Source organism: Corvus cornix, chromosome 9, assembly GCF_000738735.6.
Source record: "Corvus cornix cornix isolate S_Up_H32 chromosome 9, ASM73873v5, whole genome shotgun sequence".
Classification (NCBI taxonomy): domain Eukaryota; kingdom Metazoa; phylum Chordata; class Aves; order Passeriformes; family Corvidae; genus Corvus; species Corvus cornix.
Window position 1 is genome coordinate 24,100,354 of NC_046339.1, and position 71,149 is coordinate 24,171,502.

Sequence of the window (71,149 nt, forward strand, 5' to 3'; positions counted from 1 at the left end):
GAGACTCAACATCTTAGAAGCTTCGTAGTTAGGGATCAGTGTGCCCCAGACCCCAAGGTCCTCTCCAGAACACATTCTGTAAACCAAGATAGAACCATCCAGGGGAAGGTTCCTTGGGGGAGGGGGGGGCTCACTTGAGCCTGTCATTGGGGAATCTTTGATAGATGTGCTAATTAGTAACACCTATAATATTATACCCGATCTTTTGGGGGTGTATTGGGGTGTGCATTGAGGTGCATTCGATCTGGACGTGTGCACCTAAGGATCCTTAAAATAAATACCAAGGTAAAATCCCTTTTTCCCTTCTAACCATGTTGGACTCTCAATTTTAAGACCAGGAAGAGGCATCAAAAGCAGCATCACTGCAGCCCTGCAGCCCAAGGATGCCAGAGCCAAGGTGTGTGGGAAAGACAGCTGATTTAATTGGAAAAAAACCGTGACAAGTTTGAGGTTTGGGTCTGAGACAGAGCAGGAAAGCCAAGGGAAATATAAATCAAAAATCTCCAGTATTGCTCAGGAGGCAGCTGACCAGCCTTTCAGGGGAAGAGAAGGCGAAGCACGAGCAGATGTTCTCTGCTGACAAACCAGCCCTGCCTGTCCTGCAGCAGCCCACACGGAAATCCATATAGAAAATCATTAAACAATTACAACCTCCATCGAAAGGAGATCAGCCTTTGAAGACATTTCCCCAGAAACCTCCGTTCGCAGTTTTCAAATAACCCCCTGCCTCATCAGAATAATTGCCAGGAGTGAATGCTTTGGAGCTCAGCGAACACTCAGCACAGGGAAAGCAAAGGAAAAAGAGCCAAGGCAACCCCACAGGTTCTGCTCTGTGCAAAGCCACAGCCCTCAGACCAAGCACCCCATGGAGATGTCACCAACATCAACCCTTGCCAGCCCCAGGGGCCCCCAGGGAAATGGGCTGTTCCCAGCAGAGAAAGGGCTTTTTACAACAAATAATCCCTCCGTGCCAGCTCAGCGCTTTGCCAGAGGAAAGGATTCACCTGAAAAAACGCCCAGCCAAAAAAAGGAAGTTCTAATACAGTGGCTGGTTTAACACACAATATTATCGCTCCCCACAGACTGAGGCTTCTCTTATTTTGAAGGTGCTTAAGCACCTGACTTCAGTTAGGCCTAAATACTGCTCAAAAATCTGGCCTTTCATGCAGAACAAAGATAATCTTCGAAGACACTCAACCGGCTTTGCTAAATCAAGCTCCCCATTATTTTATTCAGCACAAAAGGAGTTCCCAGGGATCGCCTTTCTACCAGAACTTGTTAACAATTTATAACTATCACCTTAATCATTAAAAACAAACAATGGGAAAGAAAAAGAAATCATTAAATTAATCCCTGACGGGGGAATCCCAGAAGAGAAAATGAATTCTTTTTCAAGACTGCCAGAATTAGGGGCCAGATCATGTGAAAACCCGGGGAGTAAATGTGGGAGCAGCGTCTGAGCTGCTGAGGGTGGCAGGGGGGGCTGCATTGCTCCAGAGCTCTTTGCTGTCTTTCCCTACGGAATTGGCCACCGTGGCGTGATCCAGCAAGGTGATGGTCAAGGCAGGATGAGCCTTTTCAGCCCTCAGACTGATTTCTGGCAGAGCACAGGCTGGGTAGCTCAGCTCAGCAAGGAGAGCCAGGCCCTGCAGGAGCATCCTGAGGACCTGGAGCACAGCCTGGCACCCTTGCGCTGCTGGGGACAGCACATCCCTACTGCCTTGGGAGCTCTGCCTGCGCTGCCTCAATTAAAATCAGCATCTCTCCCACCCCTCCGTGTCCCTGACAGCCCAGGGGCTCCTGGGCCCAGCCCGAACCCATAAATCACGGCAGGAAGGCCTGGAGCAAACATGAGGAGCTTTTATTAGCCCAGCTGATAGAGACAGAAACAAGGACACATCTCAGAGCAGACGCTGCTCTGGTCTCACGAGAACCCAAGCCCACACATTTGTCAGGTCTGGGGTAGATTTTTGGAAGCACTTTTTTTGCCCACCATTTGGGCTAAAATAAAGGCATTACCTACCCTGCAAAAGCCATAGCTCACCATACTGACACCCCCCCCAAATGCCCGTGTTAAATGCAGAATAAAAAGCGTGGGGGCAGCAGGGGGAAGGATCTTTCAAGGGGAAGGCAGTGGAAGGCCTGGCCAGAAGATCCCGACCTCAATCCCAGCCCAAGGGAATGCCAACACTCCCTTCATGCCCAGCCTGTTGTTGAGTGATTGGAGGTGATAATGGGAAGGGAGGCAGAAAACACCCGTGTGATATGTGCATCCATTGCACACTGCTGGATTTGGGGAAGGGATGAATGGAGGCAGAAAACACCCGTGTGATAGCTGCATCCATTGCACACTGCTGGATTTAGGGAGTGGGTGAATGGAGGCAGAAAACACCCATGTGATAGCTGCATCCATTGCACACTGCTCGATTTAGGTCCACTTTGGTGAGGCTTGGAAAATTCAGGAATTTTTCTCCACTTCCATCCTTCTCAACTGAGCATCGTGCTCGTGGCTGAGCGGGCTGGTCCCAACAGAGGGCACTGACACACTGACCACAGCCCGACCTTCCTCGCGCGTCCTGCAGCACCGGTGACCTCCTCGCCATCGAGTTCTCCATCGAAGTCCTGGCAGGGGCTGCCACAGCCCCACCCACCCCAAATCAATGGGGCGGCACCTCTGTGGGGCCAGGACGGAAAGAGAACATCCCAGGGCTGTGCAAAGCCACTTCCTCACCGGCAGTGGTGAGAAGCGATGGTGGAAAGAGCTGGGAGGGGTTGGGAAACGGGGGCCGTCACTTTTTCAGGCTGTTAACTGTAATTAGCCTGGTTTCTGCGATGTAATTATCCCGCAATCTCAAAGCAAACACCCTGGAGGAAATTGCACAGTTAAAGACAGCACGGCATTAAAAATAAATTATGAGAGTCCTGCTCGATATTCCTGTGGATCTGTCAGCGTTTTCCCTCAAAAAGGCCCGGCTTGGGGGAGCTGGAATCACCCAGCTGTGACTCTCGCTGCCAAACTGTCTGCCGAGACAGAGGACACGTCAGAATTCCAAACATCCCCCCTTGCCAGCTTGGGAGACGTTTGTCACAGCCCAATTACAGCATGGCTGCACTTCGGGGGAGGGGAGGCTGTTTTGTTTGGGGTTTTTTCCCAGAGGAATTAAATTCTGCCGGCTATTTAATAGAGCGCACGAACAAAGCGTGTGAGGTGTTTGGAAACAAGTCAGCTCCTACAGGATCACAATATTCCTGCCTCTAGCAGAGTGAGCCTCCTCTGCCCTGCCCTTTTTGTTGCTGCCTGAGTGGTTCCCGTAACGAGGACTGTGCTTTATCCCAAATTTCTGTCCCAGGGGGTGGAGGAAGCCAGGCGGTTCAAGAGTTGGAGGCTTGTGGCTCATCCTTTGGTTGGCTCCCACATGCAGAGCTTTGCTCAGTCCCCAGCTCCATGGGGGAAAGGAAGGGAGGAAGGGAGGGAGGGAGGAAGGAAGGCAGGAAGGATGGATTGGGAAGCAGGTCCAAGCTCCTCACACAGCTCTGTAGAATGTGATGAGGCCACCAGAAAAGATGCAAAGCTTTCTGTGGGCTTGTTTGGAATTTTGGAGTGTCTTTTCCCTCTCCTCCTCTAAGACAGCACCAGCCCGGCCTCAGCCCATACACTTAAAGCCACCAGAAGACTTCCCAATGTCATCCCAAAGTCCTTCCCTCATGGCACTCCTCTCCCACGGCAAGTCCCTTCACGTGAAAGAAGGTGTCCCTGAGGGAGGATGTGCTGCTGTGTCACATCCCAGGAAGGAAGCATTAAAGCAGTACCTCAACGACTTTAAAAGTTGTAGGAGACAGTCAAACACCTCCTGAACATCTGCAGAGAGCTGGGATGTGGCCCCATCTCAAAACCTTCACGTTCATCATCAAGCACTACTTTGTTCTTTCAGCCATAGCTGAGGGATCCCAGGAACGTTCTGAGCCCCTGGGAAGACACTTTCTCTACAAGAGGTGACCCAGAAAAGACCAGCACTGTGCCTCTCATCAGGAAAACAGCTCCCTTCAGGAGTCCTGCAAATGGGCTTCTCCAGAGCAGCCCCTTGCCCCGTGCTGTGGGTTATCAGTGGGTGCTCCTGGAGGACACACCCAACCTCCAGCAGCACCAAGCCCCACTTAGGTAAACCCCTAATACTGCTTAAAGGATGAATCAATGCCGGTGACTCTGCTCTCCACAGATCCAGTCACTCACAGGATGCAAAGAACACGTCTGGAGAGCCCATTAAAAGCCACTCGGCTGGAAAATAGTTTCTGGCCTAATTCTAGCACTGGGGTCTTGGTCGGGGGGAGGAATCTGACAGCGAGAGCGTGTCTGCAGGGAGGACGAGGCAGAGCTGTTAACTACTTCACCAATCTAATGGATAGCACTCTCCAACAGTAATTAATAATTAATATTCGTAGCCTGCTTAAATCTGTTGACTCTGTAAACCACAGCCTCTCACTTAAAGGCTTCTCATCATGCTGAGACAAACTGGAGAACAACCCCCATGGAGAGACCCAGCATAAAAAAGAGCTGCAGCAACTCCCAGCTACCCAGGCCCAGTTTTAATCCCTCTCCTTGTCCCATCTTTGTCTTGTTGAATTCAGCATCGTTCCTTAACAGTGTCTCTGTCCTGGGTGGACACGGGATGCTGAAGTCACCGAGTCCAGCCTCTTTCAGAGGATCTGCTCAGGTTTTCCTGGGCCATGGGCCCTGTCTTGCCTACCAGGGAACATTCAGCACAGCAGTGCAGGGTCTCCAAATCCAGACAAAAATCCCCAGTGGTCTTGTCTCCTTTTGAGCACTTGGGGTTGATTTGAAGGGAAATAAATTGAATTAATATCCTCAACTTGAGTCTGGTTTGCCCTTGATGGCAACTGGTGAGTGATCTCTCCCTGTCCTTATCTCAACCCACAAGCCTTTCATTGTATTTTCTCTCAATGCCCAGTCAAGGAGGGCAGTGATAGAGTGGCTTGGGAGCTGCCTGTTGTCCAGCCAAGGTCACCCCACCCCAGTCCAAGATAAATCTGATAATCTATAGAAGGATTTATTGAATTCAGGAGTCGGACTCCTTGCACCAAAGATCAATTTGAGCTTTCTGGAGGCTGAAATGCATCACCAACAGCACTGCAGTTCGCTGCCTTCACTCCAGCCAATCCTCCTGCCTATGGATCCGCAGCAGATATTACTCACAGCTTCCCTCTTTTCCCCACCTCCCATCATTGTCACCACCCTAACAAGAGTTTCAGCCACCAGGAGATCACTGCTGTCCCAGCCCTGTGGCCCTGGTGTCTGTGGCGTTGGGTTGTGGCAGTTAATGGCACCCAGAGAGCCGAAATCCAGCTGGGAGGTGTCAGAATGCACGTTGGGTCTCACACCAGGGAAGGCGGGACAGGGCAGGACAGGTTTGCTGGATGCCAACCACGGCTCCCGAGAACAACATCACAAACCTGAAGCACTCAAAGGGCTGGAGCAAGAATTTGTGGATCTGGCCTGTGGGATCACCCAAACCAACCTAATCGCGTCTGTAGCATCAGCTCCAGGGACAATGTGACTTCCACTGAAATCACCGTTTCTTTTGACTTTGCTCATAATTGAAAGAGAACCCTTAATAATTTTAAATCTCACGTTTTGGGGCAATTGGATATACACAGATGACTTTTTTGTAGCTGATTTGGGTCATTCACTCTGTGTGTCCATTACTACTCCTGCTGTATTCCAAGTTTGGGAGAACATGAGAAATTCCTTTTTCCTGATAAAGAACGTTATTCCATCATCTGCATTACAATTTGTCTTTTATCCTAGCTATGATTCAATCTGATAATAAACTTCTAAGACTCAGGCAAATAGTTTCACTCACCAAGTCCACATTTGATACCTTATTTCCCATGGAAACTTGAAATTCTGTTCAGTTCCTTTAATCAGTATTCAACAAATACAATCCTATTGAAATTTGTTTTTCTTTCCAAAGGGTAATGGAAAAAGGCCTCCTCGCTAGCATTCAGATGTGAGCACACCTAAAAATACCTAATATCAGGAAACAATTATACTTCTTCACTTGAATTAATAATTTGCATTTAGAAAGGAGGAAAATATGCCCATAAATAATTTTTCCCCAGCTTCCTATAAAAAACAAGGACAACCAATGTGAATCTGTAGTTAAAAAGTACTGAGAACGTGGTTGTCCTGCAAGGATGTAAATTGGTTTTAAACACTGAGAAGCCAGACCTTGGGAAAATGGGACAGTTTTTGCACTGTGGTGCAAAACCCCAATATTTTGGGGAAAAAAGCCCAAACAAACCTTGTTTCTGGTTTGTGTATATCCTTTTATATTCCAAGCCAATAAGTCCTTTCCCCTGGAGTTCTTGTTTCCCCAAGGTTTCCAAAAGCAGAAGGAAAATACAGAAACACTTTTCTCTTATTTCCCTTTTCCTAAAAAGAGAAAAACAATCATTTGGGTTTGAATGAAACCTATTACTCAGCTTAAATAAAATTCTTCATTTGGTCTCCGAGTCTATCAAGAGTTTGGTGAGATTTCCAGAAAAATGGATGTGGGATTTGAAATACGAAGTTCAGCATTTTCCTTAGGAAAGCTGAACAGAGGGCATTGAAGTAAAGCAGGGTTTGGGGGGGAGTACAATCTCCCTCCCACATCCCATCCCTGAAAAGAGGGAAATCTGAATGAATTTCCAAAGGTTTCAGGGCTGCCAAGTGTTGCAAGGGAAGCCACATTAAAAATGTTCTTATGGAAAAACATCACCTACCCATCTGTCTTTTGTTTATTAAGGGAGACCTGGTGGATCCACAATTTCTGCTGGGGCTTCCAGCTGCTGCTGAGGTGGGACCAACCTGCAGGGAATGGGAGAGACACGGTGGATCCAGAATTTCTGTCACCTGGTTCCCACCAGGGCTGCTCATCTCTGGACTCCCAGCAGCTGAGGGCTGCCAGCTGAATTCCAGCCTTTCCTCTTTGTCCACAGATCCCCATCATCCGAGCAAAAGCACCTCTTCAGGTCCCAGCCAGACGGGTTGAAGGGAGAGGTCTCAGACTGTGCTGTCAGGAACAGAGCTAACACACCCCAAACATGTGGGGAAATGGCGTTTTTCCTCTAATTTCTGTTGATATTCTATGAGCAGCATCCCTGAGCACAGCACTCTGATCCTGACACTCACCAGCATCCCTCCAATCAATTCTCCCTGTTATCGTCGTTCCCCCTCCTGCCCCTCAGGTTCAACCCTAACATCCCAAGAATATCTGCCTTAGGAAAGATGGAGTGTGGGAGGTTGGAGAGCATGAAAGCAGCCCCAGCAGCTCCAGACATTCCACTCATGACTGGAGTAACCATGGCATTCGTGTTGGGAACTGTGGAGGTGACATGACAAACACCACTCACAGTTATTGTAGAGTGTGCAGAAGGCAACTTGGAATAACAAATGTTTTGAATGCAGAGCGAGAACAGAAGAGCCCCATGGTAGCTGGATCTCTCCTCCTGTGGTGTTGCAGGGCCCTCCTGGGATGTTGGAGTGCCTGGAGCAACATCTCAGGTGGTGATGATCAAGTTGAACCACCCTGGGTCCTCTGCTTGCAAGGATCCTGCAGGAATTCTGGCCAAAACAAAACAACACAGGCCAAGCCAGGCTCCTGAGGAGGGAAGGAAGAAGTTCATGCTCATGGAATCATTAAGGCTGGAAAAGACCCCCAGGATCACCAATGTTCCTCCACAGGAAGGACAACCCCAGAACTCGGGCACTCCAAGGGTTGTGTTGGGAGTTGTCTTGGTTTGAAAGGCAGGTGTCTGCCAAGGAAGGCAGGAGTCTCCCTTGAAATGAAAAAGAAAATGCAACCCCCTTCCCTCTGAATTATTATAATTTCAAAATTGAGGGGCTTTCAGGCAAAGGTGTGAGGAACAGGAATAATAGTTCTTTACTATTATATATCTATATGTGTATAACAAGGCAAACAAACACCAGTTCAAAGTGACAGAGTCAGGATACAACCTGACACCCTGTTAGTCAGGGTGGTGGTAGCAGTCCAATAAGATGGTGGCTGCAGTCCTCCTGAAGTGGTGGATGTGGTTCTGTTGAAGCAGTGATCCTGTAGAAAGGGTCTGCTCTTCCTCAGAAGATCCAGTGGTGGCTATGTAGCTCCTGTGCTCTGGGAATCCAGTGGAAAGGGGATTTGTGGTGTTGGGAATCTCAGATTATATCCAGGATGGGATGCTTGGTTCCTCCCTCTGGGTGGAGCATCTCACAGTGGGGTAATGAGTCATGAGGCCAAGTGTTGATTAGGCTCATTAACAGAAGATAGTCCGGAGGGAGTTATCTCTGAGTCAGGCAGCAGGACAATGATGGGCCATTAACAGAAAAATAGTCTGGGGGGAGGAGGCAAGGAAACACTGCCCCACCTGATCTCAACAGCTCCTGAGGATGGTAATAGAACACACTGCAACCCAGGACAGGAGTGCTCTTCCCTCCACCCTGTGCAGGTGCCATCCCACTATCCCAGCAGGATGCACGTTCTCTGCCTGGCCACGTGTGCAGCTCCCACATTGCACAGGCCTGCGAGTGGACAGGGACAGCTTGTGGTGCTGGGATGAGGCTGGATCCCCACGCACACAGGGAACACCTTCACTCTTCCACACATCAGCATCCGAGGGGCAATGTGAGGCACGGGCAGCAGCAGCACATGGGAGGCCAGGAAAGACATCAAAGGGAGTAGGAGGAGGGGTCCAGAGGGTGAGCAAAGGGGAAGAGGAAAGCCAAGGAAAAGAAGAGGGTGCCTGGGAGACTCTCAATTGAAAGGCGAAGGCTCCCTGCCAAAGCAAACAGTTGGACATGGAGGGCTCTCCATGGCTCGGGTTCACTTGGACCATCTGGCATTTATTGAAATTGCCTCCCTTTGTGTTTGCTCCGATGAAGTGGGTTTGTATTCCTGCTTTCTCTCCCTCCTTTCTCCTCTCCCAGGCCAACACGTAGCTTCCGTCCCGCCTTTCATCTCACACATCCTCACAATGGCTGTTGAACAAAGAAGCCCGCTGCAGGGAATGAATCCCAGGAGGAACCAGGGATGGGGAGCAAACGCCTGCACATGGACGGCCCCGTGCATGGCCCTGCTACCCCTTGTCTTACACACTTCCACCGCTTCCCTTGGCCCTCAGTCTGGGAAGGCAACAGACTGAGAGGAAAGATGGAAAGAGAAATCGGAGCAGAAGTTAAGCGGGAGAACAGAAAAGCAGGGAGAAAAAAATCCTTCCAAAAGGTGCAATTGCAAAGTGATGACAGGCTGGTGGAAGGGAATTAGCAGAGAGGAGGGCTCTGTTCACCTCCTCCCCTCCCTGCTCTGCTGTGTGATCAGAAAGAAGCCAAAAGAGCCGTCTTGTTGGGAACTTTGGCATCCGCCGCTCTCCCGCAACGAGGGCGAGAGACTGAAATAATCAACATTTTCTGCAGCACGGAGATGCAAACACTCAAATTCACATCTCAACTGACAGTTTCAGTCAAAATACATCCCCCTGACGCTCCTCAGTTAGAAAAGATTCACAGACTCGTTTCGCGGCAGAGCCTGCAGTCCCAGGCCACATTACACAGCCACACTGCCAGAGTCTGGATTTCCTGTAAGTCAGCAAGAAGCCTCTGAGGCTCGGGATGTGCTTCCAAGGCTATTGCATGGAGCAGCCTTTCCAGTGGTTTTTCAGGAAGCCTGTCCCAGTGGAAAAGGGGAAAAAAACCCACAGAACACAAGCATGAGGGCGGGGAGAGGTTTCAGCCTCTGGATGCTCCAGAGCCAGGACATCATTCTGCACAAGACCCCATCCAGCCAATTGCCACCCCTGTCGCTCCCTGCTCCGCTGCCATGGCCCCGCTGGGGGGTCCATGTGGACTCCAAGGACTGCAGGAAGGAGCTCGGTGGCTCTGCTGGCACAAATTAGCAGAGCTGAAACTTTAGATCAGTGACAGAGCCTCTTCCTCCTGGGAGCAGTAAATTGTGATGCCGGTCCCTAAAGACTCTCCTTGCCATTAAGTGATTAATGAATTCATTAACACCTCTAGGAACACGGGAAATACGACACGGACAGCCTGCCTAGGCTTTGCGAAGTATTTTTCCTAAGGAACAGCAGAGAAGAGTGGCTAATTAAGCTATATGGCCCATGGCAGCACTACTGCGTTTATCCAGAGGGGATGAGCAGAGGGATGAGATTCTGTCTCCTGCTCCTGACCAGCTTTTATTTGACCCATAACGAGATGCTAAAATCAAGGGTTTATTGCTATTATAAACCTTTCATTTGAAGGGGGAAGGGAAAAGGCTTTTTACTGTAATGGCTTTAATGACTTTCCCAGCGTTCCCAGTCCAGAGGTGGAAATGGTCCCAGGGTAACTGGAGGTAAGGAGAGGGGAAGGAATTGCACAATGGCCTCTTCAAATCCTACAGAGAGACTTAATTCTTGCCCTAAAGCCACGGTCACATGCTCCAGCCCATTCCCCTGACAGTTTTATTTACCAACTGTAACATAACCACCAGACCAAACACTCGGGATGAAGTGTGAGCCGGGCTCGGGCTGTGACACCTGCACTAAATCAGGGCCCAGGATCGCCTCCCGCCGTCCCTCAGCAGGACACTCCTGCTGCTCCCACGGCTCCAGCCAGGCTGCTGACGGGAGCCAATCCATCCCCACAGCAGGAGTGACAATGCCGCTGCCCCACATGTGCTTTGGATCCGTGTCCCAGCTCTGGCTTCCCGTGGAGCCTGGCTGAAGCCTTCCATCGGAGCCCCAGGGGCAGCCAGGCAGAGTTAGCTCAGGAAGGGATGGCCACGTTCCCTCCTTTGAAGGGATAAATAGCTGCTACTTGCAGCTCATTTCCCTTCCTTCATCCTGGGCTTCTTTGTCCCTGTGTCCCATATTTCACAGAATCCCAGAACGGTTTGGGCTGGGAGGGACCTTAAAGCTCACCCAGTGCCACCCCCTGCCACAGGTAGGGACACCTTCCACTATCCCAGGGGGCTCCAAGCCCCGTCCAACCTGGCCTGGGACAATTCCAGAGCTGCAGGGGCAGCCACAGCTTCCCTGGGCATTTGCTGTACTGTTGCAGACAAGGTTGGGTTCCTCTCTGCAGTCACCAATGACTGCAGGAATTCTTTCCATAACCCAAGTGGGACAACTTTCCTTCAGCCCTGAACGGCACAGAGAGTTGAGACTGGCTTGTGCCTTTCCCAGTTCCTTGGGAACACGAGCTTGGGCTTCTTCACTTCTGGAACAAGCTGAGGAAGATCCACAGCAATCCAAGAGGACAAGAGATGCTCTCTGCAAAGCACCTTTACCGCTTGAAGGCAGTGGAGGTGGCAGGGAGCCACCAGGATTTCCTGCAGTTGTGGGGGCTTCAGGAAATTTGAAAACTGAGGAGAATCAGGCTGGAAAGACAACTCCATTTTAAAGACAGTAAATTGGGGAGAGCTCAGAGAAAGCCCCATGGAAGATGAAAGGGCAGCAGGTATTGATTTACGCAGGAAGATCAAAAGAGCTATATTTGTATGTAGTAGTTTAGCTAAGTGATGACTAAGTGTTTAACGGGAAGGGTCTAAAGGACACGGACCCAGAAAGGGCCTGTGCAGGGACGGAGCTGAACAGGAGCAGTAGGTTGGGAGAAAAGGATGGGGAAAGAGGCAGATCCCAGCTGCCTGCAAATGTTTTCTGGCAGGAGGATGTGAGCAGCCTGCCGCCACCCAGCCCCAAGACACACATGGCAAACCAGCATCCCAAAGCTTTCCAACCCCATCCCGCACTGCTTCCCAAAGCTTTCCAACCCCATCCCGCACTTCTTCCCAAAGCTTTCCAACCCCATCCCGCACTGCATCCCAAAGCTTTCCAACCCCATCCCGCACTGCTTCCCAAAGCTTTCCAACCCCATCCTGCACTGCATCCCAAAGCTTTCCAACGCTATCCCGCACTGCTTCCCAAAGCTTTCCAACCCCATCCTGCATAGCATCCCAAAGCTTTCCAACCCCATCCTGCACTTTGCTCACTGCAGCTCCACCTCCAATCAGCTCATGCCAGGCCGCAGCATCCAGGAGCACAGGGAAGGTCCTCAAGGGACCTTCACTGGGTGCCCTCACAGCCCACAGTGGGTGACACCAAAGTGACTGAAACTCAGAGTGCTGGGAGCCCTGTGATTGCCCTAACTCACACAGTACCCCAGAACAGAAACAACCCCACATCTCAAATCCACTTCTGAGGGCCCTGCTGTCCTGCTCCATCCACTCCAAGGCCTGAGAACTCATCCCCAGCCTTTGAATTTACTTAAATGTGACTGGAGCTATGGCTTCTTTCCTGGAAGCAGTGTTTGAGAAGATTAACCTGAGTATGGCACAGGAGCTAATCCTTCTGCAGGCTCTGATTGCAGGGGATCTGCTCCATTCTGCCCCCTCACACTGCTCCACCCCTGCTGGGTTACTCAGGATTTACAGGCAGAGGGATGGGACCACAGGCAGAGCAGCAAAAAGCTCTTCTGTTCCTTGAGCTGAGTCAGGCCCAGGTGGGAAAAAGCCAGTTAAAGTGACAGTAATGAGTGACTTACCTCAGCCTCCCTCAGCAGGCCCAGCTTGGCCATCTCTTCCTTGTGCTTCCAAGAGCAGAGCCAGGAGCATTTCAGAGGCTGACACTTTGGAAATCCTCCACAGAGAAGCATCCTGAGTGCACAGGACAGGCAAGAAACACACAGTAACCATCCTGGGTTGTGCAGGGCTGCACAGGGGAGAGGATCTGGGGGCCACGAGCTTCATTAAACAGCTGAATTTTTAAGTTACCTCATGGTCTGGAATCTGCTTGCTCTGCTAAAGCTGAGCTGCCCACCTGAGCAATGCCAATCCAGCCCTCTAGAGAAGAGATGGAGAAGGGAACGGGGAAGACAAGCAGGACAGAGAGAATCTGATAAGAGAGCTGATTGAATCACTCTGTCATTACCTGGGACACTCTGAAAACTTTATGGCCTCTCTTCACAGCCTGAAAATACCCACTAAAAAGCTTTTGCTCCAGGATCTGCAGAGGCATCCCGGCAGTTTAGATCAATTCCAGTGCTCTGCTCTCTGTCCACATCATTGAGCGTTTTATCCACCATTTGCTGCAGTGATTCCCTTTGCTGGGAATGTTTATAGACAGCAGAAAGGGAGGTCACGAGTAAGCAACAGTGAGAACAGGGCAGGTCACGGTGTGGGTTAAACGAGCCCATGTACAAGGGGCAGGATGCATGGCCCCTTATAGAGCCACTAAATACATTTTTCTCACCTTTTCCTATCAAGTGTCAACAAGATCTACCCCAGTCAAGGGCCCCTTGATCCATGTGGCCGAGCAGGGATTCGGGAGGATAAACATCCACACGTGGTTGGACAGGGTGACAACACACGGGCTGTTTGCTCAGCCAGGCACGGGCACTTGACCACAAGCTGCTCACCCCCTCTTCACTGCTGAGGTACATCACTGTGGAAAAATGTAGTCTGATGCAAGGCAGTGCAAGATAACACCTCTGGGAATCAGGAATGCAAATGACAGCGACTTCCAATGTGAGAGATTACCTCAGAAGGCACCGATCGCAGCAGGACTAAAGATGCTGTCCCTGGAGTAAGTGAACATTCATCTGAGCAGGGACAGGAATCAGGCTTTCACTGGACATTTGCATTTTCTTCTTCTCTTACCCTCCATTTTCCCCTGTTTCACCCACATTTGCATGACTTTATATGAAAAAAACCAACCCCCTCCAGCATTTTAGAGGCTGTGAGGGCCCTCGTGCAGAGCATGGCAGTTCTGGGTTTTTAGAGCTTTTCCAGGAGATGTGGGGTGTCCACACAGGGAGGGGAGGCCTTGTAGAGCATTTAAAAGGATTTCATACACACAGCTGAGAGCTGGAAAAATTCTGAACTCAGCTCAGCTTCCTCCGTTTGCCAAAGAGTTGCTTAAAAAATCCCAAGATGTCGAGGCATCAACAAGGAAATATCCTGGCTTGCAGGGGACTTCCCAGGATTTTGACACCAACATGATGAGATTCAATACCTGGAAGCTCAGGTCAGATAAATCCCAAAATATAGTGCAATTCCCCAGCAGGGAGGGACACTGGACACTGGAGGACCTCACGAGGGTGTGGATCCTCCTCCTCAGACACTGCTGCAGTAGATAACTCCTTTACAGCCAGGCTTTAATCCAGCTCCTGGGAGAGGGGCAGAGGGAGCAGGGCTGGATGGCTCAGGGCATCCCTCCGTGCCCCTGCTCTCTTCCTTGTCCCCTCAGCCATGACAAGAACAGGAAATTCTGAGTAATCTGCTGCTCAGCCTTGCACTCCTCATGAAGCTACAGTCCAATCTCACTCCCCAAGACCTCAGGAAGGAATTCGTTGATTTATTTTCCTCCCCCAGGCTCATTTGGCCTGGCAGATGTTGCTTGCTTGTTCTTCATGTTATCTCCTCACCTTCCTCTGAATGGTCAGAGATGGGCTTGGCTGGAGCCAGCACAGCCAGGGTTTGTGGGCGTGCCAGGAGTGGGGGTCACCTGGTTCTGTGCCCTTTGGGATCAGTTGGTGCCACCTCAGCCAGTCACAGAGTTTCTGTGGCATTTAGTGACCATGGTGGGTACCACATGCAGAGTTCATAACCTGCACAGCATGTCCTTTAGTCTGCCAAGTGATCCCACTCCTCAGAACCTTCCAGGCCTGCCCAAATAAACATATGTAAGAGTTGAAATTCAATCTCTCCCCTGCCCTGTCCCCTGGAAAACTCTTTGATGACTAAGCCCATTAGGGGAGGAGCAAATCTCCTGGAAATGTCACAGCTGATCTCTGCTGACCTTATCAAAGTGCAGGATCAATATGCTGACCTGTTCAGAGCAGGAAACCTTAAGCAAAAGCCAAAGAGAAGCAATTAAAGCAGAATTTCAAGAATGGGAGTTGGTGGGGGGGATGGAAATACCCCCTATTCTGGCTCTGGAGAGTGAAAAACAAATGAGCCAAAAGGAACCGTGATGCTGAGAATTATCATCTACATAATTAGTATTTGATAAAGCAGGAAATAAAACATAACATCCATTCATCATACTGACAGCTGCAGGACCACGGCGCCAGGCTCTCGGGAGATGGGGGCTGTGGCTTCAGCAGTGCAGGTACCAATCCTCACCTCCAGCTCAGGGAGTCCAACGTGCCCTGGGGCATGCCAGGGACTGGCTTGGAAGGTGCCAGGCGTGACCCTGTGCTCTGGGCTGCCTGGATTTGAAGGGTGGAGAACCATCAGTGTTGGTGACAGCTACGGAGCTTCCAGCGAATCTGGGGCCTCAGGCACACAGGGACCTTCAGGCAGCCTGGGAAGACACACTGACTTTCCTGACACCTGGAACTCGACCTCCACCCCTCATGGCTGCAGCAGACCCTGCCCTGGCTTTGAACTGGGCAAACTATCACCATTTTGAACAGCTCATCCCACCCTGGAAGGTGGCAAAGCCATTTCAAACAGCCTGGGGCCAGCCTGCCTTGCAGGACAAGTATGGACAGGGGCAAGGAACGGGCCTGGGTACCCAAAAAGATGCAGCCAAAGGATTTCTGGTCCAACACAACCCATCTCAGCTCCTACAGACCATAAAGCAGCACCTCCCCTCTGTGGGTCCTCTGATTTTCCATAAGATGCGAGAGTATTTTCAGATAAACTCGTTATTAACCTTCCCACAGTGAAGAGGCTCCAGAGTGCAAAGAGGAGCTGTGGTTCCCACAGAGGACAATTTAAAGGAGCAGGTGACACTGTAGAAAGAACACTAAACAAAATCAAAGAGAGGGAGATTAAAAGGTAAATCACTTGTAGGACATCTAGAGCAGCTCACTCTACAGGGCTTTGCCCAAAGGAGAGATATTTTCCTTTCTCTTTATAGCAATTTTTAAGATTTACCTTTCCTCACAAGGGTGAACGTGAGGCATTTAAAGGCAGCTTGGGGACAAAACAGGCAGAAGCCAACTTTGCTGACACAAAGAGCCAAGTGGCAGCACCACACACCCCTCCTGCTGTACCGAGCTCCCGACTGCCCACTCGGGGCAGATCCCCATCCACCTGCTGAGGCAGAGCATCTCACTGGGAAAACACTAAAAAATTCCCTTGAGTACTGCCAGTGCCCCAATTCCCACGTGAATCATCTCAGGCTGCTGAGAGGAGCGGGAAGAGCTCTGGTCCCAGCCCTTCCTCCTTCCCTCCCTTTTCATTTGCCATCCCCTCTAATCTCATCAGCTTCTTTTGCCGGCTGGTTCTTCATCATCTCACCTCATTAACCTGCAACGAGGCAGGATCTCAGCTCTCCAGCTGACCATCTTTTCCCAGCACAGACAGAGCCCTGTGTACAACGTCTCCCTCCGGGAGGGGTTTCAAAACAGAGCAATCAAAGCAAGTCTCTGCTGTCCCGGGGAATTCTCTGTGCGCTGGGAGCCTCATCAAACCAGGGGAAAGAAAGCAACAGCAAAATTTAACAGTGCCATCCCTAGCAGCCACAGATGGCTGCAGTTCCTAAATAAGCATTACATTAGTGTGAAGGAGAGGGGGGAAAAAATTAAAGGAAGAAAGGAAAATATAACAGCTGTATCTTAAGCCTGGAGGCTGATGCTAAATCTACGTTTGTAGATGCTTTCAGCACTGGCAATAAAAGTCAAGTTGCTTCCCCGTTAAAGGGGCACTGCTGAGTGTTTTATGCAGCATCCTCGACCTGCTGATCATTTGGTAGGAACATCCTCCAGCTGTCCAGTAGGACGGGGACCTGGGAAAACAGGAGGAGAGGTGTCCACAGAGGAAAGAAATGGGGGAAAGCATTAATATTTAATGGAGTGTTTTACACGGCTTTGAATGGAGTGTTCTGCTAAAAAAAACACCAACAAAAACCAAACAAATACAAAAATCAATAGTGCACAATGGCTTTCAGTGCACTGACAGAAACATCATTCGACCTCTCGTCACTGCTGTCACGCTAAAACCACAGCTCCAACAATTTCCCCAGCCTGGAATTCTGCTGGGTGGGCAAAACAGAGGAATAAGAAATGGGGGCCTTGACTTGAAATCTTGACCCCTCCAAAGCAGAGGAAATCTCACTCTGGAAGCAGGAGCTCAGGTGGGGCTCATGGAATGAATCAGAGAATCACAGAATGAATCAGAGAATCATGGAATGGTTTGTGTGGGAAGGGACCTTCAAGCTCATCCAGTCCCACCCCCTGCCATGGGCAGGGACACCTTCCACTGGCTTCCAGGGTGCTCCAAGCCCTGTCTAACGTGGCCTTGGACACTGCCAGGGATCCAGGGGCAGCCACAGCTTCTCTGGGCACCCTGTGCCAGGGCCTCCCCACCCTCACAGGGAAGGATTCCTTCTGTATATCTAAGATAAATTTCCCCTCTTCCAGTTTGAAGCCATTCCCTGTGTCCTGTCCCTCCATCCCTTGTCCCCAGTCCCTCTCCAGCTCTCCTGGAGCCCCTTTAGGCACTGGAAGGGGCTCTGAGGTCTCCCTGGAGCCTTCTCTTCTCCTGGTGAACACTCCCAGCTCTCCCAGCCTGGCTCCAGAGCAGAGGGGCTACAGCCCCTGGAGCATCTCTGTGACCTTCTCAGGACTCACTCCAGCAGCTCCAGGTCCTTCTGATGCTTTGGCTTCCAGGGCTGGGGCAGCTCTGCAGGTGGGGTCTCACCTGAGTGGGGCAGAGGGGCAGAATCCCAACCCCTTTCCTGCTGCCCACGCTGGGGCTCAGCCCAGGGCTCGGGAGGTTCTGGGTCCCAGTGAGCACAGTGGGGTCACGCTGAGCTCCTCATCCCCCACCCCCACACGTCCTTCTGCTCAGGGCTCTTCAGGGAAATCTCTGCTCCCAGTTGAGGGGATGCTGGAGATTTTTCCCCATGATCTGGGAAGGAAGCCATGGGTTTGCTGCCAGCAAAGAGCACAGCTGACACAAATTTTGGAGGAGCAGTACACAGTGACATGACTGGGCCTCCAGCACTGTGCAAGAGCAGCACCATGGTCCTGAGTCACCTTCACACTCATGACTGTGCCCAACCCGCAGCCAGCTCAGCCCAGCACTGAGAGGAGCGTTCTCCTGAGGCAGAATCCCTCTGTGGAGGGGTAGGAGTGCCGAGGATCAGCTGTGGGAGCAGCCCAGGCAGCTGCCAGAGATGCACCGTCATAGACAGGGACACCCCAACGCACTCCCGATCCCAATCTCCCAGCTCTCTGACACACACGTGTGCATGCCATCAGGGATGAGGTCCTTGCAATCTCACACATCCCTTCTCCTCTCCTTTGCTTCTCAGAGGTTTCGTTTCTCTCACGTTCCCATCAGTCTGTGACAAAATGCAAAATTACCCCCACCGTGTCCGAGCTGTGGAACCTTCTGCCTCCTCCTGACCTGTTCAGCGTTTTCACCACATCCATTTATTTTTATTACATTTCATCAGAACAGTGATGTCCTCTAAGCTGCTTGGGTTCTTCAGCAACCCATGGCTACTCCCTCCCTCACACACATTGCAGATTCTTCCTGTTTTGCTGTCATGTTCCCTCTCCATCCCTGAATTAGCTACGCCAATTAATTACCAGCCCCTGGGACTGCCCTTAGAGCACAGGCCCTGAGGCTGAGGAGCGAAAGGGATGTTATTACACAAGTGAGCAAGGTTTGGCTGCTCTTACCTGAGCTCCCTCGGGATGTTCCATCAGAATGTTGATTTCCTGCAAAAGGAACAACTCACCTGGGCACGTCAATGCCAACACGTTCTTGTTTCTAAACAAAAAATTACCCGAGTGTTTTGACAACATCAAAACATCATGTTTCATTATTTTGAGGGCATGAAATACTTTGATATTAATTCTAAAACATCTTTTCACTTAGAAGTTTCTCTTATAAGCCAACTGCTTTAAATGCCAAAATCAACTCAAAATGTGTAAACAATTTTTAATGGTTTCACAGGGACATCTCAGGACAAAGAATATGTTTAAATTAAACTCCATAATTTTTCCCTGTAATGGGAAATGCAGTTCTTGCTCACATCTAGACAGCAGCACAACATCTTGGTGGACTCTGATGTAACTGGAAGAGCCCACCCAGTAGAGATGGGTAGTGGGGCTAACAAGGAATGCTGGAGGGCATGGAAAAATCCAGGCTGAGCCAGGAGAGGAAAGAGGCAGAAGGATGAGCTGGGAACAACGCTGCAGGCCAGGGAAACGTGAATTTGTGATGCCAGGTGAGGTATTTGCCCCTGGGCCAGCTTTCAGGGAGTTTGTGATGGGAATGGAGAAGCTGCCAAAGGAGGACATTTCAGAGCACTCATTTCAAGGACAATCCACAGAATCCTTTCAAATCCTATCAATTAGTGAAAAACCCACCCTGGAATTTCCTTCCCTCTGAAGCAGACTCCCTGCTGTGCCAGTGCAGAGCTGCATCCTGGCGGCATCAAGAAGAGCTCTGGAAGCATCATCTCCATCATTCCGAGCTGCTCCGAGCCCAGATCACCAGAGAAAGCAGATCAGTGCTGGGTGTCTGGCTGGGAGAAAAGCTGGAGCCATGCTCTGAAGCACATTAATTGCTTATTAATTACCCCATTCATCACAGTGACACCCTTGTCTGCATTCCCAGTGGCACCCTTGCCGTTGGCTGGGACTGTCACACTGCTCTGGGTAAGCTGAGGAACTTCTGCTGCCTCACCTCAGACCCTCCTGCATCCCAAAGGGTGGAAAATAAACCCAAAACCCCCACGCCTTCACGAGAATCCCAATGACAACATGGCAGGTTGGAAACTTGTCCCTCAGTGGGAAATGCAGAAGAGAGAGGACTTCCAGGACGAGGATGCTCCCAAGCCATCCAAGTTTGGGATTCATGGTGCAATTTGAAAAGTGTCATCTTACGGAGCCCATCCAGGGCTTTGCTGCAGCTTCCCACAGGCAACTGCAAGTTCCCATTAAATCACAGAGAGCTGTAAACCAATCACCAGGGAAAATTTCTGTTCCATCACCGGTGCTTTTTCTTTATTTCATTATTTATAGCACTCTCTGATTTCCAGCAACTTTTTTATTATAAAAAAAAAATTATTTTCTTTGTCTGAAAATTGGTATAAAAAGAAATCCATCTCTCAGCCATCATTTCTCTTAATGATGTTTACATCAGCAGATGGGGGGGAAAAATCACTTTTTAAACAGAATTTATTACCCGCTGACCCAAAGCTTTCCCATACATCACTGTGCTTTCACAAAGTTAGTTTCCACAGCAACGTGATGTAACTCTCCAGTGTGTCTGGGAGCTGCTGACGTTAACTCTTCCATTCCTATCCATATTTCTTTGTGATGGGATACCTTGGCCACATGGACACCTCAAATCTGGATCACAGAGTCAGACTCCTGAGTTGGAAGGGACCCACAAGCGTTATCCAGCCCTCAGCTCCTGGCCCTGCACAGATACCCCAACAATCCCATCCTGTCCCTGAGAGCGTTGTCCAAATGCTCCTGGAGCCTGGCTCAGGAAGAACTCTGGCTCTGGGAAAGCTCAGGCTCAGGAGTGCTCTGCAGATAGGGACATCTTTAAGCTGTCTCATTTAATGAGGCATCAAAGTAACAGCTTCAAGCAAGAGGGAAAGGCTGCGGGCGTCCTGGGGAAAGGCACCAGCTGGGCAGGGGTGGCACAGAAGGAAGGAGATGGGTGTCTGGAGACGCTCACCACAAAGTCATGGAAAGGCTTGGGTTGGAAAGGTCCTTAAAGATCATCCAATTCCCAAAGGCAGGAACACCTGCCACCAGACCAGGTTGCTCCAAGCTGGCCTTTTCACCAGAAAGCAAGTTTATCACCAGGCACAGCAGGAACGCCTAAACCCTGTGAGAGATCTTCCTCCAGGCCCATCTTCTCCAGCACCAAGGCCGGATGCTGAGAGAATCTGGGAACAAAATATAATACAGGGTTCTTCAGAAAAAGGCTTGGTGAAGGTGGACAAACAGACACTTAAGCCTTCAAAACAGTGGTGAATTCCTCTGGGGTGAGCACCTTGTGCTGTGGTTCATCTCCTCGCTGAAACTTGGGGTAGGAGCGCCCAGAGAGCGGGCCTTTCCTGCCTCTGAGGGACCACACGTGCATGAACCGCTCCAGAGCGCTCTCCAGCAGCAGAATGAGTGCAGAGCAAGCAGCACCAGCATCCCGAGGAGGGGAAGGGCTCAGCACAGCACCAGGAAACTCCCCAAGGATCTGGCCCCAGGCCTTGGCCCCACAGCTGCAGCCCAGAGTCAGGCCCCGGGTGGATTTAGCATCGAATCTGGCCTCTCAGCAATCAAGGTTCAGCTCCAATAGAGACAGTTGCACCTATCACTGCATTTATTGATTGCCGGGATGTTGATAAACAATTGATTTTTTTCTGCAAATGCCACCTGGAAGGAGTTTTATGCCTCTCTCTGCCGGGAGCGAGCGATAGCAGGAGCCTAACAAACACAGAACACAAACTATCTCCTGCTGGGGCAGATAATTCCTGCTGGCAAACAGCTGAGTAATAGCTGGAAGCTGCTTCTACTGGGATTTGGGAGTCTACCATGGTGGGAGATGGGAAAGGCATTTACTCAGTGCTTTGGCTCGGATATCAGAGTGTCACACTGGCACCTTATCGAAGGAATCCAACATCTCCAGCCCCATGGCTTGAGCCAGTTACACAGCAATAAGTGATCCACCTGAGGAGAGATGGCAATCGGCTCTCAGCACAGGCCTGCCGGAGCTCAGAGGCCAAAGAGAAAAAGGCTGTGGGACCGTGGGAGGTGTGTGACAACCCCCAGAGACAAGTTGTGCCGAGGGGAAAGCAGCCCCACGTGAGCCTTGTCAGGAGAATGTCACACGGAGAGCTCCGGAGTCAAAAAACAACCAGGCATTTCAAGGGGACAAGAGAAATCCAAGTTCCGTGGGTCTGTGGCTCCCTGAGGGTTGGGGCCATATAGCAGATTAGAAACCAGAAATCTGGGAGCAAAATGTTATCCAGGAATTGGGGTCCTTCAGGAAAAGAGGAGCATGTAATGAACTTCCCCCGAACTTGGGAAAACTTTAAGTGGCATTCACAAGAGACAGCAAAGCAAAAGGGCACGCTGGAAACCAGGCCCTGGCAGCTCTGATCTCCCCAGACAGCCTTGGATGCTGCAGAGTTCTGCTGTGAGAGTCCTCCATGGAATTCCAAGTGTACTGTGGATCTGGACTTCTCTCTGGACATCAGCCCTGTGTGTGCTGCACAAAGACCACTGACATAGCACTGCCAGGGTCTACAGAGGCAGAACTCCCTCCCAAACCTCCTTCTGCTCTCCCTTCAGCACTTCTAAAAAGCCACACAATGGCCAGAAAACATCTCCAACATGCACAGTATGGAAGGTGCTTCAAAATCTGTTCTCCACAGCCTGGAAGGATGCAGGGAATCCCTGTGCTAAACCACTTCTCACCTTTCCCAAAGCACAGAGCTTCCCAAACCCCACAGCTTCCTCAGTAGCACCAGAAAAAAAGGGCAGTCCTTGTCCTCGTCTGCCTGACTAAAAGGATTTGTGGAATTTAAAGGTGTTTTCTGAAATGAGTCTCCACCCATAACTGCACTTTGGCTGGTGTGTCAGCTGTGTGCTCACCCCCACAATAATTCATCAGCAAACACCAACAGCTTTGGGAAAGCTGACTCAGGAGACTGAGACCTTATTTAGCCAAAAACACTTGCTCTGATTGATTTTTTTCCTGAAAACAATTTAAGCTTCCTTTTCTGCATTCTGTGTGGCAGCTCTCACACAAGTTCAAGTCTCCAGCAAAGCCGCTCTGTGATAAGAGGCATCAGTTCTGCCAAAAATGATCCGAGCCCCATTTGCAGTGATATGAGCATACATTGATGGGGTTGCCATCATTATCAGAGATGAGACACAGGATTAGGATCATTATCAAATCAGCCTACCCGTGCCATTTCCTCCACTTACCTTACAATCCTCAAGTCTACCAGAGGAGGTTGACCTTTATATCAAAAAATGTCGAGCAGCCTATTTATTGGAAAGCTCCAAATTAGATGACCAAGAAGGAGAAAGCTTTTCCAGCAGCGGCTCCCACCCCCATCAGCAGGATCGGGGAGCTCCAAAGTGCCAGGAACTGGCGGTAGGCTCGTCGGGATAGTCTGTTTGATTGAAGGAGATGTGCTGATCGATCAGGCAGCCACCCAGGGTGTTGTCCAATTCCTGCCCAGGACTGGGAGCTCCATCCATCCATCCATCCATCCACCCACCCATCCATCCACCCATCCCTCCATCCACCCATCCATCCACCCACCCATCCATCCATCCATCCATCCCTCCATCCATCCATCCATCCATCCATCCATCCACCCATCCATCCACCCATCCATCCCTCCCTCCATCCACCACCGGAGCTGGCTGTGCCAGGAGGGAGCGGTGCATGCAGCGGGGCTTTAAAATCCCGGCCTTTCCAACAACCCTGGCTCATGGAATGAGGGGAGCTTGGGATTGAGCTGGCAATGGGAAGCCTCAGCAGCACCACACCCTGTGGAGGACCGGGGCACGGGGCTGGGAAATGGGCCACAGTCCTTGGAAATGGGCCACAGTCCTTCTCCTGCTCAGGGATCTTGTGAGAGGAATTGCAATGGCTGCAGGACTCCAGAGCGGGATGCGGATGTGTGTCCCACATCAAGGACAATCCTTTCCCAAAGCTTCCCATACCCATTGTGTGGGTCAGGCTAAAGCTCAGCTCCAGGTCCAGCAGTAATGTGAGACAGTGCAAATGGCTCTGTTGGAAAGAGAAAACCAGGATACACAACCCGTGGCCGTGACTGGAGCTCTGGTGGGTGAGCAGTAGGAACAGCCCCACACACACTTCCAAGGCTTTGGGATGACAGCACCCAGCCACCACAGCATCTGGGCAGGATTTCCCCGTGATCACCTGTCCATCCTCAGACTCAACATCCCATTTCCAGCGATCCTGAGGTCTCACACCTTACCCACACTGTTGCAGAGCTGGGGCCACTCAAGACCTTGCCACCCACACTCTGCATCCTCCCGGGCTGCTCCTGCTCCTTCCCAGCCTTTCCACCCAGTATTTCTGCTGGAGGGATCAGCCATTGAACTCAGCCCCAAAGTCCCCCTGGAGTCCAGAGGAACATAAACCAAACCCAGCTGCTCTCTGCTGTCACAGCCTAAGTGCATTAATGTCTTTTTATCTCCGTGGGGGCACTGTGGCCGCCCCCTGTTTCCATGCGATTGGTGTTAATAAAATCTCTCTCTGCCGAAGTGACGAGGGAAGGATCCACTTCACTTGGCAGTTTTTATCTGCATTGAAATTGGAGTGCAAGCCTTGTGTTCCATAAACCCCTCCGTTGATAGCTCTCATCTGCGACCCTCCTCCGAGACGGGCTGATTATTCCTGAAGAAAACGTCTCTATAAGGCAGCCCTCAGCTCTGGCTTGCTATCAGCAAGTCAGCTCTGAAACACTTCTTTCAGCCAGCCTGGGTAATTTTCACTGCAAAATTAAAAGGAAAAATTGTCCAGAGACAAAGCATTACACAGAGCACATGGGAAATAAGATCTGGAATAGATCTGGAGTCGTGGCCAAAAAGCGGTTAGTTTGGATTGAGGAGGGAGCCCTTGGAGCTGTGAGGCAGCAGCTGAAGGGAGACCTGAGCAAATTAAAGCAGCTGTTACAGCCTCCTTTCCTCCTCAGCACACGTGGACGAGGGAGGACAGGAGCTCTGAGCTGTAGCTGAGCCCAGGTGTCCAAGCTCTGTGGGAAGAAGAAATTCTAAGGAAATAGGTGGGAAAGAAGAGGAGAACCAGCTGAGCAAAGAGCACACCTGAGTGGAAAGCCAGCAAGGCTTTGTGCCTGCCTCCAGCAGTGGGAGGTGGGAGGAACAACTCCGGGCTTAAAGGTCCTGAGGTGTGCAGAAAGCTGACAGCGTGGAAGGCAGGAACAGCGATGCTGAGGAGAGCCGGGTAGGAGCATCCGCTCAGGATGCCGTGGAGATCGGGCTGCATCCCCTGCCACCCCAACAGATCAAACACGTGTGTGTGTGTCTGTTGGGGTGCTGGGGGTATTGCTGTACCCCATGTGCCACCTTCGTTAAGCCTGGATGGCGAAGCAAAGCCCTTAAGCCACTTGGAAGCTGACCTGCATGTATTTCACCAGAGCCTTGAGGGTCTAAAGACCAAGGAAAGACACACTCCCATGGGCTTCTCCCATCTCCCCAACATCTGCCTTTTCCTACCTACAGAAGAGCTTCACCCTGCTCAGATTTTTCTCCGTGCTCTTGAAGTCCCAGATTCATCTGGTGCGTCTTTGGTTTCACACAGTGCCTTCGTCGTAAATCACTCATTCAGTTCTAGATTGATATTAACCATTTTGCCAGAAGCTCCTTATCTGCACAAGCTGCCGCTGAGCCCAACTGGATCTGTCCACACCAAATGGAGAGAAATTATGAATGTGCTTCATCAGTCAAGGCAGGGAAAGTGATAGCAGTGAGGAGAGACAGTAAATAAGGAAAGCATCCACCGAGTATTTCCAAAGTAAATCAAGTTACGGGAACAATTATAGGAAATAGAGATTTTGTCTGCAATTACAGTCCTGTTGCTTCTCCCATCCACACAGACAGTTATGCAGCATCAAAATGAAGAACTGACTTGCATTTTTAAAGTTTCAGGTTATTTTTTTTTTCCCAGCTGGGAGAACAGGTTTGAATCTCCCTCCCTCCTAGCCCCATTTAGCCAGCTCTACTGAACTCAGCTGTAACTTGAATATTCGATTCAAAATCAGGGCAGAGCTGAGGGTACTGATGAAACCCAGCCAAGATCCCCCCAGCCCACAGGTTCAGCAAAGCTTTTTGCAGCAGGTTTTGGCCAGGAAGAAAATGAATGCAGCCCTAAAGCCCTCTGTGCTCAGCAAAGCCCAGCTGGAGGAATTCATTAACCATTTTCCTGGGGCCCTTTTCCTAAGTCCAGGTTGTAGCAGGTGAACCCCGCCCTGCCCAGTCTGTGTTCAAGCAATGACAATAATGATTTCTTGATATTGAAAAAGGATAAAACCTTAACTGGCCCTATCTAATTGGTCATGGAAGGCAAACAATTATAGACTGGGATATGGAAGGCGGCGATTCATGGAAGTTTTACAACTAATCTAATTAATAATCTTCAATTAATTTACTGCTGCCTCTTAAGAGGTGAAAAGGAGGGGTGTGAGTGCTGTGGATGGAGACACAGCCCAGCAGCTCTGCCAGCCACAGGGTGACAGCTCGACCTTGTGAGTGTCACCGCTTCCTGGGAATTCTGCTTCCAAATCCAACCCCTGCTGTGAGCATGGGGGGAAGAAGCAGCCCCCCTCGGAGATAAGAAGTGACAATAAGTGCCAGAGAGTCCTGATGTGCTGGGACACGTGGAGACAGAAGCCAGGACAGAAGGACACGTCTCCCTGCGAGGCGCTGGAGCGGAGCAGCCCAGCAGGGTCTTGCCTTCAGCCAGGACAATGCCCTTGGAATGCTCTCCTGCCTGTTAAAATCTTGTCTGCTTCGAGCTGCCTGCAACCCTTTCCATCCTGGCCAGAGGCAAACCCTGGGCAGAGACACACCAAGTGCAATAAATATCGATTGTGCCCTCGGGGTGGAGTTTGTGCAGAGTTCATTGGACCTTTCCATCCCTGCACATGGATTTTTCCACGTGGCAGATCTGAGACGGAGACTCCTCAGCCAGTCCGGCTTGCAGGAAGGGTCTGACTCCCCACAAGACCCCAGTCCTCGCTGTCAGGGCAGGATTTGAAGGAACAGGGATAAGCTGAGTTTCTGTCACTGCCGCCAGAATGAAAGCAATGACCTGCACAAGGTGGCACTGCCTCGAGAGGATCCCAAACCCTGCTCTGGGTAGGATCTTCCTCAGCACCACAGCCTGGGCTCCCACCCTCCTCTCTCCTACCTGGCTGCATCCTCCAGTCTCCTGTGCCTTGGTCGAAGTGCCAGGGGGACAACACAGGATCTCACATCACTGCCTCATTATCCTAATCATTCTAATCACCTCATTAGGCACCTCATCGCTACTCCAGCTCGAGGACAGGGGTGAGGTTGCCTTTCCCACCATCAAGCTCATCTTGAGAGCAGGAGAGGGACAATCCTTCTGGATATGCAGAGAGCCTCTAGAAGGCAGAAAGAGAAGCCAAAAGTGGCTGGAAATCAGGGATATTGCAGTAAATAATGCAGGATCAGACACACATGGCAGTGCCGGCCTACTCCCTCTCAGAGCTTTCCTTCCTGCTAAATGTGTCCAGTTAAAACAGGGACTAAAATTAAAATAGAATTGCTGTCCTGCAAGAGTGGGGAAGAGCTTTTATGTCTTTCTCTCTCAAAAGTCAGACAAAAGGTCAGCAATTCCTAAAATCTGTAAAACACACCGTAAAAAAAAAAATAAAAATAAACCAACAGAGAAGAAATTTGATCCAAGGATTATGGTGCTCCAATCCAAACCAGGGCAAACTTCAGCTCATCTGAAAATCCCACACAGCAACTGCAGCTTCTAATTTAAAGAGAATATTTTAAACAGCCCAGATTTGCTGCCTTTTTCTTTTCTTTTCTTTTTTTTTTTTTAAATCAAATGAGAAAATTAAAGTTTAAAAATCCTCCCTGGAAAAAAAAAAAAAAAAAAGCAGTTTTTCAGTGGAAAGCAGCTGAAATGAAAAATTCTTTTGCAGGTTTTCTCTGCAGAGGAAAAGGCATTTTTCATTGAAATGGATGCAATCTGTTTTCTCTCCTGATGAAAGGGAACAGTGCTTCTGGACAAATCCCTGCAAAGAGGACAGTCCATGCCAGGGCACAGAGCATCTCCAGGCTTCTCCCCCAAACCGGCCCTGGCAGAAACCCTTCAGTGCTGCACTGGCTCCAAACTGCAGCTTTCATTTAAAGCAAAGAATTCCACTCCACTCAAAACAAAGCTCTTCAGTTTGGATTTTTCCCAGTGGTTTTGTTGTGGTTTTGAAAGTGAAGCTAAAATCAACAATTACAGAAATTGCTATGCCTGTGTAGTGAGCACAGCAGTGGAAAATTCCCATCCAGCTCTGGACTCAAACTCAGAGCAGATCCTGCTCGCAGGATTGGATTTGAAGAGCCAAATGGATTTTCCTCTGAGCTACCAGGAAGCACTGCTGAAATATCCCCTCCTGCAATAAACCCACCCTGCTAACTTCCAGCAAACACCCCACCCTCAAGAGGGATCATGATTTGGCCTCCCAAGCAAGGCAGGGGTGCCCTACCAGCGCAGAGCCTTGTCCCTGGAAGTGCTTAATTCCATATGCTTCAGAGGATAGAGGAGGAAAAAAATAATTAAAAGGCTCTTAATGCATCTGGCCAATTAAATAAAGCTGTAAATGGCAAGGAAATAATTCCTTGCTGACCCCTGCAGCAATCAGCTGCTGACCTGCAGCATGAGAATTGATTAGCGCTATCTTAGTGTGGCTTGTATAACTACAAATGTTATTATTGGCCATAAAATCAGCCAGCCCTTTATGCAGCCCATTGCTGGCATTTGGCTCCCTGACCTCCCCAGCCATGAATTTTGCCAGCTGGAAGGAGCTTCCGGCTGGAAGGAGCAGCTGGAAGCCTTTCTGTGCTTCCCTGTGGACCTGGGGGTGGTTTCCAATGGTGGGCAGCGCCGTCCCAGTTTGCCCCAGCCCAGCCCTCAGTGAATTTGGTGCAGTGAGGGGTTAAGTGCCCAGAATAAGCTCAACCTTACAGCTCTGAGCTGCTGCTGTCGTTCTTCACCACAGCCCGGCCCAGGCTTCCCTCAGCCCCTCTCACTCCGTTAATAACACGCTGTCAGCACCAGGCTGAGTGAAATCCTCCCCTTTTCCTCAGAGACAGCAAAGCTGGGGTGGGATCTGCCCTCGTCCTCGTCCCCAGGAAAATCCCATTTTCCTGGCGCAAGTGCTCACTCAGCACCTGCCCTGGAGCAGAGCCCCCTGGCCAAAAGCTGCTCCCAAACACCTTCGGAGCTGATCAGTAAGGAACTGCTGGCTCTCTCACAGCTCAGAGACATCTCTCCATCTGTCATTCCTCTTTCCTCTTCCTCCCTCGACCGTTTGTGCTGGGCTGGAGGCACAGGAAACCACACTTGGTCCCCAGGAGCTCAGAGAAGCAAACTGGCAGGTGACATTAGGAACAGGGAGCAACTTCTCTCTGGGCAGAGCTGGAGCTGTGGGACCTGGAGGCCTGAGCTAGTGCTGACAGCACTGCTGTGGCTGCATGGTACATTCCAAAAATCTGGATAAATCCGATGACTTTGGGACCTAAGAAGTGTGGAGGGCATCTCAGTAGAGATACGAGAGTTGGAGCCCAAAATCTGAAACCTGTGGTGAGTTTTTATCCAGTTCAACCCCTCGAGACTGTCAGGGGGTGGGTATTTCCTGTGTCCCAGAAAAACCCTGAAGCCACAGGTGTCTGGAAAGGGGTTGCTCTACGGCAGGACACAGAATGCCATCACCTCAGCCATCACTACAGCCCTGGCAGAAGGAGGAGCAGGGAATGTTAGGAGTGCTACCAAAACTGGGGATGCTCTGAGGACGTATTTCCATTCAGACTGTGTTGAGAAGGAAGTCTGAAAGAGGAACAACCAGTCCGGGGCACCAGCAAAGCCCAGCCCGGTGCTAAAAGCTTCCCCAAATGATACCAATGGTCAATGTACAGGTTTGATGCCTCTGGGCACCAATGGCAGAGGCCAGACTAAAGCAACCCACCCTGTTTTGCGTACAGCACCAGAGACCGTCTTCAAACGAGGAATCAAAGATGATGCAAAGGGATGGTGAGGCAGAGGCTGGAGGAGTTGGGAATTGCACCCGCTTTCCAGCTTTTCCCGGAGGGCTGGAGAAGCTGGGAATTGCACCCGCTTTCCAGCCTTTCCCGGAGGGCTGGAGGAGCTGGGAATTGCACCCGGTTTCAGCTTTTCCCGGAGGGCTGGAGAAGCTGGGAATTGCACCCGCTTTCCAGCCTTTCCCGGAGGGCTGGAGGAGCTGGGAATTGCACCCGCTTTCCAGCCCATGTGCCTCTCCAGAGCCACTTGGGAGTCTGGGAGACACCTCTCCTGCTCAGGGGAGCACGTCTGAGCATTCACAGCCTCAAAACAAAGCATTTCTTCCCAAAAGGAAAAGAAGGAGCGGGGAGAGAAGCAAAAGGAAGGGCGGGAGGGGAAGGGGGACAAAAGGGAAGGGGCAGCTCTGTACTCCAGCCCCAGCCCTGCCTGAACTGCGCTCGCCTGGAAACTCCCTGGCAGCTGGTCCCTGTGGAGAACCGGCGAGGGAGGGAAGCTTTCACTCACCTGCATGGCTGAAAAAAGCCTGAGGTGCTGAGGCCTCTTAGAAAGGCGCCTGTGCTCGTGTTTAACGTGTTCACCTGACCAGAGCCCAGAAAGGTGGGTGGGAATATCAGCGTGGACATGTGGCATCCCATCCCAGCAGGCTCCTGCTGCAGCCCTTCCCTCTCAGCCTGTGCTGCTCAGGCCCTGCACAGGGAAGGGCTCAGCAGGCAGGATTCACACAAGCCACCTGCTTTCATGGGATTGCTCCAAGGAGCTCCCTACAACCTCCAGGCAAGCCAAGGATAACCTGCAGAGCCTCACCTGTCCCCTTCACCTAAAGGAAGGGAAGGAGGAGCAGGAATTCCTAGCTGGCAGTCATCCAGGTTGGCTGTCAAAAGCCTGGAATAAAAAATAACCCGCATTTTGTTGGTTGCATCTCTCCCAGCCGGTGCCAGATGCCCCCAGTGTTTGGGCAGGGACACGTCCCATGGTGGCTCTGCAGTCGGGGTGGTGGGTGCCAGGAACAGAGAAGAGAAAAGGAAAGGGAATAAACACAGCAAAGGAATGGCAGTGAAGGGAGAGGAAGGAGTGAGTGGGCACAGAAGCACGAGGCGGGGGGGGCTGAGCTAATCCATCAGAGGAACCACTCAGCAGCTGCTCCTGCCTTCACCCCGAGCTTTGCCGGAGCTTTGGCTGAGTCCAACAACAAATACCCACTGTACCAGGGAGATTATCCACATTTAAACAAGCAGGAGGGAAGCAAGGCCTGAACTGAGCAACAAATGCCATCCCTGAGGACTGAGCAGGGCATTCCAGATCCTGGATGCTGGTGCTGGCTGCACATCCCATTGCTCAGCCCATCACGGGGAGCACCCGACCAAGGCTCTCCCCTCTCCCAAGTGTGGAGGTTCAGGACTAGGATGGTGCAGCCAAATGTGGCATCTGATGCAATGTTTTTAATCACATCCACAGGCTCTCTATTGCAGCTTGTTTTAATCACAAATGGCTGCACTTGTGAGAGCTTTAACGTGTTGGTTGCTTTGGGGTGAAAAGGAGCAGAATTTTGGTTCACGTACACACAGAATCCCAGAATGGTTTGGGTTGGAAGGGACCTTAAACTCATCCCATTCCCACCCCTGCCATGGGCAGGGACACCTTCCACTGTCCCAGGGTGCTCCAAGCCCCGTCCAACCTGGCCTTGGACACTGCCAGGGATCCAGGAGCAGCCACAGCTTCTCTGGGCACCCTGTGCCAGGGCCTGCCCACCCTCACAGGGGAGGATTCCTTCCAATATCCCATCTAAATCTACTCTCTGGAAGCCATTCCCTGTGTTCTGTCCCTCCATCCCTCATCCCAAGTCCCTCTCCAGCTCTCTTGGAGCTCCTTTGGGCCCGGGAATTGTCTCCCAGCTCTCCTTGGAGCCTTCTCTTTTCCAGGCAGAGCATCCCCAGCTCTCCCAGCCTATCAGGGCCCAGATGAATGCAGCAGAAATGCCTCTACCTGCCTAAAAGAGCCCCTTGGAAGAGGAGCACACGTAGAAAAGCAGAAGATTCAGTAATGAGCTGGTGCTGAAAACCCCCTGAACAAGTCAAGGCAACAAATGAGCTGCTGCAGCCGGAGTTAAACATCATAAACAACCCTAACTCTGCCTTCCCTTTCCAGGCAAAAATCAAACCTCTCGACAGGCCTACAAGCACGGCGAGATGCTTGCAGGAAGATGCAGGTTTTGAGAAGTGGTGTACGGATAACAGTACCTTGGATAAAAAATATTGAATTCCCCTGATTAAATCTCTGCCGGCGAAATCCCTCGTGCAAAACTCGTGGTCAGCTCTTCTTGTTCTGCCTCCCCTCAGCTAAAATGCATCACCCATACCAAGGCAAGACTCCAGGACAGAGATTTCAAATAAATGTAAGGGTTTCTGGAGTTTCCCAGCCAAGCAGCTTTCAGGATTCAGAATTACGAACCAAGGGATACTTCCCAGAGATTCATTAAAATCCTTTACTTGGACCCCTTAAAAAGAACCTCAAAACAAAGAAAAAAAAAAAGAAAAAAAAAACCCAAACAAATAAAGGGAGAAGAAAAAAAAGAAAATACTGTTGCTGCATAAGCAGGTACAACTGAAATGGACGAGTGTGTTCAATTACAGCAATTATTTAAAGTTCTGCTCGTGTTTCTGTGTCTCTTCATCCTCACGGATGCCATGAGAGCATCAAAGAACACAACTAACGTGTCACACATGGTGCCTTCTCTTACCACCTCTCCCACACACAGGGAAGGACAATTGTGCACTGCAGTGTTTTCTTCCAGTGTGATTTTGATTTGGAGGGGTTGTTCTTCCACTTCCTGCTATTTTAATCTGACACTTGACTCAAAAGAGGGGCAAGGTATCCCACTCCTGCCAGAGGAAAAGCCAAAATGTAGCACTCTTGTGGCGAACACGGAATTTTTTGCATGATGCCACCTTGAATCATTTTCTTCTTGTCCTTTCAGTAAATACCCTGAAGGAATAAACACACCTGAGGCTGAACAAAAGGGCTCCAAACTAACACGTAACAACCTGGTTTTTAGGAGGGTTGTGCGAGCCCTTGAAAAAATCCAATAGTCTCTTGACTTAATGCTGGAATCCACTAGAGCAGGTTTTTGTCTCGCTGTGCACGTTCCCATCAGGAGGCTGTAAATACAAACACAGGCACGGGAAGCACTCACAGGCATCCTGGATGGAACATTCAGTTCTGCCCCAGTGCCCCTTGTATAGGACACGAGGCACCGGCCCAGTTCAGGCTCTCACTGCTGGCCCACATCTGCTCAGACCGTGTCAGGACAGGTTTTATGTTGGGCTGACTCCTTTTCCTCAGCCAGTATCAACTATTCCATGAGATTGGGATAACTGGGCAGAGGTGGGCCAACATTGCAGCAGCTGACCTGAACCCAGAGCTCGTGAGAGGCTTAACCAGAGGTTCCCAAGTCATGAAACCACAGCTCCCAAAACCAAATCCTCCTGAGCCTTTACCCCTTAACTTTGTTGGGCTTCCAAGAGATGAAGAGAATAAATGGCACATCGTGGAATTATTAAGCTTGGAAAAACCCTCCAAGGCCATCGAGTCCAAGCTGTGCCCAATCCCCACCTTGTCCCCAGCCCAGAGCTCTGAGTGCCACGTCCAGGCATTCCCTGGATACCTCCAGGGATGGGCACTCCAAACCTCCCTGGGCAGCTCCTGCCAAGGCCTGAGCACCCTTTCCATGAGGAAATTCCTGCTGCTGTCCACTCTGAGCCTCCCCTGGCCCAGCCTGAGGCCGTTCCCTCTCCTCCTGTCCCTGTTCCCTGGGAGCAGCGCCCGACCACCCCAGCTGCTCCCTCCTGTCAGGGACTTGTGCAGAGCCACAAGGTCCCCCCTGAGCCTCCTTTTCTCCAGCCTGAGCCCCTTTCCCAGCTCCCTCGGCCACTCCTGGGGCTCCAGCCCCTTCCCCAGCTCCGTTCCCTTTCCTGGACATGCTCCAGCCCCTCAATGTCTCTCTTGCACTGAGGGGCCAGAGCTGGGCACAGCTCTGCCCATGTGACCTCACCAGCCCATCTGAGCTAAATTATCTGTGTAAACATTGGATGTGCTGAGCAGTTTCAGGAGATTGCCCAGAGCAGACCCAGCCTGGTCACTCAGCTCTCCCGTCTCAAAGGCCACCAAAGATACACCAGGTCATTCTGGGCACAGCTGAACTCACAGAGCAGCACCTGGCACCACATGCAGACGTTTTGGTGGCGCTGCCATGGAGCAGCACACAGCATATTTTCATTTCAACTCATTGCTTCTAGGCAGGAAGCATTTGTAATTTCCTCCAACATTAGGGATAATGTTAGCCCCCACACATGAAATGAAAGACGCCTCCCAAAATGCATTTTCAAATGCACCCTAAACAGTAAACACCATTCAAGTCAGATGCAGCCAGGATCGTAATTGGAAGCTGCAGAGAGTGCTCTTTCAGGATCCATAATAATTGGCATTTTGCTGGAAAGGTTCATGTAATAAAAACCTTCGCAAGGAGGGGCCAGCTGCTCCAAAACATACACACTCATTCAGGCGACACAAAGTACCCCAAAACTCTGCAGGTGAGCTATGTGGATGTGTCCCTGCATGGCTCCAGTGGTGCCAAGCAGGAGGAATACAGCAGGAAAGGTTCCTGGAAGGACAGCAAGAACTTTATGAGGTCTGGAATGGCTTTTCCACAAAGAGCCACCCAATGGGTTGGGATGCTGCAGCCTAGAAAAGAGGCAGGTGACGGGGATTCAAAAACCTTGAGTCACTGGAGGAGTGGAGGAGGATCACAGAATCCTGGGATCATCAAGTTTGGAAAAGCCCTCCCAGCCCATGGAGTCCAGCCTGTGACTGATCCCCACCTTGTCACCAGCCCAGAGCTCTGAGTGCCATGTCCAGCCCTTCCTTGGACACCTCCAGGGATGGGGACTCCAAACATCCCTGGGCAGCCCTTTCCAGCATTTAACAACCTTTTCCATGAAGAAATTCCTCCTAATGTCCAACCTGGCACAGCTCAAGGCCATTTCCTCTTTTCCTGTCACTGCCTGAGAGCAGAGCCCGACCTCCCCTTGCCACAGCCTCCCTTCAGGTACAAAATTGCTCCTTAACCACCTTGTGCAGCCCCAGAACAAGGTGCATTAGAGGCAAGCAATCAAAGAGATCCACAGCAAATCAGGGAAGATGGTTGTGAGCAAAGGGGGTGTGGAAAGTTTGCAGGGGGCTCAAGGCAGGGCTGGGCAAGTACTTGGGAGTGAAATCCAGTAAGGATTATTAGACAGACGAGCCTTCCCAGACACAGAAAATATCCTAAGCTGAAAATAATTAGGGCCCAAGAGAGTATTCAAGGAAAGGATCAGAACTGTTTGCCTCTCCCTGCTGTTCTCCAGGAAAGCAATTACGGCCAGTGGGTCTGTGCAGAGGGTGGGGTTTTATCAGCTGCCCTTCCTGGGTCCTCACTGCAGCGAGCAAAGGGGCCCTCCACACTCTCCTGGGGCAGGGCAGAGCTGTGCAGAGAGAGAAAAATGCAGGGAAGACTGAGGGGAGGGGACAAGAAATAGGGGAAGGGGGCAGAGTAGGACAAACGGGGATGTACATGGTTCTACAGGCGGCCCTGAGGACTAATCCTGGTGTTACTGACTGCAAGGGAGAGGGAGGAGAGGCTGAGCTGCTGTAACGGGGCTGTTGCAGCTGTGATGGTTTTAGGACAAGAGGAAAGGAAAACTTAACAGGGAAAGGCAGCATCTCCAAGGAAAGCAGGTGCTCAGGTGGGAAATGCAACCGCTGGATCAAACCTGCAGTGATGCATCCCAAAACTCACCCATTTCCCTCCCACCCAACTACAGCACCCTGGAAGCAACGAAAGGTGCTCCTCTCCCTGCTGGGGGTGGCTCCCCGAGCTCACTAAGACAGATGAGCCCCAAATAAGGATCAATAACCGGGCTGTGAGGAAGGCAAGATGGACGAGGGAGGGAATGGGCACTGAAAAGGGCAAGTTCCAGGCAGGATTAATGATGTCACAGTGGAGCAGAGGAAGTCACACTGCTCAGCTCTTCATGCCTTCAGGAGGTTTGGAAGGAGTGACATGTCCCAAGGGATCCAGATGCCAGTGAAAACGCACTGGCACCTCCAGAGTGCTTCTGTCTCAGTGTTACGGGGTTCAGATGGCAGCAGGGACAGATCCAGGAGCAAGGGAAGGAGCTGGAAAGCCCTAGGGAAGTCTCACAAAGGCACAAGCTTGTGCTGGTAACAGCTCAAGAAGGGATTGGGGAAAAACCCCAAATCTGCTCATCTCAAAGCCCCTCTCTACCTCTCCTACAACATTCCGCTCTTATTTCCTTCAGTTCTCACATCCCAGGCCACAGCCCTGTGCCCAGCCAGGCTGCTGTCCCAATCAAAGCCATTCCTTCAGTCTCGTGTCTCCATCAGGATGGGGGGGGAGACAATGAACACCCCTTCTCCAGCAGCAGCTGCACAGCTGGCTCCAGGCACAGGGTTCTTGGAGGAACATTACCTGGGAGGAAATCATTAAAGGAATCCAGCTAATTTTGTAATTCACACCTGGACTGCAAATGTTAAAGAGCCTTCAATGATCTCTAATGAAATATCACATTGTTTAAAGAGTTCCCAGTGAAATTCGCCCTTAATTGATTTTTGATCTGTGAAAAAACACCGTGGAGAGAGAGAGGAGATATCAGTCAGGCTCCTGTTTCATCCCTCCTGTGAGCTTTTTCCTGCCTTTGTTTCCTTTGTCCCCAAGGAATCAACACTAGACCGAAGAAAGCAGCCTGGAAGATACTACAGAACTAATAAATAACACTCAAGTGGGAATCCTGAACAGCACATCCTCTTAAATCATCCTGAAAAAGGTGAAGCAGTCTCCTAGGACGGCTCAAAAATCAGAGGATGTGGATTTGTAGCAAGAACTGTCCCAGACAAACCCATGGGCTGGACCTTCTCCAGCCCTCAGGAACCTCCCTGACAGGACCAAGGCTGACCCCTGGTGCAGTAACACATCTCATCTCGCCCTCGGGGTGTCACAGGGGAGCTTAATCCAGACACCAATGACACAGAGCCACAGCCAAAAATATTGACAGCAAAGAGCTGGCAGAAAATTCCTGACAGCGACGGCGTCCGGCTCAGGACGCGCCAGGGCAGCTGCTGGAGCCAAGGAAGCAGGTCAGGATTAACTCACGAGATAATGCACTGCAAAGCCCTTCCAAAAGCCAGCAGCAAAGTGTCATCAAGCAAATGAGCAAACAGTAAAATATAGCAGGGAGAGATGAGAGGAAATGCATCTCTAAACATCACCGGAGACCCAAATAAACCGCTGAACCAGGCAGCTGGGAAGCACCAGGCACTCAATAAGGCTTTAACTAACATTTACAGCTGCCACAGAGCCTGCTGCAAATAACCAAAGCTAAAAGGAAAAAGGGGGAAAAAAATGAAGGAAAGGATGAGCAAAGGTTTTCTTAAGAGCTGCTGGGAGGAACCACATCCCAGGCTGGCCAACTAAACCAGCAGGGGAACACCTTCCATGGCAAAGAAATTGTGATGGGATTGATGGCAGGGGGAAATCTGGGACGCTGCCAGGGGAACAGGAAATCCCTGGACATGCTGAGCATCTTCAACAATAAAGCCTTTGATTAAATAAAGAGACCATTAATTAAGGAGTTAAGGGGAGAAGAATCCTCACAGCTGCCACGTTCGGATCAGTGCTGCTCAGTGACAGGTTCACGTGGCTGAACCTGGGATAACGATGGATAACCTGGGATAACAGGGGATGCATTTCCCTCAATTACACAGCACTCATGTCAGGTTTATCATATGGCTCTGCCGCAGGGTGCCCAGAGAAGCTGTGGCTGCCCCTGGATCCCTGGCAGTGTCCAAGGCCAGGTTGGACAGGGCTTGGAGCACCCTGGGACAGTGGAAGGTGTCCCTGCCCATGGCAGGGGGTGGAATGGGCTGAGCTTTAAGGTCCCTTCCAACCCAAACCATTCCATGATTTTATGATTCTATGGTTCTTATGGGAATGATCAGATCAATTTTGCCCATTGTAAAGCACATGTTGGTTTATTCCCCTAGCAAGGCTGGTGCTTTTCAGCTCCTGCTGGAGAACTTTCCTCATCACTCCATTCATACCTCTCTGTGGGATCCAGCGAGATCTCCACCTCAGCTGAAATGGGGGAACCAGCCAGATGGGATTCCCATGGAGTGGTTTGCCTGTGACCATGAGTTGTATCCTTGAGCAGGACTCAGCTGGGACCAGGCAGGAGCACCGAAGGGAAGCTCTGTGTGGAAGGTGTCCATCCTGAGGGCTTTTCTTTCCTGTACCAATCCAAGGAACTTCCTTCAGCATCTCTCCCTCAGCTGCCTTGTCTAGACTATCACGCTGAGCATCTGGGGCATTTCATAATCTTCTTAAGAACTGTGACCTTCAGTTCTGTGTTACAGTGACCTGAAAGTTTGTCCAAGAAAAACATGAGCTTCATTTTAAAAATACACAAATTCCCCCAGCTCAGCTGTTCCCAGGCACATCCAAACCACGCCACATTTTCTCCCATCTGCAAAGAGCTGCTGTATGTGAAGCTGCTGTATGTGGCAGTATTTCTGCCACCCCACTTTCTTGGGTATAATCATGCACAGTTAATTTTTAAAAATTCAGCAACTCAGTCATTTCTCCCCTTGTACATCCCTTCACCTTTTGGGGAACAAAAAACAAGCAAAGAACCAGCTCCAGGCCTGGAAGGTGCCAGGTGCCAGGACAGTCCACGCAGAAAGCCTTCAGCTGGCTCCTCTGGAGCTGGGCACATCTGCAGCCCTTACCAAGCATCCTTTATGTCCAGTGCCTGCCGTGCCCCACAGCACAGAAGCTGATGCAAAGGACACCCGGCGACCTGGGCGAGGTCACAATGCCCAGTGGCCAGGACACACCTGGCAGCCGCTCCCATATCCCGAGCCCCTGCTCTATCCACTCTCCCTGGAGGCTGAGGCCCTTGGTTTGTTGTTTAAGGCACAATTTAGTGCACTCCTTACCTGCTTCCTTTGAATCTAATGATCCACGCTCTCAATTTGATTTGCCTGCCTTCAAAGTCTGCTCCTCACTAATTCCCATTCATCCATCTAGTTTTCCTTGTTCCCTGCAAACTGTCATTTCTCTGACTGCAGCGTATTCAACTCCATCATCCCAGGCTTTTTATTTGTGTGGTTCTGCTCTAACGGCGAGCATGGCTGTTCCAAATTATGCCTTGCTTTCAGTTTTGCTTGAGTGTAAAAATGTCGTGTAAAAATGAGCCACCCTCTGATGAAGGCTTTCAGCCTTCCCATTTGAGGAACAGTGGGCAGCTTTTTGATTCTGGGAGCAATGGGAGAAGGAGCAATCCAGCTTTTGTTTTACAGATTGCTACAATAGATAGCTTCCCTGTAGGAAGTGCAGCACTATATTATGCTTATGTAAAGGGTAATGACTGGGAACTTGGAGAACTCTCCTCTTTGGAAGTGCCTGACGAGCGGGAACAGCAGGTGTGGAGGAAGAAGAAAGCTCCAATGCCTTTCTGTCCTGACTTTCTCTTCTTTTATGTTTGGAGACTGAACTCGGTGTCAGAAGCAAGTCGGCTCCTGCAGGTACATGAAAGTGGAAAGGTGTGAACGTGGCAAGGAAGAAACCCAAACAAACAGGGGGAAGCGGTGCTAGGGCTGAACCCCAAAGCCTGCAGCAGCAATGAAAGGGGCTGTGCTCAGCAATAAAGAGGCTCTTTAGCTCGCTGTGGGGAAACTGGGCAATTACACGACAGGCTGGATAAGGAGAGAGCAAAGCGCCAGCAAACGCTGCTGGGGAAAGGCTGCGTCGTGTTCCGAGAGCAGCACAGCACATCACAGCGGCAGCGAGCTGAGGAAAACCCACTGACACCCTCCACAAAGCCATTTCTGACCCACAGGAACACCAGATACTGAAGGTGCCCCTCTCTGGCCCTGCAGACCTGAGGCAAAATGCTCTTTCCCGCTGCCTGACAGCACAATGAGCCACCACAGGGAGCAAAGCTCCAAAGAGGGACCCTTTGCTTTGCCTATTCCAGGCACAAAAGATGCCAAAGCCCCAGGAAATGCCACCAAGATGCAGGATCTGCTCAAGTCTGAGCTGGGCAAAGCTGGCTCAGCCAGCAGCTCAGGCAAGGCACTCGAGGGTCCTGTGTGAGAGCAAACACATGACCTGGCACAGAGGGAAAAACAAAATGCAGGACACTGCTCCAAGCCAGGCCAGGAGCAGCTCTCTGGGATGAATCAGGAAATACAGCTTGCCTGGTTTGCCCCTGATTGAGAAAGTCTCCCTCCTCTGGTCCAGAGCCTTAAGGCTGAGTCAGAGTTGTCATGGGGGCTTCTCCAATTTTGGGGGTCACATCCATCACCTACCCTGGTGTGTGTCCAGCTCCATGACATCCAGCTGCTGGGTGGCCTTTGGGAACAACAGAAAAAACCACAATTAAGTAAAAAGCAGCAGGAAATTCCATGAACAGAGACTCATATGAGAGAACTGAGGAAGGAGAAAACCCCTGTGCATTCCCCTAACCTCTGTAAGAATTGCTAAAAGCAGTTGAACAAAGGGACAAGAAGCTGCTGGGACAACACAGTAATGCACATTTACTGAGAACGTGGATCAGAGCAGCCCAAGGATGTGATTTGCATCCCTTTCCAGGCTGAGTTTTAGGAAACCAGCGGCTCCCAAACAAGCAAGCAGAGGCGAGGTGACACATAACAGCTGTGATTGTGCTGGACAACAAAGACCTCCCTGATGCTCTGAGAGGAAGGAAACAAAGATGCAGCAAAAATATAGACAAATGAAAAGGACTCCACCAGTCACAACAGCACGAGGACAATGGGAGTTCTAAGCTGTATGCCAAGGGAAAGCACAGGCTGAAATACAAGTGGTACAGTCAGCACAGGAGGTGCTGCACGAGCCTAAAATACAACTTCATTCATGCAGCCATGGTGCAAAAGCTGCAGGAGATGAATATACAGCTGATACGCACAAGGAATGGAAAGAGGGACCTGCATGATCCCCACATTATCTCTGCCAGAGAAAACCTCAAATGGTGTTTAAGGAGTGGGATGTCTCTCAAGCACACTGCAGCCAGCGCTGGGTGAGAGGAGAGCGATATGTGACACTAGCAATATATACTGGGAATGCACTGCAGGAAAAGGAAACCATTCTGAGAGCAACAGACATCTCTGACCCAGAAATGTGCCCATCATGGGGTGAGGTGCAAGGCAGGGGAGTGCAGCAATAATATAAAACATTTGCAAGCAGCGAGGGAATTCACCGGGACAGAGAGTGCTCATCGGAACACGAGGGACCGAGGAGACTCTAATTCCCTTGGGAAGAGGAAAAGCAAGCTGCAAACTCCAGCTCTGGCAGCAGGGCACACACAGAACATGCTTTGGAGGCAGGGAAGCACAGCCTTACCGTGATCCCGATGCTGGCAGTCAGTGGTGGTGGGATGGGAACGCTCCTTGGGATCCAGGCTGCAGTGCCACCAGCAGTCCCACAAACAATGCCCCAGGCAGGGAGGATCCCCTGGAGGCTCTTAAGCTGTGGTTTAAGGTCTGGGGTACAAGGACTAAGTCCTCTCTGGCTGCTGCGAGCAGCCAGGAGGGGAGCAGTAACTCCGAGACGAAGCAGATAGAGGTTCACACACAAGTGATTTCCCATCTTCAGCTTCCAACCCCGTCCCACAGAGCGAGAGCAGCGCAGCTGACAGCCACAGATCCGAGAGAGACTCGGAGATTACTGGGACTTGGGAATGATCTAATAAAACCTCTTCCTAGTCCTGCTGTGCCCCAAGACAAACACACGTTACAGCTGCATTAAGACAACACAGCTGCTCTGTAAAACAAGCAGCTCTTTCCGAAATGCCAATGACATGGAGGAAGGTGAAATCCAACCACACGATGGCAGGGAACAGGGACCTAAGTCATCCCATATGGAAAAGGAACAGCTATACCTGCGGTCACAATAATCCCAGGAACGGGTCTGGCTTGCTGGGAGCCTGCTTACCAAAACAGGAGCAATTGATGTTCAAAGTCAGGAAGGCTTCAAGAAGAAAACCTCAAACCACTACTGGTGGGTTTTTTTAAAGCCACAGCTTGCAGTCCAAAATATCTCCCGTGCCTCCCACTGAACGGGAAATCTCAGAGCTTTGCCATGTGCTGCTGAAAGGAGGGCTGTCTCCAGGGATGCTTCTCTCCCAGAGCGTTCTCCCGGCATCAGCTGGCAGTGCTGACCTTCCCCCCAAAATAAACGCAGCAAACGGCCCAAAGACAGGAAAAGCATCAAAACAAGTGAAGCACTTGGCCAACTGCAAAGCCAGGCTTGGAGAGCCTCCAGGAGCTCCAAGACCAAGCTCTCCCCTGCAGGAGCTCCCATCCATCATCCCAGTGCCAGTGCCAAGCTGCCCTCTCCACTGCTGGGAAAGGCGCCGGCAGTGCCAGCTCAGCACCGGGGCTGTGACACGGAGCAGCTCTCTGGATTAGGTCAGGGCATTCCTGGAGGAGCTGGGAAGCCATAAATCCATGGGAGATAGTGCAGGAGGGTGCTGACCTTCCTCCTGACTGTTCCACCTGCAATATTCCCGAGAGCCCCTTTCCTGCCGGTTAAGCTGGGCAGGAGTAGGGATGCCAGAGGGCTGGCAAGTGCCAAACACCTGGAGAGGGGCTGATCGGGAGGAAGAAGGAGGCAGAAATGAAATACATGCCACCCTTCGGAGACCCTACAGCAAAGCAGGAAGGAGCCTGGCATGGAGAACAACTTCTCATTAACCTCTCAGGCCCATCCTCCCGGGGAAGCATCCAGCAGGGCTGTGGGAGGCCCTCCAGGAAGCATGGGGAAGCCAGGGGTCAGTGGGTCCATCCCAAGATCCCAGTTGTGTTCACTCCCTGTGCTTTTGTACCTTTTACCTGGGAGAGGGAACAGAGCCAGACAGTCGAGCACCAGCAACCATGGCAGCAAGAGCAGAACCAGGAATTCAAACAGCTCTGAATTAGCTACAGAAAAGCTGAAGGGGAACAACAGGGAAGCAAGGCACTGTCAGGCAGAGAAACGCTGCTTGGGAAATGGAAGCTGTCCTCATCCAGGAGGATGTGTGACTCCAGAGGGCTGTGCTGGGAACACTAACAGGAGATAAAGGGGCAATGGCCTTAAACTGAAGGGCCAATGGATTTAGATTAGATAGACAGGAGAAATCCTTCCCTGGGAGGGTGGGCAGGCCCTGGCACAGGGTGCCCAGAGCAGCTGTGGCTACCCCTGGATCCCTGGAAGTGTCCAAGGCCAGGCTGGACACTGGGGCTTGGAACAGCCTGGGACAGTGGAAGGAATCCCTGGAGGTGGAACTGGATGGGCTTCACAGTCCCTTCCAACCCAAACCATTCTGGAATTCCTTGATGAAGACAACAAACAGGTGAACAGGAATAAATAACCTAAGAGTCCCAGAATTACAGTCTGCCTGATCCCAGGAAAAACAACCCTTTTTTGGGACCAGCCATCCGTGGGAAGCAAGCTTAGACTGAACACACACATCCCCACTCCTGAAATACCCCCAAACTCTTGGTACATTCCCCTCCACGAGCTCATGAAATGAGTAGAGGAAGCTGAAACACGGAAAGGGGAGAGTTGAGCAGTGGCAAAGAGGAAGAACAGTCTCCCACAGAGGCTGACAGAGACTCTCATCACAGCCAACAGCTCTTGCCTGAGGCACTTTTCTGTCACCACACCAAAGGTGCTCCTGCCCCAAGCCCCAGGCTTCAGGATGCAAGGTTTGTGCCAGCTGTGGGAAGCCCAGCTCCTTCCAGGAGCAGCAGGAATCAGGAGATGTCTCCACTCACGGAGCTGTGGGTGCAAGGAGGGTGAAGGAGCCCCGTGACTGCTCCCCCAGCCCAGCCCTCTGAATGAAGATGGACCCTTTTTTTCCCATATAATGCAACATTTCAAAGCCTGGGTGTCCATGGCTGGGGCTGGGCCAGTGGTGGGGAGGATTGGTCCTCTTTGCTGACAGCAGAGACACATGGAGTGAACGGCAGAGGGGCTGCAGTGGTTATTGATCTGCTACCTGACCTTGGCTAAGTCACTTAACCTCAGTTTCCTCATCTGGATATTGGGAATTATGGGACTTGCAGAGTGCCACAAATTCATCAGAGAGAACTACTTAAGGGCCCTTTATGACTTAATGGGATTTCCCACTTGAAAATTACTCCCATGAGGATTGAAGCAGTGGGACTGGGATATTCATAGCCCAGCTCTACCATAAGTGCAGAGCTTTTTTTTTTAATGGTTTTTTCCCCTAAAACACCCATGTAAATCTTACCACTCAGGAACACACAACCCAAGCATGTCCAGCCTCACTGCTCTTTACAAACACGTTTTGAATTGACTCTGGCCATGGTAACAAGCCCCTGTCCTTGTCTGATTCATGTGGATTCAAACATTTGGAGCTGCAGACCCTGAGCCGGTGGGGAAAGATGCTCAGCTGGGTGCTCGTGGTGTGAAGTGTGCTCAGGTTAGCCTGCAGGCACAGGTCCCTGGAAGAAGTGAAAATCCCAAGGGTTAAAAGCTAAAGGTCACAACAATGTCACAGTTCCCTCAGGAAGGTCAGCTCCAAGGTCCAGTTTCTCCTGTGGGATACCACCACAGAATCGTGGAATCACAGAATGGCCTGGGTTGGAAGGGACCTGAAAGACCATCCAATTCCATTCACCTGCCATGGGCAGGGACACCTTCCACTGTCCCAGGGTGCTCCAAGCCCCGTCCAACCTGGCCTTGGACACTGCCAGGGATCCAGGGGCAGCCACAGCTGCTCTGGGCACCCTGTGCCAGGGCCTCACCTCCCTCACAGACAGGAATTCCTTCCCAATATCCCATCTAAACCTACTCCCTGACAATGGGAAGCCATTCCCCTTGTCCTGGCACTCCAGGCCCATGGAAATATTCTCTCTCCATCTTTCTTGTCAGAACTTTCAAGGACTTCAAGGCCACAGTGAGGTCACCCCAGAGCTTCTCCTCTCCAGCCTGAACAATCCCAGCTCTCGCAGCCTTTCCTCCCAGCAGAGCTGCTCCATCCCTCTGCTCATCCTGGAGCCTCCTCTGGGCTCTCTCCAGCAGCTCCACGTCCTCCCTGTGCTGGTCCCCAGGGCTGGGGCAGCTCTGCTGAGGGGGCAGAGGGGCAGAATCCCAACTCCTTTCCTGCTGCCCTCGCTGCTTTCAATCCATGGGAAGGTTTAAATCCCTTCATCTCCACACTCCAGGCCACTGGCCAGCACAAACCAGGCACTGATGTTTCCTAGGGACAGCCAGTGCTTCCAGTGGCAGAGCAGTTCGAAGCACCTCGGCACAATGCAGGCCGAGGGCTGAGAAGCTGAACACAAAATTCTTCTCCGTGGTGAACGCTTTCCTAGGGAAGGGCAGCTAAAAATCCCCCGTGTTTGTGCCTCAGTACAACCAGTGCTTTATGAGCTCTCACAGACCCACGCACAGCCCTGGCACTTGGAGAGCACGGCACTAAATCCAAAGATCTTTCCTGTGCTAACTCACTTCTCCATGGGGAATTCAAACACTTACCAGCCTGAGGAATATCTACTTCTGCCCTGTCACACTCCCTTGCTCCTTCCTCACCCTTCCCCTCATCACCCACACAGTCACTTGGTATTTATTCTGCTCTCTTTTATTTGGATTTCCTCTAAGCAGACTCATTAATCTTCCCTGCAGATGCACAGCTCTGACAGCCGGGGTCTTGACACCTCCAGAGCCAGCGAAGGACATTCTCATACTCTTCTTTTTCCCTGCTCCTTTCTCCTTTTAAAGAAACCCTTCATACCTCACCAGGCACAGGGTTTTTGATGAGAAGGTCATGTGAACTGGAGACAAGGGGGCTGTGGGGGAGGAAGGCAGGGGAAGAGGATGCAACTCCCACAAGGAACTCCCAAAGTCCCACTGAAAAGGTCAGGATGCTTTTGAGTCCTCTGCTCTGCTCCCCCGACACAAAAAAATATACTCAGCCCAGTGCAGAGATACTTGATAAAGAGTCTAATGAAGTGGAAAGAGTGTTGTAGGGGAAGAATGGTCCTCTCTCATCTCGACATCCCATGATGCTCCATCCAGTTGCCATGGAGATTTAAAAAGAGAAGGTGTTTTGTTGTCTTGAAGGGCCTTCTCCCTTCCCAGTAACCTTGACCTTTTCCAGGTTTGTGTGTTTGTGTGTGCATGTGTATGTATTTGTAAAAAAGAGATAAGGAATTCCATTTCTTCTTATCTGGTCATGGCTCACTGGCTGGCACTGATGCATGTGGGGGGCCGTCAGCTTGGCTCAGCATGGAGATTTGGAGAGGATAAGAGCAGGAAAATACAGAGGGGAGCAGTTAATTAAGGCTGATACTGCAAAGGACACTGTTTGCTGGATAATGAATTCCATCCGCTCCCGAAACACAAGTGCAATTAAAGGTGTGAGAGATGAAGGGCAGGAGGGAGCAGTGGGTCATTGTCACTGGACAAAGTGGCCCCAGTGGCCCTCCAAAGCTGGGGTTTCACACAAAAAAAAACACCACCAGAGATTATTTCTCATGAGCAAGGCGGAGGAGCTGCTGCCTTGTTTTCCCCCCAAGGCAGGAAGGGTTCGCTGTGGTGTCAGTCCTTGGAGGGATGTGAGCGTCACTCAGGGTTGATTTAGGAGATGCTCAAAGCAAGAGGAATATGGAGTTTAGCAGACAGGCCCACGCACGACAATGCTGCCCACAAGTTCACGTCCATTCCCTCCCCTTACCAGCAATTTCCTGGTAATTACTTAGCAGAAATTTACTTCCCATTTTTAGCCAGGCCGACAGAGATGCTCAGATGTCACCAGGAGCCCGCTGCTTTCATCCTCCACCAGCCCCCGCAGCACCCAGCCCACAGCTTCATCCCTGCCACCCTCCCCATCTCTTTCCCAAAGGGGAGAGGGAGCCTTGGTGCTGGAATTTGTCCTCCAGCTTGAGTCCCCTCCCGGCTCAGAGGCCACCACAGCCCCTCTGCTCGCTCTCCATAAGAGGGCACAAACCTCTGTGTGCCATCACCTCACGGGACAGACAAACAAGCGAGGAAAGGCGATGGAAAATCATCTTTTTTGTGGGATAGGAGCCACAAAGCTTGGCTTGGAGAAGGTTGGCGTCAAGAGAGGAAGGAAGACATGGAATGTGCCTGCCATATCCTCTACGACACCAGAGGAGCCTGGGCAGCCCATTCCAGCCAGGTCCGGGAGTCAGGCCCGGATTTGGATGGAGTGTTGCACAACCCCATTTTTAATTATGGGGGATTATTCATGTTAGATAAACAACCTGACACCGTTTGGCACCTGGTTTGCTCCAGCTGTAGGTTAATGAGGATCTGATGCCTGGGATATCTTTGGACTCCTCTCAATTACCAGCAGCAGAAGCATCCCAGGGTCAGATTCCTAAGCCCTTTAGGGATTTAGCTTCCCTGTCCCTAAAGAGATCAGGGATAAGGTTTATGGTCACCACTAACCCTGTGTCCGTGCACTCTCTAAATTAACACAGCACTGACCCAGGCAAGATGAGGAATTAATCAAAATGAACTCCCTGAGCAGTGGCCTTGGCAGTTCTCTGCTCTCCTCCCCCCAAGCCTGGCTAAGCTTCCTCAGATCCTGACTGACTTAAAGCAGCTCCACTGCACTCGCTGGTCCTGATGGCTTTCCATACATATCCCATTCCAACTGAGAAGAGAATACTGAAAGAAAAAAGTCATAAAAAATTTATTGGAAAATATTTCTCTTTTAGCCAAGACTGCTGTTGATACGATCACCTTTCCATTCTCTGCAGGAGTTGGAGTGTGAGCCTCTCCCACAGCCCATCTCTCAAGCTTATGATCTGAACTTGTTTGTCCATTCCCAGCCTGCCAAACCATTTCCAATAATAAGATCCATCTCCTCCTGCTCAAAGCTGCATTGTCTTCATATCCTTGGAGATCAGATGTCTGTTCTCCCTTTTATCACTTGAGCTGCACGTGTTTTGATTGTAAACACCCTGATAACACTCCAGTTAGCCCCTCACAAGTGAAATAATAAAGGAGAGATAACATTTCTAGACGTGACACTTAGATTGTCATCCTACCCTGAGATAACAAGGAGCAGACAGCCCGGGAGTCTGTCTTACCCCGATAAAGATCTTGTCACCATAGATACAAAAGAGATAAACTTTCTAAAATAATATCCCTGTTCATGTCTCTTTGCTCAAGTTGGAGAAGTGCAGCTCCTCTCCCTCCTCCCACCGGGTGTGTTTACAATTCCTGCCCTCCCCATCCCTGTGGAACAAGCCCCTGGCATGTTACAAGACAGCGATTTGTGTTCCTCACCCAGGAGGAGCAGCTGACAGGTACCATCTCCCAGGATCAGGTTTTGGGCACAACCAGCTCTGGCAGAGCACAGAACTCATCAAACACTTCTGGTAGAGGGTGACACCCACCACAGCCCAACCAAGCACCAGTTATCCCCACATGCTGCACCTCCCTGTTCCCGAAAAATCCCCCACACCCATGGCTGGGTGGTCCATCGCAGCAGGACGCTGCTCCCTGCAGTAGGTGCCAGCTCCCTGCAGTAGGTCTGAGCTGCCTTTCTCCACGCTGACTACAAGAGATGCTTGACATTTCTGAGCTGAGGCATTTCAGAAATGACAAACGGGCTTGCAATCAAACTGAAAACGTGTGCAGAAACGTCTCTGATCGGGCTGGGAGTTGCCAGGCTTGGAAGCTGAAAGCAGAGAGTTTGTCTAAAAAAGCAAAATAAAATACAATAAAATTACATCATTTGTTCAAGAAATACATCTGGCAATCCAAAACTGCTGTGGCCCTTGGGAGTCGCTTTTATTGTTTGATTGCTTCTTGCGAAAGTGCTTCTAAATACTTCATAAAGTGTTTTGAAGGACAAAAACATCCAAAGGGAATGTTTCTGAATTGGCATTTTCTCTAAAGAAACAAGGTGGAGTACCTGTTGGAAGTCTACCATATTTAGCTGTCTCACTGAAGAAGCAACCACCAACACCTGGGTGTTTTGCTCTGTGTGGTCTCCCCATTGTAGAAAACACAAGAATTTATTCTCCTCCTGGTGAATATTGACCCTGGCTTTGCTTCACTGCATATTTACCTCTCGGGTCAATAAATCATCATGTTCATCTCAATAGAAGTCAGTATCTGCTTATTATTATATTAACCTTTCCCAGGCAGATAACAGTTGGTTTTCCCCTCTAATAAGACATTGCACAAATTGAATAACCAAGAAAGATTCCTTTGTGATTGGACTTTTTCACTACCAGCATTCTTGCTCGGTTTGAGGCATGTGAAACAACACCCATTTAATGCACCACGTGGAGCTGTCTTTCTCCTACAAGCAGCTTTCAGAGCACACACACTGGGCCCCAGGAAAAGCCCTGGGATATCTGGGAGATAACACATCCATGGAGTCTGTCCTCTGGCCAAGAATATTAAAAAAATGCTGCATCATTTGGTCCTGCAAGAGGTCGGGCTTTCATCCTGGCCAGGATTAACACAAGCCTTCACAAAGCACCCAACACGAAGACAGGGAGGCTCAGCCAAAAGCTGGGAAGGAAAGCTGTGTGAATTCGTGAGGAAGGATGGCTAGGCAGAAGGACAGATGGAAAGCATGAGGATGAAGGCAGAAGGAAAGAAGCCTGGCACACAGGAATAAAAAGGGACTCTTCATTATGGAAGAGAAAAGGGCACGTGCTGAAGTGGAGCCCAGCCTCGGTGCCCCCACATGGGGCACACAGACCAGGAGATACCTGGTGGGACTGTGCCTGCTGGCCTCCTGTCACCAGCCTTTGGGGATTACAGACAGCATGGCACTTCTTCAAAAGTGCAGAAGACAGCCTTGACATCCTGGCAAATTCCTGCCTTCAATAAAAAGCAACGACTTGCAAGGCTGCGTGTGAGATATGGCGACACATATGGCTGGCACGGTGTCCTACATACTGCCTGAGCTGCCACCAGCCACCTCGCTGCCTGCAAAGCTCCTCAGCTATTAAAGTCACACTATAAAATGTAATTTGCCTTTATATCTTAAACTCAGAAGCTCCTTTAAATTTGATAGATGCACTCCTTCCCTGAAATCTAGATTTTAATGGTGCTTCTTTCACGTGCAAGTGCTGCCCGCAGGTGCCAGCCAGACTTTCTGTATAGGGGAAACAGAATGCTGATAAAACTTAGGGTAAAACATTTGTCATGTTTCATTAGACTGGACTGGAACAGACTGAAATATGTGTTGTTATATCTGCCCAGTGAGGGGTGGTTGGCCTTGGCTACCTGCTGGGACTGAGACCAGAGAGAGCTGAAGAGGAGGGGAAAGTTTGAGCTTTGTGGAAGAGATGGAATGAGAAGGATACTGGGCCAGAGGGCAGGGAAGAAACAGCACAAAGTCATCCCCATAATCTGTATAAAACACCCCTGGAGTCTGCTGCTGGATCCAAATGTGGTCCCAAACATCCCTCTGTATATAAACACTCACTTCCAAAAGCTTCTGAGCTGCTGAACGAAAACAAACACCAGCCATGATATGAGATAAACAGGAAAGGAGCCAGAGTAAACCCTGCAGTGGGAACAAAGCCTGGGAGAGCAAATACAGAGCCCCAGGGACAGAGACTGTGGAAAGCACAGGGAAAGGGTGCTCATAGGCGTGGCAGGAACACCACCTACAGCCCCACAAAGGAGGAAGAGCTGCACCAGGTTTTCCAGCAGCGTGGAGAACCGGGATGAGCTTTACAGCTTGGCAGAAACCCCCCTGAAAGACTCTGGGCTTTTCACCTTCAAAATCCACCAGAACTGCAATGCCAGGCACTTGGGCTAAGTGGCTGCTGCCCGCCACGAAATCCAGATTAAGCCAGGCAGATGCTGAAGCCCTGGCAGCAAATGGCCAAGCAGCAACTGTTCCTCCTCTCCCGTGCTGGAAAAAAGCCTGGCTTTGAGACATCCCACTTCACCCACGGTACCCACCTTCTGCAGGCAGGAAAACCCTTCCAGATTACAGCGTTCCTGGCTCCCTTCAGCAGGGGAAGGATGGGCTACGGCCAGCTCAGAGGACCTGGGAACAACAGCGAATTCACCCACAGGGTGGAGAAAGCAGCATCAGACACAGCAAGAAACCACAGTGGGGAACAAGGTGCTACCACCTTGTGCCAGCCCAGGCTTGCTCACTGGTAAGATGTTGCTAGACGTGCCCAGGGACAGGAAGAATTCCCACACAGGGGATGGCATCACTTCACCAGCTTCCAGCCTTTGGAATGCACCCATCCTACCTCCCAAATCCAGGCCCAAAGAGCTCAGAGCATGAAGGACACGTGTGATCCAGGGCACATTTCATCATGGTGAGGAGGAGCCCAAGCCCCCATCCCATAGACAGGAGGCTTCCCCCTGCAAAGGGAAGGAAATGGCAGCCCATGCTCCGTGGCACAAACACCACATGGGATGAGGAGCACACACCCAGCCCAAAAGCTTTTGGCTTTTTTTGTCCTGTTTTCTGTGTGATGGAATTGAAGGGTTTCCTGCTGTGCTCTGAAAAGGGCAGAAACAATAACCTCTGCAATTAGCACTTGGCAGAACGAGCTCCTGTCCACAATAAATTAACGGAACCAATTAGGGAGGAGGGAAAATCATCAGATGCCGTAAGGTAAATCCCAGCTCTGCCAGAGCGCGAGCAGGGGCCGTTCCGGAGCACGGCCACTCTGGGACATCCTGCTGGCTCCGAGGAGGGACAGACAGAGGCTTCCTCCCTGTGCCCAAGCTTTGTCCCAGCCAAGGGAGGGGTGGAAAGCCAAGGCACGCTTCTATTTGAAACCTGTCACATGAAATTTCTTGCCTTGTTCTCACCTTGCTGGGGGCAACCACATCCCAAAGGGGCCTCTCAAGGCAAGGGGGGGTCACAGACCAGTCCCTCAAGGGGTGAAGTTCTCAGCTGGGATATGATGGGTGGATGAACAGTGTTAGAACCCTTCCTCTTAGCTTTGCTTGCTCCGAGACCTTCAGTTCCTCCCTGCTGTAGCTTGTATCTGTAGGACACAGGGGTTCCCTGCCTGCCACTCCCCTGGGACAGCCCATCCTGCCAGGGGGACACTGAGGAGCAGGGCTGGCTGTCCCTGTCAAACCTCAGTGGCTGCTTGTGGCCAAGAGCTGCAGCCAGTGCCACTCCTGAGAGCAGAGACAACCAGGATGGGGACATGTGCCAGAGAGGGTTCCCAAGGCTGAGCCATCCTCAACAACAAATGTGGCCTGCAATAATCAGAACACTGGTTTTTCAGCCCCTGCCTGGTCCAACATGCTCCATTCCTCCATCCAACTGGAGCAGAAAACTGTGTTTCAGCTTTAGAAACACATTTGAGCCAGCATCCAGGAAAGATCACGCTGATGCCCTGCTCAAATTGACTTGGACATGAGAAAAGGCATGTGCTTTAGCAAGGGAGTGAGGAACCATAAACCAGGCAAAGTGACGAACAGCAGCATGTCAGGAAGGGGAGATGTGCCTGGTGGGCTCGGCAGAGATCCCTCCCAGACCCGTCTGTTGTCACCTCTTCATTAACGAGCTGGAAAAAGAAGCAAGGAGCAAATAACAGAATTGGCAGACCCAGCTATGTTAGGAGGGGATGCCATCCCCCAGTGAAGGACAGGGACATAAAACAAATGAGAAGACAGGTTAGAAATCAAGGCAGGAAATAAAGAACTGTGAGAAAAATGTCTCTCCACACAGATTTACAGAGGGGATCAAAACCATTCAGGCAACCAGAAACTCCCCTCTGCAAAGGGCTCTGGTATTTCAGATTTGTAGGTGCTGTTAAACAAAAGCCAAAACCGTCCCCAGAAGAAAGTGAGTGTCCCTGGTTCCATGTGTCAGACAATTATTTACTGTTTGCTGGGGGGTTTTCTCTCTGAAAAGGAAGTTCATGAATATTTCAGACAGTGGGCACATGAAGATCTGCCCCCATGGACATCCCGTGGGAATTCAGTCCCATCACTCACTATCCAAAAAGCCTGGGGATGGGCACTTGGTCAGAGTACTTCAGCACCCAGGCTTTTCTTCTTCCTTTCTCCTCAGAATCCCTTTTTGCTTTAATAGGAGTTACATAAACACTCGACTCCCAGAAGCAGAGCTGTAAGAAAGCAGGGATACTCACACGAGCCTCCAGCATCCCTCTCCAGCCAGAAAAGCTCAAAGGAGCCAGGCAATGAATGCGTGCACCCAGGAAAACCCTCAGAAATTCTTAAGGAGACTCCACTGGCTGCCTGCAAAAGGAAACCCCAGTGAGGAGTGACTGGGAGTGTTGTTTTTAAAGCCACACTCAAGGTGTAAGAGTGAGAGGCGCTTGGTGGTTCACTCAGGGATCTCCTGCAGTTCACCTGGATGTGGGCACAAGAACAAGATTCAGGCAAGACAGATGCACACACAAACAGCCAAGAGGGGTAGGGGGGCTGAATAAACACACAGCTCTGGGGTTTCAGTGGCCATATACAGATATATCTACTTTTTTTATAGTATATATACAATATTAGGTGGATGCAGAGATGCTCAGAAATCTTTGAAGATGACCTGAGGAGGTCTCAGTGGGAAAAATCACCCTTCCCAGAATTTTTTCCTCTTCTTCCTTGCTTTCTCCTCTTGGATTAAGAGAGCCAGCATGCTGGACTATAAATGAACACTCAGCAGCGCTGGCCTTCTCCCAAGCCTTAAATTGTTTACAGCCCATTCGATCTGCACTTACAGCCTTGGGTCTGCTAATCCAATTGCATCTTCTTTCTATGGCTGGGCTATTTTCCTTTTAAACACCGTCTTATCTAATCAGCACCATTTGCATTGTGTGAAGTCTCTACCTGCTCCAGGAGCCCAGACAATCAGATTTAATACATCAAAGAGCTTTTTTTCTAAAACTCAGCATTTTTTAAAATTTTTTTGTTTTGTTTTTTTTTTAATTTAAGCATGAGCATGTGTGCCCAAAGCAGGGATTTGTGAAGATTCCGCAGGACTGGGTTGTCTTCTCATTTTTAGGGGAAAATATGGTGCTGAAGTGTGGCTGGAGTTTCTGTGTTCCTGCGCCACATCTTCCTCGCCACTTCCCAACTCCCGGAGCCGAGATGCTGCCGTGACTTTTTTCCACATGGGATAGGCATAGCTTGTCTGGGGGCACAAGAACAGCTCTGAGCAAGGAGAGGGAGCACAGCTCCAGCAGGGCCCCAGAACAGGCCATGGGACACAACAGTGGCGTGGTGGGAACCCCAGGAGAGCTCCGCACACTCCCTGAACGGCTGGCGCAGAGCGATGGGAGCGGTACCAGAGGGTGACAAGTGGCCGGATGGACCTCAGCTGATCTCCTCACTTCCCAGCTGGCTCCTGCTGCCCTCAGCCACTTGGATTTCCTGAGAGGCCAAAGACACATCATCCCATGGGTCACTGGAAGGAGGAAGCCTTCCAGGCTGCTGCAGCTTGCTGGTTCCTGATTTATAAGCACTCTTCCCCTTCCAGTGCTGATTCATGCAGCAGCGAATGTTCCTGCTCCCCTCTGTGCAATTACTGAGCACAAACATTGGCTTTTAATTACAAGATTAAAGTTCCCATTAAAAATGAATTTCTTAGAGGCTTAATAACCAAAATTTTTAGGAAGGGACCGTGATCCTACTTGCAAGTAGGCCACACAGACCCCTTTATTTGGCATATCAAACTGGGCACACATTTGCTCCCATTCTCCAGAGTCCTTCCTCCATGCCTGCAATTTCTGCTCAGATTTGACCTCTAGTTTCCCTAGACTGCAGTCACTGCTGCAGAAATGCAGCTGAAATCTGCAGGTTGTTCTCCAACCCACTTCTGAAACGTGGTGGGAAAGCAACTGTGTCACCTCAGCTCCTTCTGTCACTCCCCTGCTACAGCAGACATCAGAAGAGGGGTTTTGTCCAATACTCACACAGAATCCTTTGAAAAATTCACCCAAATTTGTATGAAAAAGCAGATTTCTGCTGTTTAGTCATGGCATGACCAGCCCAGGGCTCTCTTTTGTCCTAGACCTCATCCTGAAGGGTTTGAATTAGGAGCAGTGGCACCACAGCTTTTGCCTCTTGTATCTGCCCTGAAAGGAGAATCCCAGCTGCTCCCTGCCACAAGGCTCTGAGTGGGATCAAGAGTCAGGAAGAGGCCAGAACACAGATCTGGGTCTGCTGGGTGTTATTTTTCCTCTATCAACAAACAAAAAAAGGAGAAAACACCCACATCTATGACTTATCCATCAACCCACTCACTCCTCCCCTACCACTGCTAAAATAACAACACCCCAAAGACATCCCAGCCCCACTGCTAAAATAACAACATCCCAAAGACATCCCAGCCCCACTGCTAAAATAATGACACCCCAAAGACATCCCAGCCCCACTGCTAAAATAACAACATCCCAAAGACATCCCAACCCCACTGCTAAAATAGAAACATCCCAAAGACATCCCAACCCCACTGCTAAAATAGCAACATCCCAAAGACATCCCAAAGACATCCCAGCCCCACTGCTAAAATAACGACACCCCAAAGACATCCCAACCCCACTGCTAAAATAACAACACCCCAAAGACATCCCAGCCCCACTGCTAAAATAACGTCATCCCAAAGACTTCACAGCCTTCTCCAGACCTGCTGAGTCCCACCCTGGTGAGGGACAGGTCCTCCTTTTCCTGGGAGAGCTGATCCTGAGCTTCAATTAAAGTGGATTTCAACAGACTGGAATAATCCCAATTATTCCCTTTTTCTTTCTGGATGTGTTTGGTCACCGAGTCTTGTTTCTCTCCACAGGGAAGTCACTCACTAAACCTGCCTGCTTATTTAAACCTCGGCAGCCTCAGTCCACTGCCATTTTGCCACCTGAGACCAAAAACCTGGAGTCCCTGAGTCATTAAAAGCAAGATGCAATTAGCACCAATTCTGCCTGGCGCACTCCCTCCTATTCCATGCCCATGTCTGAAGCTCCTTCCTTTGTGAGCTCTAATGCGTGTTTAATGTGCAACTTAATTATTTGATTACAACGGCATAATTGTGTAATTGTAATGTATTGTGCAAGTTGGCTGGAAGGAGAGGGGAGACATTTGCTGGGTGACGTGGAATCCACAGAACAACAGCAGCATCAGAAGAAATCCAACGAGACGATGATTTGGAGGAATAGTTAAGAAAATGGGCACTTTGGAAAATGAAAAGCGCCTGGACTTTTTTTTTAATCTTTATAATTAATTTGTTCTTCCCTCTCGTTGCCTTGTGATCAGTGAGAAATTCCCTGCTCGTTGCCAAAGCACAGCAAGCGTGGCTGTGCTGGAAGTGTGGGGCTGGGCAGCCTGTCCTGTCCCTGCCGCATTCCTCCAAGGAAAACTGAAGATGTGCCCAAATTGCTCTGAGCTGGCCCTCGAAAAATGGTAGCAGAGCAAACACACAGAGGTTTTACTGGGTCAAAGGCACCCACGGCTCAGCCAGGACCACGCGCGAGCCAACGGAGCCAAGCAACCTCCCATGGAATAACCTTGCCTTGGAAATAGGAAGAGATGCAGACAGGGGCTCATGGCAATTAATCACAAAGTGGTAATTCAAGTACCTGGATGAGCCCTCTGAGCCATCTCAGGGCAACCCATCTGCTCTCCAACATCTGGACTTTGGATCAGAACGCTCCTGTCCATGGGCTGAACCCAAAAACGAGGGGGAAAACCCTGGAAGAATTTAATCAAGGTACGCAACAGGCACAGGAGCTCACTGCAAAGATTGCAAACCACATCTTGGAGATCAATTCTGAGCGCAGCTCCATGAGCTCTCTGGTTTCTCCTGCTCTCCTTCAAAAGACTTTAATGACTCCCTGTCCCCCAGCAGCAAGGAGAGCCACATTCCCAAGGAGAGCCACATTCCCAAGGACACCACATCAATAAATAAGAGGAGCAGCAGCTGAGACAGCCAGCTCAGCCTCCTCATCCCACATCTGGTGAGATACAGTCTGCCTGCACCATCTCCAGTTTCTGTGGGAGACACAAGCCCTCGGGAATTATTTTAGGGAGACTACTGAAGCTGTTTCTCATCAGCAATTGATGGATAACTGGCGAGGGCTCGTAGCAGCAATGCTTTCCACAGCCAGGGTTTCTCCCGTCGGAGCGCAGCTCCCGCGGCGCTGGAGCCCTCACAGACAGGAGATCTGTACCCAAACCCTGACAGCTGCACACACACTGCCACAGGCTGCTTCACAGGTGACATTTCCACACAGCTGGGGTTACACTCGTGGCCATTTCAGCCAAGTTTCTCCCTTGAAACATCCCAGGCCAAGCTTTGGCACACAAACTGTAGGATTCCGACCCGTTTCAAAGCCTGCTCTGGTCTGAGCACAAACTGCGGAGTACGGAGAGCTGAGCCTGTTCTGATGTCAGCCACACAAAGAGAGGCAGTGACAGCCTGTCCATCTGCCAACAATCCAAGGAAGATTAAGGAGCAAACTCCAGGATGTGGCAGTGGTCCCTCCACCAGTAACAGAGAGCTCTTGTAGCAATGCCAGCCAGGGAGGGACAGTGAATGGAACCAAGTAATTGCAGTTATGCCCAGACTAAATTTGCCACAATTCGAATTAATACTCTTAGATAAGACCCCGTTTCAGTCCAAAGGGGCTGTTTCTCGCTGGGGTCTCTGGCTGTGTTCACACCAGGGTTAACAGCACAACACACACAATTAGGATGTAAAGCTTTGCTCCCCAGTTTGCCCATGGAAAGAGCTGCAGGAACACTGCGAGGCTCCACTCTTTCCCAGAAACAGACACTGTGGAATTTGAATCATACACCACAACCCTCAAAAATTCCGCCATCTCCAAGCTTGCAGTGAGACAAGGAAATGTTTTCTACCGAAACAAGAAGTCAGCACTCAGAAATGATGCTTTGGGATAAAAGTGTTTGTTTGGTGGAGTTTACTTTTCAAAGAATGTCATCTGAAGCCAGAGTAAAAACATTTCTGGTTTACAATTAGAGAAAATAAAGATTTGTGTGCACACTCAGCTTAAAATAAAAAGGAAAGAAAGAGGGTTTAAGTGAATCCTAACAGAGCAGATTTGGCATATCCCACACATTCCCTTGCTTTAGAATAAAAATGACAAGCAAACTTTCCGTGCTGAAGCTTTCTTGCAGTTTGGCTGCCTGCAAGGCAACAAGAGGCTGCAGATTGGCCTGGGCCATCAAGGATTTCCAGAGTATCTCTCTCAGAAGCAATCAGGGCCATCAGCTTTAAAAGCCACCACTGATTCCTCTGCCATTCCAGAGGAATTCATTAACATTTTGCTCCTGGACAAAAGAGGAGAGGCCTTCTCCTGTGGATGTGGGCAGCTGCTGGGCCCCCCAGCAGCATCCATCACCCAGCATGTGAGGTCTGGAATTCCTGCCGCTGCACCAGAGTGTTTGTGTGCATTTCTGAGTGCCTGAGAGTTATGATGTTGTGCCAAGGCCTGTCTGACTCTTCGGGGAGGTCACTCAGACATGTTGTAATTCAACAGACGTGCAAGAAACACAGTTTAGCACCATCTTTCCACCTTCCAACACTCCCACTCCGAGGAAAAGGAAAACAAAACAAAATGTTCATAATGCATCAGTGGCGGGTTCCCGATCTCCCAGCACAGCTGCCGCCCGTGCTGCCCAACACAGACAAAATCTGGGATGGGAGGAGATTTGGAGTTGCTTTTCCAGAGGAGTGAGCCTCAGGCTCGTCCACTGGTGTGATCCCTCACAGCTTCCCTGAAGCGAGGGCTGGAAACCTCTGTCAGGGAGGGAAATCTGGATCAATGCTGCTAATTGAGGACAAGGTGGGCAGGACCAAACATCTTCTCTTCAGTGGAGGAGATGCATACAGGATGTCAGAGAGTCATGGAATGGCCTGGATTGGAAGGGACCTGAAAGACCATCCCATTCCACCCTCTGCCATGGGCAGGGACAATTTTCACTATCCCAGGCTGCTCCAAGCCCTGTCCAACCTGGCCTTGGACACTTCCAGGAATCCAGGGGCAGCCACAGCTTCTCTGTGCCAGGGCCTCACCATCCTCACAGGGAAGAATTCCTTCCCAACATCCATTCTAAACCTACTCTCTGACAGTGGGAAGCCATTCCCCGTGTCCTGGTACTCCAGACTCTTGTAAACAGTCTCTCTCCACTTTTCTTGTTGGCTCCTTCAGGTACTGGAATGTCCCAGTAATCTAATTAGGATCATGTAACTCACTATGAGCTACAGCCTAAAAACACGTGTGTGGACACTTGGCAGTGCTCTGTTCCTCCATCATATCTCTTCGCATCCTTCATGGTTGCCAAAATCTGCTAAAATTGGCACAGAGCCTGTCCCAGGTTTTGATCTGGGTCTTTCTCACATGAGCACAGGCCACATGCGCAGCCGCAAGGCAAAGGGACCAGGGCACAAGGACAAGAGGCAACGGGCACAAACTGATGCCCAGCAAGTTCCGGATGAAGAGGAGGAAGAACTTTTCCTGTACAGTGACTGAGCCCTGAACAGATTGTCCAGAGAGAGTGGGGAGTCCCCTCCCTGGGGATATTCCAGGACCCACTGTGGTCCCTTCCAGCCTCACCCGTTCTGGGATTCTGTGATATCTAACACGTTCACTTTAGCTGGAGAGTTAAGGGACCTCAAGGCCAGGGAAGACCGCAGAAATTATGGATTCTGATGCCCTGGGAACACAAGATAGATTCTCTTCCCCATTGGGCTGGAGGAAATTCATCCAGCTTTGCCAAGGCTTCGCTGCCTCTCTTGGGAAACGGTCCAAGATTTTACAGACAAAGCCCATAAAGGAAGTTCCTCCAGGATAAGCACACACAAAGGCACCACCCCTGGCTGAGGAGGCCTCCTCAGTGCCAGACCTGGAACAGAACAACAGGGAGAAGAAGCACCACCATACTTTCACCAAGTTCCCTTGAACTTCTCGCTAAGTGTCAGAGGGATACTGGAGGGATGACTCCCTGCTCTCCTATCATCCTCCAAGAGAAGCTGGGGTGCTGTTTCTGGATTTTCCATTGGTTCTTTGAAGCTTAGACTCATCAGACCTCTGTTCTCAGAAGAAAACCCACTGTCTCTCCTGCTTATAGACTCCAATCCAGCCGTCTTACCCCGTGCGTGGCTCTGAAACATTGACGTTTTCCCATTTCTCTAGGAATGGCCTGACCAGTTGCATCCCATCCTCTTTTCCCTCCTTCCCCATTGCTGATGAGCCCCTTGGCCTCTCCTCTACCCAACCCACAGGTGCTTAATTGAAAAAAGAAATACAACCCAACACTGTTCCTTATAGAAAAGCAGCTTTCCATGTAGGCATTAAATATCAATTACACGAGAAGCCATGCAGTGCTTTAATTACACTCATGAAAAATCATCCCATTAATCAAGTTTCTAATCAGCTAATTTCTCATAAAAAGGTGGAAACTGTTATTTTATCGATTAACTCTTAACAATCACCCAGATGAAGCAATTCTGCTTTCTTTGCATATATCCCCTTTTACAACAGGAAAAATTCTTCCTTTATCAGGGACTTGCCTGAGCGTGAAATAAGTTCCTTGCTTCTTGTTTCTGGCAGTGCTGTGCTTCCCTCTGGGGCTCGTGGTTGGAATGTGGGCTCCTTGCTCTCACACCCCCCATCCCAGCATCCAACATCGCCATGGAAAGGGCGCTGTCATCTTTCAAAGCTCTGATTTGGGAGACTGGGTCCACTCCAGATCAAAAAGACCTGCAAAAATAGTGGGTGATACAAGGAACAGCCTTGCCTTTTGAGGGGAGATGAAAAGAGCTCAGCTCACTTGGTCCAGCAAAACAAAAGCCAAGAAGGGACATGGTTGGGGTCTGGAAATACCTGGAGGGTGGGAGATGCAAAAAGGGAGGGAGGAAGATAGGAGGAAACAGAGCCATTCCAGTCGATGAACAAAGCAGCTGGGAATTAATGTAAGCTGGAGTTTAGAAACACATGCTGAGACTTTCTAACAGGCTTCCTTTGGGAGTTGCTGAGCAAAACCTAAAAAAAGGGTTTTTGCATAACTTGAGCTCCTGCAAGGCATTCGCCATGGTTGAGAAGGAGTATCAGGCTCCACGGAGCCTGTCCTGTCTTCAAAAGAGGGTTTTCTGGGATCCACAGCCAGCCTAGACAAGAAGCCACTTGATTAATTATTGCCTCTGCTGACTTCTCCCACCTACTGCTCCGTTCAACCCCAATTATTCAGGATCAGCTCCTAACAATCTATTGAAGAGGTACAGCTTTTCATTTGCATAAGCAGTTTCAGCCAACACAGTCTGTTGAGACAGAAAATATACACTGAATATTTAGCAAGTCTGATGGCATTTCAAGAGCCTGTGATGGCACACAATTGATGACATCATGCATTCCTCCCATTTCCTGAAGCCTAATGTGGCCCAGAGCTTCACCCAAAACGGATTGGCTCGGGGTTAAAAAAATAATTAAAAGAAAGAAATGTATGCAGAGTGTTTTTACAGAGTGTTTCTAGATTTAGATGCAACTCCCAGAGAACACCATCCAGCAATATCAAAGTTTATACAGAGCTGCAAAATTAGATGCAAAGCCCTGGAGTAGGAATAGAGATTAGAGACAAGGATTTCTCTCCTTCTCCTGGGAGAGGTGCAACGAGCTGCTCTGCTGAGGTCCCAGGTGGGTTTGGGCCACAAACCCACTGTCAGCTCATACAATCCCCAGCCTGCCATTCCAGCCTGGCAGGTGGCTGTGGCCCAGCTGCAGGAGCGTGCCCAGGTTTCAGAGAGACCAGCTCCTTGCTGGGATTGGCTCCTGAGTACTCATGAGCAGAGATGTTCTCAGAGCAACACATTTTTTTGCTGTTGTGACCTCTCCTCCAGTATCTGAATATCCCTCAGCTGGGGTGGATCAGTATTGGTGCAAAAGTCTCCCTGTGCCCTCTCCCCTGTCCCAGGGCTCTTTTCCTGGCTCTGTTCCACGCGTTCTACAGCACTTGGGGCAATCACCAGTCCATTAAAGGATGCTCCAAGGGGCCTGGCCGGTCCTGAGGAAGGGAAGCCAGCAGCACACATCTGGCTGGGTGTCACTTGGCCTTACACAATCCCTTTTCAGCTCCCAAATCATAGAATTTGAGAGTGGTCTGGGTTGGAAGGGACCTTAAGGACCTTCCACTGTCCCAGGCTGCTCCAGGCCCTGTCCAGCCTGGCCTTGGACACTTCCAAGGATCCAAGGGCAGCCACAGCTTCTCTGGGCACCCTGTGCCAGGGCCTTGCCACCCTCACAGGGAGGAATTCCTTGCCAATATCCCATCCCAACCTGCCCTTTTCAGCTTTAAGCCATCCCTCCTTGCCTTGTCACCTCACGTCCTTGCCCAAAGTCTCTCTCCAGCTCTCTCGGACAAATCTCCCAATCCCATTTATTTCTCCCATGCATTTGTTGCTACAGTAACACCACGTCTGACCCCAGCATTAGCAGCAACACCCTGGGAAGCTGCAGACACACAAATTCCCACTTGCCTCCATTCCATAGGGTGTGGCCGCCCCTCTCTCTCCTGCTCTTGCTCCCATCCAACAGCTACGGAAGAAGCATTTGGAGCACGAGCAGCACATGGCAGCACGGCATGGGATAGTGCAGGACAGAGCAGAGCTGGACTGGCAGCTGGGATGGGGAACTGCCAGTGGAAAGGGTGCAGGATGCAAAGAGCCTGTGCTGGGGGAGGGACGGCCTCACACCCCTCCCAGCTGCTCTGAGACTGATGTCAGATGCGTCTGACGAGTCTCATGCGTGCAGCAGTGGCACCTGCACCGAACGGTCACATCCAACAGGCCTCGGGAAAATCCAGCTGGCAAAGGATTAACACCTGGGCTGGCCCTGCTGGCAGCTCATTCCATGCTTTGTCAGGCACTGGGTGAGGGATGCTGGGCACTGACGAGCTCTGCTTGGGGGGAAATAGAGATCAGCAGCGGGCTGAGAAACACAACAAATCCCTGAGGGAGCCCCCAGCATCCCAGGCTGTTCCCGATATCCTCAGATCCACCCTCTCACCTCTGTAGTTGGGTCAGGAAAAGGTTTTGCTCCTTGTTGTGAGTCCCAATGCTGTCAGAAGTCCTGTCTGCGTTGAGAAAAGCATCCCCACACCGCTACGTGCACAGGACAACAGCCCTGGCCGCTGATTTTACTGACATAAACCAGGAAATCTTTCCTTACCAATACTTGCCGGCTCTGAGGGAAAAAGGACCATAAATCTACACCTGATTGCACCGAAGCCCTGCCTTGCCCTACAGAGCATCCCCACACCCCCACCCTGTGATCCCAGCATCTCTCAGTACCACAGCACTGGAAGGAAAACCACAAAAGCATCCCGGAGAAATCTTCCCCCAAAGAGCGCAGTGGCCCGAGGCTGTAAAGGATAACAACCATCCCCCCAGCCCCGTCCCCACTGCCCGCCCTCCCTCGGGAAGCCTTGCTCGGCCTCGGGAACGCTTTCACTTGGGTGGCCGGGGACAGCAGCCCCCAGCAGGGAATTAAAAGAGGGGGCAGGTCTGCAGGCTGGCGCTGGGGCGGACAATGGGGAGCGGGAGGGAAGGGGCAGAGGGAGGAATGCCGCACGCTTCGCCAGGCATCGCTGGGGGCGGGACAAAGGGGCAGCAACGAGCCGGCTCAAAGCGTCAGAGCCGCCTGAGTGATCCCCCGCCGCTGCAATTATTTATTCATAAATTAAACAGAAAGGGGAGCGAGGCCGGATGCCTGCTCAGAGGTGGCGTTTGTGGGAGGAAGGAAGGTACAGCGGCCGCACCCGGGGACGGCTGCCTGACACTTCTCCTTCCCCAGCCGCAGTCATAACCTCTGATTTAATTATCTTAATGGCAACGGGGGTGAAAAAAAATACAGCAGACAAGAGCAGACATTTTTTCTCAGGCAAAGGCTTCTCCTGATGCCCAGCAGTGGCCTCAGGCTCACTGTGCCTGCTGCCTGGACATCGCCTGGTCCCACATCCCTTGGGGGAAAAGCCACAGACTTGCAGTCCCACTGTTCTTCTCCTGTCAGCACAAAGACTGCTCTGTGAAGCACTGCCCACAGGGCTGATGGAGGGATGCTCCTCTCCTCATGCCCTTCCCGGAGATGTTCCCCAGCCACATCCAGCCCTGCTGGCCAGGGGACCCCACCTCGGGATACCCTGACCAGCAAGGACAGGCTTTTGTGTCAGGGAAGGAGTGAAAGCACCCAGGGAAACAAAGGGAGAACAATTAAATGAAACAGCTCGCTACCACGAGATCAATGCCATTGAATAAGAGATTTTCAGGCCAAGCCTCGTGGGTCTCAGAGACAGCCCGAACAAGCCAGGAAGAATTTGGACAGATGATCAGCACCAATGAACCCAAGCAGAGCTTCCCAAGTGCCAGGTTTTGCTCTGGGATCAGCACACTCTGGGGAGGGGTGTTTGCCTCCTGGCTCTTTGCCGCCCAGGAATCTCATTTTCCAGGGTGTCAACAAGGCCAGGAGGGCCTACATTTGCCTTTTAGTGACAGCTGAACTACACGAAATCTGGCTCTGGGGCTCTTGGAAAGCATAATAAATACCATTAAGACTTGCAATAAAACTGCTCTGCTTGGCAACAGGAGGCTTTTCTTATCCACCACTCTTCCACGCCTTTTCATCTTGGCTCTCCAGGAGCCAGGGTTTGGAGCCCAGCCTTCCTCCCAGCACCTCACAAGTGAGCAAATCAGCTTCCTGCCCTGGGAGAAGGAGAGAATGAGCTTCAACAGAGCCCCGGGCAGCTTGACCATGCCTGGCATGGGGCAGAGGAGCCCCTCTCCACAAGGTCTTCCCAACCCTCTGGCGCCACACAGGCTTCATCCCAAGCTTGTGTGATCCCAGCCTCACCAGGCACTAGCCTGGCTCCATGCTGTTATGCCAAGCATAAGTGGATTTTATCTTCTCAGAGGGGGGGAATGAAGAAGGGAAAGAGACCTTGTGGGTCAGCAATCCCTGCAAGTGACACCTTCTGCAGCTCCATGGGGATCCTAAACAAATGCCACCCCAGAACCATCCTCGTTCCAGCTGGAACAGCCCAGAGGACAGACTCTTGCAATTCCTAGTGCCAAGGAGGAGGCTGACCCACCCCAGCACCCACAGGGCAGTTAAACCCTTCCCCATCCTGCTCTCCCACTCCTGCCAGTGCTGCCCCAGGCTCAGCAGCTCCCCCAGCTGTGGCCGTTCCAGGGCATGGGACTGAAATATTGAGCAGCTTTAAATGTTCCGTGGGGGAAATTAATAATAAATAGAAAGAAAAATATTATTTACCCCTAAGTGGGGACATAACTCACAAAAACAAAAGAGGCAAGAGGGGCCTGTCCCCAGGCCTGCAAAATGTCACAGCCTCACCTCCACTTTGTCACCACAGAGTCCTTCACAGAATTTATCAGTGGCTTAAACCAAGGAACACAGCAGGTGAGGAGAGAAGGGCTGCCTCTCCAAAACCTCAGCAGTGTGCAAACCCCTCACTCCTAAGCCCAAAAACTCCTTCACCCAAAACTGCACCCCGAATCTGGTCCTTGTGCAGGGAGGAACCAGGCGAGATGGGATCCCCAAGCTCTCCACCCACACAAAGCCAATCCATACCAGCTTGAGGAGCAGGAGATGTGTTTCCACGTCCTCAGGATGACACAAAATGTCTCTGAGTCACCCTGAGTCATTCCTGGACGTTATTAGGATCTCCTCTTCTTGCTCCTCTGGAAGCTCCACTCCCAACATCTGCCATGGCTGAAGAGGACGAGGAGAACACGTCAATCCCAAGTCTCAGACAGTCTCACACACACACAGGGTGAAAGGCAGCTTTCAGCCCATCTTTGAAGGCCAGCAGAGGTGGGAGCAGGCAGCCCTGCCCTTCCTGGAAGGATCCCTCTCCAAAGCTCCTGCAGACAGCTCCACACGCTCTAGTGACACCATAATTGTACATTATCTCCTACAATTTCACTCTGACAATTTAGGGGACAATGCAAAGAGCGGAGAGACTGTAATATTCATATTGACATTCCCCCAAAAAGCCGCTGTTCCTGGTAAAGCCCTTGTCTTATGAATATGGAAAGCTGCCTGGAGGCTCTGCTTGAACACAGTGTGTTGGTGTTTAATCAGAGGAGGTGGAGCGGGAGCAGCCCCGGCACAACAACAGCCCAGCACTTTTTAGGATGTGCAAGACATTCTCCATTTTCATGGACAATTCTGTTTACAATGCCTGCTCTAAAACAGCTTATAAAAGATTCACTCTGCCTCAGTGTTTGAGAGAAGAGTTAGTCAGAGAACAGGATTCCGTCTGCTGTTCCTGCCCTGTGGGAATTTCTAATGAAAACCATTTTTTGTCTCAACTTTTCCATAAGAAAGAAAAAGAATTTTTCTTTCTTCCTTGGTAAGAAAGAAGTAAAGACTGAAATACTTCAGCCACAGCCCAACATTCCATGAACAGGAACGACTGCCAGAGTGCCTATGGAGAAGAGGAAGCAAGGGAAGACCTGCAAGGGAAGAGCTGGAGAAGGGAAGCACGGTGTTTTATGGATTGAGTGACCACCAAAAGCGAGGCCAAGTTTTTGTTGGGAATCCAGTTTCTATGACTTTCAGCAAGAAATTCCCAGAGCTCTCTGTGCCTTTGGGCGCCCATCTCCCAGCAACAGAGAAACTGGGTCCTATGCATCTTCCACTAAGCTGACTTGGAGGACAAGTAAATGCTTGGGCCAAACAGCAGAAAAGAACATTCCTTCCTCCTTTTCCCCACCAAGGGCGACATCCATGGAAGCTTGTGGGATTTCTGTTCAAGAGCTCAGCCCAGTCCTGGCTTCCCCCATGCGGTTTTCCTCCCCAGTGCATGGATCTGTCTCCACTCCCTTGATGGACAGCCAGCCCCTCAGCTGCCGGATCCCACCCTGACAGCCATGAGGAGGATATTCCCCCTGGCCCCCTCGCTTCCCTCTCTGGATGCAGATCCTGGCAATCGATTGCTTCCCTTCGACGCTGCTGCAGAGAAAGAAGAGTCTGATTTTGACAGATTTATATTTAGACTCACTTTCTTTCTTTTTTTTTTTTTGTATTTATGTAAGGATTTCTGTTTACCTTCTGGGTAGAACTCTAAGTTCACCCATGGAAGCAACCACTGAACCATGGAAAACAACAAAAAATAAAGGATGTACTAAAAAAAAATCCATAGTATCTGTAATACCTCAATTAAGGGAGCATAAGTATTGAAGCCTGAAGTATCCCAATAATCTGAGCCATCAATTCTGACAGCAGAGAAGGTGCCACTACCGGAGCTGGGAAAAAATCTTTGCCTTTCAGCTCACGAGCAGGGAACCTCTCTCACCCTGAAAAGCCAAAAAAATCATAACCACATGAAAATATTCTTTTAAGTTCTGTCAAATTCCACATCTTTGGACATTCTACCTTTTGGCTTCCTACTGTTAAAACTCTTTTTTCCTGATCCCATGAACATTCTGATTTGTCAATATTGCTGGAAAGGTTTAAAAGAAAAGGTTTTTCCGCTTCCCCGAGCTGGCAGGTTGTCAGGGATTCAAGGATCTGGAGTATAAAAGGGGTAACCAAACTTTTGGTCATGGGCCAAATCTCAGAGAGTAGGGCAAGAAAATCTGTTCACAGATGACACCAGTGAGCTAGGAAACACCTTCAAAGATGGTCAAGCACTTCCTCAAAGAGGCTGGGAATGGGAATTCTGGGATACAGTTGTGGTTCAGGCAGCATTTTGCTGTCAGGTGCTCTTTCACTGCACTTCCTCCCTCTGAGGAGCAGCAGAACAGACAGCATTGGTATTTGGAAAGCTTTTTCATTTCTGCACCTGTGAGTTCCTTAGACAAGTCCCCCCAAGAAGCTAAATCCTTCCATTTGATATCCTTCCAGGTCAGCAGCCAATCTGTCACATCCCTGGTGTGACCTGGCTTTTCTGGGAGCCAGGAAGCCACGGGGAAGCGCTGCTTTAATCCCTGCAAAGGGCAGAGCAGCAAAGCCCGACCCTCGAGGCACTGGCTGAAGGACACAGCTCCTTCCTCGGCCACCTGAGGTTTTGTCCCAGTGATTCCAGGCAGGAGAAGGGGTTTTCTTCCCAGGTATGAGAAGGGGGTCAGCAGGATGCAGTGGGCATCATGCTCCTGGCTTCAAAGCCCAGACAAAGATAGATCCTCCTGGGAAAGGGCGATGAGTGTCACCAGGAGCACGGAAACGCTTCCAGCATCCCTGCTCCAAGGCTTGGCCAGGCTGCCCAAACCAGCCAAATCCTGCCAGGCTCCTCAGGGCTCCCACCTCCTGCTCCAGACATGACTTCAGCCCAGGCAAACACCATTGTCCTGTGGCTGGGCTGGACCTGCAGGACCTTTCCCCAGGTCATGCCAGGTTATCGCTCTTCCCAAAGACAAGCGAGGGATTTTGCCTCTTCCCATGCTGAGCTGGATATTGGGGCCATCCAGCCAAGCACAAAGCACAAGCTGGGCCTGCCCAAGAGCCATATGTCAGGAATGGGAAGGACATTCCAGCCCACTCACCATGGAAATTGTCACTCTCTGCCTCCCGGGCACCAATCACACCTTCATCCGGCACAGGCCCCATGGCTCCCTGGGACAGCAGCTGCCAGCCAAGGACACAGGCTCCGCTCATCCACTGCTCTCCCTCGAGGAGAGCTGGAAGGTTGGACCCAAACAACCACCAGAAATTCACATGAGATGTTTCTGCCTCTCTCCAGCCTTAACGCAGCAATGGGCACTGTGGGCGCTTCTGTCGGGAGCAGCCACAGCAGCTGATCCTTGGCATTCCCCAAGGGATTCCACTGGAGCCACCTGCACGGCTGGGTCCCCAGCACAGGAGGACAAACCCCTCATTTTGGGCCACCTGCATGGCTGGGTCCCCAGCACAGGAGGCCAAACCCCTCATTCTGGGCCACCAGCACAGGAGGACAAACCCCTCATTCTGGGCCACCTGCACAGCTGAGTCCGCAGCACAGGAGGACAAACCCCTCATTCTGGGCCACCTGCACAGCTGAGTCCCCAGCACAGGAGGCCAAACCCCTCATTTTGGACCACCAGCATGGCTGGGTCCCCAGCACAGGAGGATAAACCCCTCATTCTGGGCCACCAGCTCAGCTGGGTCCCAGCACAGGAGGTCAAACCCCTCATTCTGTTGGCACACAAGGGCATGAGTGCTTCCAGAGTGGTGCTGAGACCTCTGGGCCCCCGGCAGCTGCCCACCCCTCCATCCCAGCAGCAGGTTTTTCCCAGAGCTGCTCCGAGCAGCTGAGCCTGTGGGAAGCACCTGGCCTCGAGCCACCCGGGTTAGTGCTGCGTGCTGGAGGATGAACTCGGCAGCCCGAAGCACGGCTTCATTTTATTGCAATAAAGAGGAATCAAGTAATGACAAGGCGAGGGGTGAGCGATGGGGTAATGAGAGAGCTGCCACAGAGCAGAGCCAAAGGAGAGCAGCTCCTCCTGCTCTTTGCCTTCACCCACTGCTTGGAATTGCCTGTGGAAGGGCCAGGCTCTGAGGAGAAAGCTGTCACCGAAGGACTAATTCATGGGCAATTCACAATTTATGCTCAGCCTTTGAGCCGGGCTGCTTCCTCCAGCTATGGAATTAATGAGAGTCCCCCCAGCCCTGCCTGCTCCCCACCTGCCCAGCCAGGCTGCACCCCTGCTTTGGAGTCACCCCACCACCAATATTGCATTACCAGCAATTCCTTGCTAGAATTGCCACCAAGGAATATTGTCAAGCACAGGGCATTTGCTTTTATGGCAAGGGAGAAGTGGTCCTGCCTGCACAGACACAGCTCTGCTCTGAGGATAGGCTTGCAAAGGAGTGGGTGAAGCCCTGAGGTGTGCTGGCAGGATGAAGGGGTGCCTTGAGGCAGGTTTGGTTTTACAATTCCTTGCCCAAGCAGATTTTGGTGGTACCACGCTCTTGGCCCTACTAAGATCCCAGGCAAGATCAGCTAACATCTTACCCTAAATTAGGGCCCTGTCCTGGCCCTCTCAACATCAGGGGACTTCGGCAGAGCTAAGAGCATCCCAGTATGTCACAAAGTACATGCAGAAACACGAGAGCGCTGCCAGACTCCAGGGTAAAAATCCAGCTCCACTCTCTCCAAGATTGTTTTAGCCGGGATGCTCCTTGAACTGGAACCACAGAAATAATTTGCCAGTGAGAAACCCAGACCTTCAGGTGCAATCCAGGTATCCATCCTAATTCAATTTTCCCAAAGAAGCAGAGTGTACCAGGACAATCAGAAAAGCAATCTGTAATTTTCCTCGGATGCCTCACAGCAGCCCTAACGGAAGAGCCACAAATGAGATGTCCACCCCCACACCAAAATGAGATTTTAGCAAAGCCCACCTCCACAACAGATTAATGAATATGCAGACAGTTTGTGCCAAAATAACCCAGATCCAAATTCCCTTAGAGATGGGGGAGAAGGGGATGAGAACCTGCTTTGTAACCTCTATCACTGATACCAGTCCCTACAGACAGCCAAGCGCACCAGATCTCAAAGGGGTGGAGGGAGGATTCAACCCTCTCTTCCCTACCATTTGTGTGCACTTCCAATTTCGCTCCCACTGAGGTGCCCAGGATGCCAATCTGGATGCACAGGAAGCTGATAAGCTCGGGGTATCACTAGTTTAGTGTGATAATCCCAGTAGGCATGGCCTAGCAAGGAGAAGGACCACAGGGAACCCAGCATCATCTGCCACCGACCCCATGATGGAGCCCCCTCCTCTTGTCTGGAGCGTTCCCTTCTAAAGGGGATAACGGCACTGCCTGGCTTCCACAGACCCTGGGAGGAAGGGGAAACCCACTCAGCTGCTCGGGCACTGTGCTCACGGGAGCCAGGCAGGCCTTTCACCCAAGCAGCACATTAAATATAAAAGAGAAGTCACCATGGATGTTAACGTATAGCATCAGGATTTATTCCCCCCTCCTGTTCCCAGCACCACATGACAACATTAATTAAATGTGTTTCTGACCCTGCTGCGCTTCTTTAAATATTTGCCATTCTCCACAAGCAGTGTTTGGTTAATGAAATGAAATTAATGAGCTCATTAGATTGTGCTGTAATCTTTCAGATGCGAGCCCAGCACTCGGAATCACTGCTCCCTTTCTCCGCTCTCGCGCTGTAACTCGGCGCATTCAGCTCCACAAGCAACGGCTGAACAGGGCAGTAATCAATTAACAGGGCAGCAGCCATGGGAAGGGGAAGGAGGAGACGCCAAGGACAACGAGAGGCAGCTGGGTGACTTTCC

The 71,149-nt window shown here is 50.8% G+C and overlaps 2 long non-coding RNA genes across 6 annotated transcripts; both read right to left on the reverse strand.

Moving 5' to 3' along the window:
• Nucleotides 1-8,408: 8,408 nt before the first annotated feature.
• Nucleotides 8,409-43,108, reverse strand: LOC104696705. 5 transcript variants are annotated; one of them, XR_002048099.3, is made up of 4 exons: nucleotides 41,290-43,108; nucleotides 37,971-40,281; nucleotides 12,590-16,782; nucleotides 8,409-9,194 (listed from the first exon to the last, which is right to left on the reverse strand). It is a non-coding gene; the product is annotated as an uncharacterized LOC104696705 (long non-coding RNA). The 5 variants fall into 5 exon arrangements; XR_753079.4 differs by lacking the exons at nucleotides 8,409-9,194; nucleotides 12,590-16,782 and adding an exon at nucleotides 24,295-25,429 and having other exon boundaries at nucleotides 37,971-39,446; nucleotides 40,239-40,281; XR_005602664.1 differs by lacking the exons at nucleotides 8,409-9,194; nucleotides 12,590-16,782 and adding an exon at nucleotides 24,295-25,429 and having other exon boundaries at nucleotides 37,971-38,286; nucleotides 38,865-40,281.
• On the reverse strand, nucleotides 19,990-23,251 carry LOC104696704. Its single transcript, XR_753075.3, has 2 exons — nucleotides 22,958-23,251; nucleotides 19,990-20,916 (listed from the first exon to the last, which is right to left on the reverse strand). It is a non-coding gene; the product is annotated as an uncharacterized LOC104696704 (long non-coding RNA).
• Nucleotides 43,109-71,149: the final 28,041 nt, after the last annotated feature.